At 36.6% G+C, this 72,089-nt stretch overlaps 1 protein-coding gene across 2 annotated transcripts; it reads left to right on the top strand.

The window, feature by feature from the left end:
- The first annotated feature begins 30,119 nt into the window (after positions 1-30,119).
- Positions 30,120-32,453, top strand: LOC145051742 (protein SPEAR3-like). 2 transcript variants are annotated; one of them, XM_078999567.1, is made up of 5 exons: positions 30,120-30,558; positions 31,497-31,601; positions 31,770-31,837; positions 31,988-32,078; positions 32,188-32,453. In XM_078999567.1, exons 1-5 carry the CDS (start codon positions 30,379-30,381, stop codon positions 32,308-32,310), a joined length of 567 nt encoding a protein of 188 aa, XP_078855693.1. In that variant the 5' UTR covers positions 30,120-30,378; the 3' UTR covers positions 32,311-32,453. The 2 variants fall into 2 exon arrangements, with proteins under 2 accessions (XP_078855693.1, XP_078855692.1); XM_078999566.1 differs by having other exon boundaries at positions 30,121-30,558; positions 31,764-31,837.
- Positions 32,454-72,089: the final 39,636 nt, after the last annotated feature.

Below are 72,089 nucleotides of genomic sequence, written 5' to 3'. Positions count from 1 at the left end.
TGGTCAAGGTGACCAAAGCTTTTTCTTGCTCTTCAACCTTCTCGAAGTCTTCATCAGTGTAGTTTTCCATCTTCTTGTCAACCACTTGCCCTGCAACAGTAGTGGTTATTCTGACGGGAACTTTTATTATGTTTCTCCAGATTTTGAAGTCCTTCATTTTTATGTACTGCTCAATTCTATACTTCCATTCTGGGAAACCTTCAGCGGATAAGAGTCTAGGAATTCGGGTAGTTGTGCTCATAACTAAATCTAGCTCGTGGTGGTTTGTTTGACTTTGAGAATCCATTATTATTATTTAATTAATATGAAACAATAATTAAATTATTTACGATTAAATTAAACTTTTGGTCAAACACAGTCAAAACACTATTTGCAGCCATATACAGAGTTCACGGTCAGATGAGGGTTTACGGCCGTAAACTTTGAGTTTACGGTTTAAAGTTCACGGTCCAAGAACAGTCAGTTTTCGGTTTATGAATACTCTTTATTCACAGCTCAAGAACACAATTTACGGTACAAGAACTTCGAAGAATTTGCGGCCGTAAACTGAGATTACAGCCATAAGCTAAGGCTGTAAGCTCTTAAACTTGAGAGAATTTGCAGATTTTTTGACAAAACTAAGAACCCTTTTGCAGAAATCACCAGCTTTAGTCGCAAACAGATGAGAACTCAGTCCAAAATCGATTGTAGAGTTCCTTTGACGTTGGTTCCGCTCTAATACCAATTGTAAGGTCCTGAAAGGATCTTACCAGTGATCAAACAACAATAACAATCAAACAATCAAATAAGAATGAGTAGAATAGAATAGAGAATCAAACAAGCTTGCACACGCTTTTCTATTAGAATCACGTCTGGTACAACTTGCAGCTTACAAGAGCTAAGAATACCGAGGCATGAACAACCACAACAGACCTGGCATACCTCTATATATACTATCATGGGCCGTTTATGGCTGTAAACTCATTACAGTGACCGTAAACTCCAAGCAAAATACTATAAGCTATCAAATGACCAAAAGAACCTATTACATGAAAAGCCTAGACCAAACCACTAATTGGACCCTTCAAAAACTATGACACGTCCTTTAGATAAGGGATTGTATAATCCTCCGTTCTCAAGATATCGTGTGGACAAATACATGGAACACAGTCATACTTATTGTATAGCAGTTTGTTTCTCGATCTCTAATATGTCTGACATAGAACTTAATTGAACAAATCAATCCAGTCCTGACAAGGCCTGACACATAAGTCAAAACAAAATTATCAAGGGGCCCAAGATATCACTTTTAGTCTCGTAGGATAAAAGGAACAAATAACTTCGACTTATATGCTTGTACTATTTACTCATCAAATCGTACACAACAATGTGTTTTATAACATCAAGTTACTGATGCGTTTACGCATTATCCATGCACAACCGACTAGTAAACAACAACTCATATATCTAGGTTTAAAGACTATATGATATTATCGTCTCACAATCACTCGTGATTAAATTCCATGAAGTGATTCATGTGAGTGTGGGTTTAATCCAATACTCAAATCATATTTCATAAGCACTCATGAACGTTTCATCAAACCTTTGCTATGCCTAAACACTTAGACAATCTACAAGTCAATTCATGACAATCTTCATTCATACTTACTTCCAACGTCTGATCGACTGTGGATAGTTTAAATAACCTTATTATTTAGGAAGTCAAAAAAATAAAAAGTGAATCAATAGTAAATAATTAACACAAGACAATAACTTTACTTATAAATAAAACACCTTTATTTAATCATCAAAATGTCAATTACAATTTATCTATTACAAGTTTCTAAAAGCTATCTAATCACTAAAACTAATATCGTCCTTCAGCCCAATCCTCCTAGTGTACTGCTAGTGCTTAACCCTACTCAGTCCCTTCGTAAGGGGATCTGTTGGGTTCTCTTCTAACGATACCCTCTTTACTACGAGGAGTCCCTTTTCTACGCGATGTCTAATGAAATGATATTTTCTGTCGATATTTCTAGATCTGCCATGATGCCTCGATTCCTTGGTCAAGGCAACCGTACCTTCGTTATCATAGAAAATCTCCATAGGCACCTTTATGGCCAATACAACTCCAAGCGCTCAAATGAAGTTTTTTAGCCATATTGCCTCCTTCGACGCTTCGCTCGCTACTATGTACTCTAATTCGCATGTTGAATCAGCTACGGTCTCCTGCTTGGAACTTTTCCAAGTCACTGCTCCTCCATTCAGGGTAAAGACCCAGCCCGACTGCGAGCGGAAATTATCTCGGTCGATCTGAAAACTGGCGTCACTATACCCTCACACTCTTAAGTCATCACTCCTACTGAGGATAAGGAACCTTTCCTTAGTCCTTCGTAGGTACTTAAGAATATTCTTCACTGCGATCCAATGTGCTCCACTAGGGTTCCACTGATATCTGTTGACCATGCTCAAAGCAAATGCCACATCAGGGCGAGTACATATCATATCATACATGATTGAGCCAACTGCGGAAGCATAAGGTACTCTGCTCATCTCTGCTATCTCGACATCGGTACTCGGGCTTTGAGTCTTACTCAACTCGGTATTGCTTTGGATTGGTAACTCCCCTTTCTTGGAATTGTCCATGCTAAAACTTTTTAACACTTTATCCAAGTAAGTACTTTGACTAAGTCCTATTAATCTTTTTCTCCTATTTCTCAATATCATTATCCCAAGAGTATAAGAAGTTTCTCCAAGGTCCTTCATAGAGAAGCACTTCCCAAGCCACGATGTTACCTCCTATAGGGTTGGGACATTGTTTCCTATAAGCAGTATGTCATCTACATACAATACGAGAAAGCTAACTATACTCCCACTGGCTTTGACATATACACAGGACTGATCCTCGCTTCTTCAGAAACCAAACTCTTTGACTTTCTCATCGAAAAAAGATTCCATCAGCGAGATGCTTGTTTCAATCCATAAATGGATTTCTCAAGCTTACACACTCTATTAGGGTGCTCTGCACTAAAAAACCCCTCTGGACGACTCATGTAAACATCCTCAGCTAACTTCCCATTAAGGAAAGCGGTTTTGACATCCATATGCCATATTTAATAATCATGAAACGCAGCTATGGCTAGCATAACCCTTATAGATTTAATCTTCACTAATGGTGAGAAGGTCTCATTATAGTCAACTCTGGGAGTTTGAGTAAAGCCCTTCATAACCAATCACGTCTTATACGTGTGTACTTTCCCATCTATTTCGGTCTTCTTCTTGAAGATCCACTTGCACCCGACCATCTTACGACCTTGTATGTTGTCAACCAAGTTCCAAACTTGATTGTAATACATGGACTGAATCTCGCTGTCCATAGCCTCTTTCCATTTTGTAGACTCCGGGCCTGTCATGGCTTCCTTGTAGTTGTTAGGTTCATACAAATTTATCAGTGTGCTATCACTAATAAATGTATCACCCTCAACAGTTATATGGAAAACATATATTACGGGTGGAACACTAACTCTAATGGAGAGTCTAAGAGGTAAGGACTTATCAATCGGTTCAACAGGAATTTCCTCCTCGGGTTGAGCACCAGTGTTAGAAGTTCCTTCATCTTGAAACTCTTTAAGATCAATTTGCCTCCCACTGTCCTCTTGGTGTATGAGTTCTCTCTCGCGAAAGACCCATCTCCTCGCAACGAAGACAACATTGTCACTCGGTCTATAGAAGATATTTGCAAAGGACTTCTATGGATAGCCGATGAAAATACACTGCTCACTTCGAGGTTCGAGTTTGTTGTGAGTCTCTCGTCTTTCGAAAGCCTCACAACTCCAAACCTTGATATGGGCGGCAGTCTCTAAGGCGTATGCCCAGAATGAGATAGGTAACAAAGCTCGACTCATCATGGAACAAACCATGGCCAATAAGGTTCAATTGTGCCTCTCAGCCACACCATTCAATTGCGGTGTCCTAGGTGGCATCAATTGTGAAACAATTCTACATTCCTTGAGGTTGTCGTGGAATTCCATACTAAGGTACTCACCTCCTCGATCGGATCGGAGCATCTTAATTTTCCTGCCCAACTGATTCTCCACTTCTTGCTTAAACTCTTTGAACTTTTCAAAGGTTTCTGACTTTTGCTTGATTAAGTAGATATACCCATATCCACTATAATCATCGGTGAAAGTCACATAGAAGTGGTTTTCATCCCTTGTGGTGGATCTAAAGGGCCCACATACATCGGTATGTATGAGATCCAATAAACCTTCACCCCTTTTCACAAGTACCAGTGAAGGGTGACTTGGTCATCTTTCCAAGTAAACAAGACCCGCACGTTTCATCATCCCTAAGGTTGAATGACTCCAACATAATATTCTTGACGGAATAGCTACGGAATGGCGACAAAATTATCCGTCGGGAAATTACCGATGAAATCGCTACAGAAATAAATAGCTACGGATTACCGTCAGGCCCCACTTTGACTAACATTAACTTGATCACATACGAATTTCTGACAGCCCACATAACCGACAGATTTTCCGTAGGTATTCTGTCACTAAATTTCTTAAAAAAACAGTATTTTAAAAAGACTCAATTAATTATGGCCAAAACAAAGTAAAAATTCATTATATTAAACTATAAATGTCAAATTCATTACTAAATGTTTAACATATTACTAAAAACAACATTTTCCAAAAATAAAAATTACTATAAACGTCATATATACATTCAAAGTGTCAATTACGTTACTAAGTGTTTAAAACATAACAACTAAGAATCACTTGGTGGTTAATGAATTTTGACATAAAAGCCACCAATTGTTTTACAAGTTGTGTTTGACTTAGTTGCATTTCTACTTGTAATGCCTTTAAACTCATGCTTGCGACTCCCACACCTGGAAAATGGTAAGAGAAACATATATAATTAGTAAATGTACTTTATTTTTAAACCTGTAATATCCAGAAATCCAAGGACAAAAATTTCATTTTTAATTTAATAATTATAAAACCTTTAGTCTAAAAACATCATAGTACTAACTCATATCAAAACCAATCTATCCATAATCAAAACATGTCATGACAAAATAATATCAGAGTACAAATCCCCAAAACATCACAATGCGAAAATCTTGGTGTGATGTGTTGCAGTCATGCCGGCTACCTGAAACAAAAACTGAAAAACCGTAAGCCCAAAGCTTAGTCAGTTCCCCCGTCATACCACATACCATACAATAAACATACTTCCAGGCATATCTGGGTGCCCGACCTACCCTGCTGAGCATATCTGGATGCTCAACCTACCCTTGTCAGGCATATCGAGGTGCCCGACCTACCCCTGTCAAGCATATCTAGGTGCTTAACCTACCTTGCCAGGCATATATGAGTTCCCGACCTACCCTACGGTTTATTTCAACCGATTACGGGGAATATTTCACCCCTACCACTACCATATAACAACATAGCATAACATACTGTCAGGCATATCTGGGTGCCAGACCTACCCTCCGGTTTATCTCAACCGGCTACGGGGTCTAACCTACCCCTCCAACCACTATCTCATAATGTCATAGTATACTAGCACATAAAGCATAAGAGATAGTGGCATACCGGATAATTATCACAAAGACAATCATCTTATCTATAATCAGCTGCTAGTGGGCCGATATTGGTGTGTTCGACCCACTTCTACTGGAAGGTAGCTCACCTCACAAAGCTAAATGTCGAATCTCACGTCAAGGAATCCCCAACGACTACTACAACGACTCCCTGGCTATCGTTATCATAACAACACTTAGTCAAAATTCATAATACTCCTTAGGGTAAATGACTATTTTACCCCTTGTCTAATTTGGACCATATCTAAAGCGCAATTCCATTTTATCTTTCCAAGCCTACTAATGGCCTACTAAAGGCCCACTAATGGCCTAACTTTCTAAATTGGACTCAACTCCTCAAATAGATCTTTCCCAAAGCCCAAATATGTCCTTAACCCAAAAACCAACTCCTTATGGACCATTAAGGCCCAATATTTGATAAGTCCAAAGATTTGGCCCAATCCGAGGCCCAAAAGACATGAGGCCCAAATCCTGAGAGTACGCTGAACGTATTCATTTATATGCTACGCGTACGGCTTGCATGGCTTGTACGCTACGCGTAATGGTGTGTACGCCCACCGTACTACCCTGTTAAGCCATATTCTTCAAAACTGCTTAATCCCTTAAGACATTAACTCCAAAATATAGATTTGAGTCCATTAACATGTCTTAACTCATAAAGTCAGTTACTTGGTGGCTTACAACCCTCCAAATGAACCAAAACTTGGATTATAGCATCTAACTTCCATGGAAATGACCAAAACTCATGCATGGTCATAAAAGGACCTTAAATATCGAAACTTTACTGGTTATGGGACTCATATATCACTAAGGGTGGCAACCCTAGGCCTAGAAACGAATTTGAGTCATAAATATCCATTCTTGGGACCAAAAGGGTCCAAAACATCACTACTCTAGATTTAAGCATACATGAAGAAACTTGTGAACTTTATACCTCCAAAGAGTCCCAAATGATGATGCTATCCTGGATCTATGAGCTCAAGATACTTGTGACATCCCCAAAATCACGGCCATAAAAGACCGATTTTCATTTATGCTTTTAAATAATTTCAAAGTAAATCCTTTTGATTTGAAAGAGTTGCGGAATTTGTTCTCAAAACAAAACATGATAAAATAATATTTATCAAAGCATTTCATCAAGAGATGCATTTCATTATATAATCAAAACTCGAGATGTCATGTTCCGATACAGACCATAAAGCATAAACGATAACATTACAAGTCATTCAACAAATATATACATATACAGACTTGTAAATAAAACAACAAGATGATCCATCCATCTTGCGGCCTTGTGCGACTTCCTGTAATACAAATAAAACTGAGTGGGTCAGGCTTGGGAGCCTGGTGAGCATATAGGGTTTTCAACCCACAATAAATAAGTTATATTTAATTTCACCAACCAATCACTATCCCGATTACCCAAACCCGTTATCCTCACTTTACGTCCCTAAAACAACAACTATCTCAAGGGACCTAATCTAGGATTTTCATCGGGACGGACATCACTGTGAAGGGGTTTCCTCAACAATAGATATCCTAAAGGCAACCATGAGGGGGATAGAGTACACCGGTGAACACATCGTTCACAACACCTACAAGTTATGAACCTGCTAGCGTTCCGCTGGACTGTCTAGAAGGAGTCCGTGGTCGTTATCCATACTCCGCTGAATAACTAGATCAACAACAACAACAACATCGAGGCCTCTCATCTGTTTATTACACACCAACTATCTACCCATGTTCTACCCAACATATTAGTAGATAAGAATATATATTTTCATACATAGTTAATAACCTGTATATCATTTTCATTCAATATATATATATATATATATATATATATATATATATATATATATATATATATATATATATATTCCACATACAGATGAGGCATACCACATAACACGTATTTCATAGAAAGCAATTTAGATCTATGAGATGGAATAAAGCGAATATCCATTCACGCATACAATCACAAAATATACACATAACAAGTATATCGCATAAAATACTTCATAGTTACTTGTTAGAAGAAAGTAACTGCACCCTCACACATATAAATCACAATTTACTTAATACACTCAAACTGCACTTGTATTATTATCGTGTTTATGAAAGGTAGTATACACTCAATTAATCAGAAGATGACCGGACAGCACTACGACTTGCAGAAGTAGTAATCCACAACAGATCTGGAAGATCTCCACAAAAATCGAACTTCTCGTGGGCAGAGCTTCGGCTCGGGAACCGCACTTCTCGGGATCTTCGGGATCTCGGGACTTGCCTCGGGGCTAGAGTATGATACCGGGGCTTCGGGGTATTTCTGGCACGCAAAACGATGCAAAACGGGAGAGAGAAGAGAAGAAATTGGCAAAAGACTCGGCTGCCTTCACATCCTATTTATAGGAGGCTGGAGCCTCGGAGTACGCGGGGCGTACTGGTCCAAGAAACGTCACTGCTTACGTATCCGAAGTCACTTGCTGCGATGTCGACACCTTCGGAGTACGCGGGGCGTACACGAGTACGCGGCGCGTACCTAGGATCAGATCGGTGACTATTCTTCGGATAAGGCTTCCGAATTAATAATTTAATTTAATTCCAAAATAATTAATAAACTTCGGAAATTCATATCTTCTTCATACGAACTCCGTTTTCGACGTTCTTTATATCCACGGAAAGGTGGGACTACGCTCAACAACTTCCGTTTAGACTCTGTCGGCTAATTTTGACTTTATTTTTATTATTTATTTTTAATAGGCCGCGACAGAAAAACTTCGTTATAAATTCATAACTTCTTCGTTTGACGTCCGTTCTCGCCTAACTTTTTATCGCTTCGATACCAACAATGAGATCTTCGATTCTCATTTAGATTGCTTCGACTAAAAACCGCTCGATCTCAAATCGAGTATTTCAGGCTGCACACCGCTAAGTCGAAACTTCGATAAATCATAACTTCCTCATACGAAGTCAGATTTGGGCGTTCTATATATATATTCGGAAACCTCGTTTCAACTACTACAACATTAACCAAAGATATTAAGTTTATTTTACACTTAAATTTTGACGCTTATTTTTATTCTTAATTAATCAGACCACATAATTAAGCAATTAAGCACAAAACACATAATACTCAAATAATACATTCTTATTATTTCAAAATGGGTTACAAAGGTTAACCTAGACTATTACATTGCTAAAAATGGCAAGCCCGGAAACACAGGCGTTACAATACTCAAGTTCCTTTTCATTATCTTCTCCTTTCTTCTTTCAAGCTTCTAAGCTCCAAAACAAGCTCAAATGACAGGTGTTACAAAACCAATATAGCAACGTACTTTACTTTTGGATAATAATATCAATGTATGTTACTTTTAATCTTTTATAGGATAATAAAAACTAAAATACATTGTCAGTATTGTTAAAAAAGAGAAAGTATGTTGTTATTTCATGTAGTTTACCAAAAATAAATACCGTTCAACTAAAACTACAATGATATTTCTTACATTTTACAATATGTTGTTTCTAAAATATAGAAAATAACATTATACAAGCATGTGGTAGACAAACAAAAAGATAAGAAAGAAAAAGAAAACATAAAAAACAGGCACCAAGAAGATAAGAAAATGATTGGAGAAAGAAAAATGAATTCTTTAATCTATGCAATTTGATTACTTAAAACTTAAACGGACAAACAAAAATATGAACTTAGAATCATGAAAATAAAAGGAGGAAATTTATTTATGGGGAAACATCCAAATAGTGAAAAAATTGAGTGTTAAATGACAAATAAACCCACAACCATATTTATAAAGTTAAATACATCAATGCACTTCTATTTTTTTTTTGTTTATTAAAAAATTATAATTTCATCTCTTCATCTTGTAACATTGTTTTATGTAAAACTTACCTTGTTGGATAGAATTCCAAAATATAATGCTAGTGATGGATAAACATGTTGTCAATGTATGCACAAAAAACATAAACAAGGTTGGTTATAACATAAATGAACTCATAAACAACTATATGAATGTATGAATCATAATTATAGTTAAAACAACCTCATAAAACCATAATTTACGTAAGACCTGCATATAAATCATAATTTGCACAATCATCTTTCAACTAAAACTCCAAAAATAAAAAATAATAATAATAAAGTTATAGAAGAAATGGAACAAGATAATATCATAGAGCAAAAACAAGGATAAGACATGTTAGAATCAAACAAAAAAATCGTAATTTACACAAGACAACCTCAGAAATTATAACCAAGAATCCGATATCAAAGAGTGTTAAAAAGAGGAGGATTCAAGAGTTCTTACTTGTGTCTTCTATGTGCTAGGAAGGAGTCTACAGTGGGTGTCGTTAGCTTCAGCTACTTACTTTGTCAGAGTCTTGTGTCGTTTTGTCGGTGCTAGATGCTGAATCGATGATGGCAATGGTAGATGAGAAAGCCGGAGAAGAAAGAGGGGCAACATAAGAGATGGGGAAAAGGAAGAGAAGGGGATGCCTGTAACCGAGAGATATCGAGAGAAAAATCTAGGAACGATGGAGATTTCTAGCCCAACTACGATGGTGGAACAATGATAGAGACAATTTCCTCAATCGACGGCGGTGGTGAGTTGGACCAACGAGGGTTACAAGCGACAACAAAACGAAGGTGAAGTGCTTCCATCGATTTTGGGAGATCGCGAAATGTTAATTTAGGGGGAATTGTGATTTATTTTTGAGGGAAACGAAAAATTAAAACCTAGCCAATATTTAAGGGGCGGGTAATTTGACTTTTTCAATCCGTAGGTGTTCCGTAGAAAATTACGTAAGGATCTCCGACCGAAACAAAATAATCAAAATATTATTTTTAAAAGTTTTATTATTATTATTATTATTATTATTATTATTATTATTATTATTATTATTATTTTAGAATGGAAGAAATTATTATTATTATTATTATTATTATTATTATTATTATTGTTTAGAATTTTTCCTATTTAGAAAATGTCTTTTCCTTTCATATTTATATTATTGTTATAATTATATGAATTTTTTAATTATTACAATCCATTATATTATTACTGAATAATAATAAAAAACAATAAATACAAAAAAAAAGTAACAACAATAATAATAAATATAATATAATAAAAAATATGTATATTTATATGTGTGCATATGAATGTTTATATATGTGTATGTATATATGTATTTGTATATATGTTCATGTGTATGTATATAGTTCATACAACTGTATACAACATCAAGATGTGTACTTATATGTGTATTTGTATGTGTATGTTTATAAATGTGTATATGTATGTGTATGTGTATGTTTGTATGAATATGTATGTGTATACGTATGTGAATATCTATGTTTATTTGAATGAGTGTACGTGTGTATGTGAATATTTGTATATATATATATATATATATATATATATATATATATATATATATATATATATATATATAATGTGTATATGTGTCTATTTTTGTATATGAATGTGTATGTATATGAATATGAATTAGAATGTTAAACCATGAAATGATTAATTGACCCCAAGGGTGCACATGAATTTATGAAAGATATTAATAACTATAAGTTGGCGAAAGTATCGATAATCATGTATAATAGAGGTTTGAAAAAAATAAAGCGGATAAAATGATGTCCAATGATTCTTCTTGGGCTTGATCAACCTTCTTATTGTGCCGACGAGAATACACATTTAGTGGTGTCGTAACATTACTTCCCTCCCCCCCCCCCCCCCCCCCCCGAAAAAAGACATGTCCTCAAGTCGAGCTAACAGGAAATGAGAAGTGAGTGAATCGTAAATCTCCCACGTATCTTCTTCGACAAGTCGATGTTTCCATGAACCTAGGAGTTCCAAAATAAGTTGACCGACTTCAGTGACCCAACGGTGATCCACAACTTTATCCGGTTCAACATCAAATACCCAATCACGATTGATTGGAAGAGGTGTCAAAGAACCAGACAATGGCAACCTCTGGCTGGTTTGAGCATTGAAACATGGAAGATGGGGTGAATTCGAGAATTGGGTGGAAGCTCAAGTTCGTAGGTAACTGGTGCAAATTTCCGCATGAATCAATAAGGTCTAAAGAAGCGGGGAGAAAGCTTCTCGTACCATCGTTTCGCCAAGCTAACTTTATGGATCATTGAGGCCTTTTAATTAGCATATTTGTCATATTTGAGGATTGGTGGTGGTTTGGACTCCAAGCATGAATTTTGACCTCATTTTCCTTTATTTTGACCTAGGTAGGGTATAGGACATGCATGGAGCATGGTCGAGTTGTATGGATGTATGTGTATGTATGTAAATATGTGTGTATGTGTATGTATGAAAGGGTCAATGTATGTGTATGTGTGTATGTGTGAATGTGTGAATATATGTGTATGTATGTATATATGTGTGTATCTGTTTACAGGTATGTGTGAATGTATGTGTATGTGTATGTATGTATGAGAATATGTATATATGTATATATGTGTATGTCAATGTTACGTATGTGTATATGTGTATGTGTTTATTGTGAATGTATGTGAAAGGAGTAACGGTGCGAAAGGAGTAATAGATCGAAAGGTGCACATGGCTATACACACATAGATATTAGGTATAACTTGGTGAAAGTGTAGATAATCATGTATAGTAGATGTATGAAAAAAACAAAGCCAAAAAAACAACGTTCAGTGCCCGAAATGTTGAAAATAAAGAAAATCTGTCGCTATTCCGTTAGTAATTTCCGACGGATTACCTACGGATTCTCTTTATTTTCGACATTTCAGGCACCGAACGTCGTTTTTTTCGCTTCATTTTTTTTAGACCTATACTATACATGATTATCTATATTTTGCCCAACTTACACCTAATATTTACGTGTGTAGAGCCAAGTGCACCTTTCAACCTGTTACTCATTTCATGTTTTAACATTACAATCACTTCTTTCACACATACACCTATAGACACACACACATACATACATGCATATACATACACATACATACATAAACCCATACATACGCACAAACACACACATTCACAGACACACATACACATTGACATATATACACATATACACGTACATATACATACATATAGACACACTTAGAAACACATACATATAGAAACACATGCACATATACACATACACATAAACACACTTAGAGACACATACATACATGCATACACATACACATCCATACATACACATAAACACACTTAGAAAAATATACACCCCTACATACACACTTACACATACACATAAACACACATACACCCATACATACAAACATACATATAGACACACTTAGACACACATACATGTGTACATACACACACACAAAGACATACATACATACAAATATATACATATACATACATACAAATACACATATGCACACATACACCAACATATAAACATACACTCATATATGTGTATGTGTATGCATTTTAGGCTTGTGTAGGGGAAAAAGGAGAATTTATCATTTTCGTCTGCAACCCCATGTTATGTGCATAAATTTTAGATGTAGGAAAGTGGTTATTCATTTAGCAAAGTTATTTGGGAGAAATTGAAATGTTTGTGCTGTGTAGTTCTATACATGTACTTCTTTCAGGCTATAGTTCGCATCATTGTGTAACTTTTGCCTATGATTGAACTTCCATTGATGGCATCTCTTAGACGTATGCAAAAAATGAAAAACTATGTACCAATTAGGTCAACCCAAACAGATAATAATAATAATAATAATAATAATAATAATAATAATAATAATAATAATAATAATAATAATATTAATAATAATAACTATAATAATAATAATTATAATAATAATAATAATAATATAAATAATAATAATAATGAAATTAATAATAATAACAATAATTGAAATAATAATAATAATAATAATAATAATAATAATAATAATAATAATAATAATAATAATAATAATAATGGGATTAATGATAATAATAATAATAATAATGTTGAATCCTGAAGTGACCCTCTTAACCTAGTCTACCGCAGCCCTCAAGGATCCGCAATCAAGCTCTCATCAGCAGCCACATCCAAAGACATCTATACAACCGCGGTCTTGCTTACTTTACTTAGTTTAATTTTATCTATTTGCAATACTCTCTATTTTCCAGTTTGCCTTGCATGGCTACTCTAAGAGAGATGATCAAATGTAATTCTTGAGTCTCTATATATAGAGCTTATTCTTTCATAGTTTATATCAATCTATCTATCCGAACAATCTTCAAGTCTATCATTTACATCTCTCTTACGCATCTCATATTTTTTCTTACTCTCTAAATCCTCTCGAACATAACTGATAATTACTTCTCTTCTGAGCAAGTCATTCGTGACTTTATCACTAATCTTGATCTCACTCACTAACTTGGTTTGAATGCTCTCCATGTTATGAATCAACTTATGTGTTTACTTAATATATCACCTGCTATCATTTATATTTCCTTACATTTCCGCAACTAACTATATAACTATCTAACTCGTTAACTTATTATTGTTGAGCTTTTAGATCCTTTGAGATTAACTATTCCGCAACTATACTTGTTCTAACGTTTGTTCAAGTGTGTCTCAAGTTTTTCTCTCAACAACTGGTATCAGAGCCATAGTGGTTGCTTTTTGAAAAAAAAAAACTCTGAATTTCAAAGGGCCTTCTATACCATTGAAGCTCATTTCTTAAAAAAAACAAGGAAAAATGGCACAAGCACTATCTCTGAATGTTTCCAACAGTGTTGGTGGTTCAAATCGAGCTCCAATATTGGTGGCAAATGAATACCATCACTGGTCTCAGAGAATGGAAAGGTACTTAAGAAGACTTGGTAGAGATGTATGGTTAGTTGAAGAAGGAACACATGTCCCTGTTTTGACACATGTTCAAACCGATGGTGCCACAGCCAGACTAGGAGGAGGACAACCAGTCATGAACCGTCCCACCAAAGATGATGTCGATAAAATGGAAAATGATGTTGTTGCTTTTTATGAAATCTATTGTGGAGTTTCACCTGAAAACTTCGACATTATCATAAACTGTAAATCAGCAAAAGAGATCTGCGATGTTCTCAAGAATTTGTATGAAGGCTCAGAACAAGCTCAAGATAAGAAGCTCACTACTGTACTTAATGAATTCAATAACTTCAAAGCTCATACTGGCGAAAGTTTAGAAGACTCTTTCAAAAGGTTCAATCTGATAGTCACTAAGTAATCAAATGCTGGCACCATCCGCAGTAACCATGAGACAAACCTTCAATTCTCAACAGTTTGGGAAGGCATTGGATTACAGCTAAGATGATGGTCCAAGGGGATAGAAAGATTCATTCATTGTCTCTCTACAAGCTCTATGGGGAACTGCAAGCACAAGAATCCACCGTACTCAAAAATTGTGTTGACTTCGGAGGACCACTTGCTCTTGTAACACAAGCTCCTCATAATCAATCTTACTCTCCCTCGTATGACACTACACCGCAGTCGCACGAAGCCGACTCATAGTAAGATGATGAAGAAGAATTTCAGAAGGCTATTGCTCTTGTTAGCAAACAGTTCAACCGGCTACCACCTCCCTGTTTTTGCAAGAACCAACATTTCAACAAACCTCCTTTCAACCGTAGCTTCAACCCACAAAATAATCACTCTCATTATCCCAAAAATTCTCACCCACTACCGCAATATCAAAATACTCAACCAAAGGAAGCACCGCAGTCAATTCAAACCTCTGACTCCAGTACCCACTCAGAAGACAAAAGTGATGCTATAATATGTCACAAGTGCAACAAAGAGAATCATTTTGTAAAGGATTGTAAAGCAAATGTGGTGAAAGACAGAGCATTCTACCTTAGAATGGCTCAAGAATTGGAGGAAAAGGAAAAGGGTAGGTAATATATGGCCCATGTCAAAAGAAACCATCAAGTTTGGTCATCAGGAGATGAAGAAGAAACCATCAGCAATATCAAAGGAAAAGGCAAAATTTGCATGCTAGCAACTGCTGATGATGATGGGTCTACAAAGCTGGAATAGAACTATTGCTACATGGCAAAAGATGGAACTCTAAGCATCGTCGAATAGGTAAAACTCATGATTCAAACTCTTAACTATAGCATGCATGGCTGTCAACCCTTCATAGACAATCTTAATGACACATGTGTTGCCGTCCTTACAGACTACAACAAAGCCTTAGGTGAGAAGAACATAGTGTCCCAAGAAATGTTTCATGTGAGAGGACAACTAGACAACAAAAGACTCAAAATGGCCATGTTAGAAAGAGACTTAGATTTAGAAAAAAAAAATGCAAGAATGTTGAGTGAAACACAACTAGAGATAGCTTTGAACCAAAAAGATTTAGCTCAGAGTGAGATTGTACGCTTAAATCTATTAATCGAAAAATTGTTCAATGAAAGTGAAACTATAGAAAATTTGGTTAATAATGGAACTGTGGACAATACATACAATTGGGGTTGGTCCAATGGATATCCTATCGCAAAGGATCCTCACCCCGGTTTAACAAAGATCGACTGTATGTCCCTCCGGACCGAGAATTTCTTTTCCCAGTTGATGAGAAGACTTTTCCCGAAGATATCAGAACCCACTTCGGTAGTCTACATAACCTAAGTAATAATTGTGTCATTGAGGAAATTGTGCCTGAGGTTCTGGTCACACAAGTGATCAAACTCCTATCTGTGGCACGATTAACTCAAATTCTCAGCCCTCATCTGTTGTTGATGAAGAAATTGTCATACAAGGTCCCGAAGTCTCACAGGACTTTCCACCTTTGTCCTCAGAACAAAGTGCCTCTTACTACAGTCATGATCCTCAGAAAATTCCCACTGAATTCACGACTCAGACTTACGCTACGGTAGCTAAGTCTTCCTTCCTACAGTCCACGATTAAAAGCTCTGTGACTCTTCAACCAATTCACCATGAACTACCCATAGAAAACTTTGAAGTAGGTCAATTCTCTCAAAACCCTGAATCTTCAAGTTTTGATGAGTCAAGCCCTCGTTGTAAAAACTTTTCAAAGATTTTTTCGGAAACCGTAGTTGAACACTAATGACTGCAGTTCTCCCAAAACTTTAGCAAAAAAGGCTTTCAAAGAGGAAATTCGATCTCGAGGCACAAATCGACAAACTTTTTCTAAAAATAAAAGACATATCAGATTTCCAAAATCTAATAGTCCAGAAAAGTTTGTTTTTGTTCACTATTTTTCAAAAAACTCTCCCATCAAGAAAACATACAAAAAGGAATGTGCAGTTTCAACATCCATTCCCAACTCATCCGACACAACCCAAAAGAAAGAAAGGTCTTTTCGAAGCAATGGTTTTCAAATCTATTCCTTGGATGATCCAAAATGGAAGGGTATCTTACCCATTCCAACACTTTTAGAATCACATCAAAATTTCAACAAGTGGAATGGCATTTTACCAAATCCTAGGAAAAGGTCCAAGGTATCTACACGTGCTAAATCTTTTTCGAGACAAACTTTTTCAAATTCCGACAACACAAATGTTAGATCTTACCAACCTCGGACCAGTCACAAGTCCACCTCATCTTTCCGACCACTGACCAAAAAAAATGTCAAAACAAAAGACAAAATTTCAACTTGTCAATGTCAATGTAGGTGTCAGAAAAGGTTATCTCATGTCAAAACTGATTCTTTTCAGAAACCTCGTAACTTTTCAAAAAAAACACAACACTCCAAAAATTCACAAACACCCAGGACTAGGATTAAAAGTTGACACAAAACCAGTCCCTACAACCTCGATTCATGCATCAGCCAGAAACTCATCTGTTGTCCCAGGCTCCAAACTAGTTTGGATGCCTAAACTAACCATGTAATTTTTAGTCCTTGTGCAAGGAGGAACAAGAAGAAGAATGGTTAATCGACAGTTCCTGCTCCTTGCACATGACAGGAAGTTTATAATACCTTCGAGATTTCAGGCTAATTTGCAACGGAGGAAACGTCACATTCGGGAACAATGCTAATGGAATCATCCGAGGTTATGGTGTTCTTACTAAGTGAAACTTCTTTATTCAAAATGTTGATTATGTAGAAGGCCTTAAACACAATCTCATCGGTGTTGGTTAACTATGTAAAGCAGGCCATCGTGTTGAATTTGATGACCAATTTTGCTACGTAAAGACAAGCAATGGGAGCACTTGTCTAATCAAGTCCAGATCCGAAGGTACTACGTATCCTTTGGATGTATCTCTGATCATATGCAAACCGCAGTTATGCTTCCTATCAAAACCAGTATCCGAAGTCAGTTGGTTATGGCACTGCGAGCTCGCTCATCTCAACTTCAGACACATCAACAATTTGGTCACCAGAGAACTAGTCAGAGGTGTTCCAATCCTCAAGTTCAGCAATGATACTCTCTGTCCTGCATGTGAATGTCGAAAGCAATTCAAGGCAAGTCACCCCACGGTGATTGACTCCTCAATTTCTGAACCATTGGAACTCTTACATATTGATCTATGCGGTACTCCATCTACCATAGCCAGTCTTCATCACAAAAAATACATAATGGTTATAGAGGATGACTTTACATGTTTCACATGGGTCTTCTTTCTTCGACTCAAGTCAGAAACACCGCAGGTGTTGATCAACTTCATCAAGGAAATTGAACTTCAGATCAAGTTACCAGTTAGACGTATACACAGTGATAATGGAACCGAGTTTACTAACCATCTCCTAAATAGTTTCTTGGTTTCCAAAGGCATTACTCACAACTTCTTAGCTCCCTACACACCACAACAAAATGGGGTTGTAGAGCGAAGGAACCGCACTTTAGTAGAAGCTGCCAGATCTATGCTCAACTTTGCACACCTTCCTCTCTACTTTTGGGCCGAAGCAGTGGCCATAGCCTGTTTTGTACAAAACTGAAGCATTGTGTGCAAATGTCTCCACAAAACACCATATGAGGGCCTTAACAACCGCAGGCCAAATGTCCGATTCTTTCATATATTTGGGTGTAGAGGTTTCGTAATCAACAATAGAGACCACCTCAACAAATTCTCACCAAAGTCTGATGAAGGCATCTTTGTTGGATACTCCACTAACAAGGTTGCTTATCGAGTTCTCATTAGATGGATAAGGTTGATAATTGAAAGCTTCGATGTGAAATTTGATGACTATCACATCCGCAAAACCGCTCCATCAACCGAAACCAAATCAATTCTAGAAAGTGATATTCCTGCCTCTTCGGGTCCATTAAATCTAGTTGAAATAAACTATGGCGATCTCTTCGATCCGGTAGATACAACCAAGTTATCCAAAGTTCTTGTGTCCCTAAAAGCTCAACAGTAGCATGCTGATGTATCTGGTCCTACAATGTCTGATGAAGTATCACTAAATACTTCCACCTCTCCGGTTGAGGGGGAAAACTCAACTTCGGACCATACAACAACCATCGAGGTTCCAGTACTAGAAGATGCAACTCCAACCCACAGAGAGTTTCAACCATCAAACGTTTCTTCGGATTCGGATGATGAATACATAGAAAACATTGAAACAAGAACAGATTCAAGGATTATCACACTCCCATCTGCAATCCAGGGGGAAACTTTGTAGGTTCTAGGCGAACTCCCTTCTACACTCCAGGGGGAACCTTTACCATCTGCCCAAGAAAACTCTGACCCCTCTTTCCTAGTTCAAGACAATTCAGCAGGATGTTATCAAGTCTAGGGGAACTGCCCTATCCAACTGCAGAGTCTTCTGATATTAAAGACATTCCCTCCACCACAGCTGCTAATCATCTGCAACCCCGTCTACATGTCTGGACGAAAGACCATCCACCAGGTCAAATAATCGGCAACCCATCCGTAGGAATCCAGACTCGATCGTCCAAGGACTTATCCAATCACTGTCACTACACAACATTTCTGACCTTGGTCGAGCGCCGAACAATCAAAGAAGAATTACTAGAACCAGACTGGATTTCCGCAATGCAAGAAGAGCTAGAAGAATTCAAAAGAAACAAAGTATGGCAACTTGTTCCGAAGCCGCAACGCCACACCATTGTTGGTACTAGATGGGTGTACAATAATAAGTTGGATGAATCTAGTGCGGTCGTCAGAAACAAGGCAAGACTAGTTGCCAAGGCATATAGTCAACTTGAAGGTATTTACTATGATGAAACGTATGCTCCGGTAGCACGAATGGAAGCCATCCGGATCTTCTTAGCATACGCAACTCACAAGAACATCAATATTCATCAAATGGATGTGAAAAGTAATTTTCTCAATGGATGAAAAGTGATTTTCACAAGTCTTATGGATGAAAACATAACTATTGGACTACGGATACAGAATGCCACTACTAGAAAAAAGGCCTTTTACGACGCTCATTGCGTATCGTAAAACGCTCAAACGACACGCAAATGTGCTTCAAGAAAGGCCATGTCATAACGAGAGACGACATGCTTTTGCGCGTCATCTATAGACGACGCGCATTTATGACACGCAATGAGTATCATTAAAGTCGCTGTCAAGAAAGGTCATGTCATAAATGAAGATGACACACATTTTGCATATCGTAATTTTTATTTCTAAAAAAAAAATTATTTATAGGTTTGCTAAATTTCAAATTAAATTTGCATTTCATGTCTCATAATAGAAAATAAAATACCATATACAAAAAATACAATCCATTGCACAAAAGTTAATGTCATACTACAAAATAAAATACAATAAATAAGAAAGGTAATTCATTGCACTAAAATGTCAAATTCAAATAACCATCGCTAACTATATATCCTAATACTACATTGCTATTAAGGGACATCATCATAACTCACTGAAGGTCTTGGAACAATGTTCTCGTCATCAACTCTTACACCAACCTTGCTTTAGTAGATGACTTTCACCATCATTTATTTCCAGATAATTGATTGTTGTTGAATATCCTGTTTGAAAAGCAATGGTTCCTGTCAAAATAAATATTTTATTTCATCTTTTTATGTGTCTGAATGGAAAACTGATACTGTGGGAAATGACCATTCTGACCTTCGTTAGGGTTGTTACTTTTCCAGGTGGGGACGCCCTTGAAATATTCCTATCACCATTTACTAGCAAATATTAACAATTGTTGCACATTGACATAAATGAACCATTTAAAAAAACAGATATCTCAATGTAAGCATAAAAGTATATTACTGATTTTGTTTTCATACAGTTAGATTCTCAAAAGCACTTCGGAACCTCTGCAAAAGGAGTTTGGTTTCATTTTCCTCACCACCATAAAATGCAATTGATTTGGCATTTTCTCGAACACGTACAAGACCATAACAGAAATCTTCTTCCATTTTCTCTTGCATGAAATTCAAGTTTACAAGACCCTAATACAACATTTGATGAATATCATAAGTTAGAACAGAAAAATGGGATATATGTTTGAAGGTTTTATGAGGATTGGGAATCTTTACCTTCCGAAGGAAAATGCTGATGGCTGTTCCACCAAGTGAATATACTACATGAACAGTAAAAAGAGGTGGATATATGCCAAATAGTATGTTCTTGTGAATGAACTTAGATCATCAACAATTCGTTGATCTGCATAAAGCGACTCGAGTTCGATTCCCGACAATGGAACCAATTGATAAGCTTAACTGTAAACAAACAAGCACAAAGTTGTATTGACAAGAATGGAAACTCAAATGGAAAGATAACCAGAAAGCTTCATATTAGCAAATGAAGTTCTTCCTATCCAAGCTAAACAACCAAAATAGAAAAATAACTACTTCTAGAATTATGGGTTGAGTTGGGTTAGAGTAATAAACATGGAGATTTTTGTGCTGTGAAAAGTCATAAATATCCTGTTCTTTGTTACCTGCTGAGAAGCCATGGGGTGAGCTTCCTTTAACCAGGACACAGTTGACCCTTTGGGTTGACTTCCCATTCATCAAGAAAACTTCTGTACTTAAATCCATATCTGTATTCAATAGAAAAATGTTGGTTTCAAAATTCGTATGTTATCTGTGTAAAGAAATACAATCATCAACTTCAATGGTAAGGAAATATTAGAAGATATGTAATGATCTCTGAATCATAAGCATAATGGCCTATAAGATACGAGCATTAATGTAAAACTAACTCCTAAATCAGAGATTAACATCAAATGCATCTAAAGAAAAAAAACATGTTACTAATTTTAACTTACCACATCATTTTTGAAGTTCTGTGCTATAGTTCCAAAGGCATCGATGCTTGCATACAACACATGTAAGTTTGGTTTAGAGCCCAAAGTCACAAGAGCAGGAAAAACATGTGATAAAGCAACTTTAACATCAATATAAGGCACCTATTCAAAATCAAAGAGATTAAAAGGTCAACATTCAAAAAAGTAAAAAAGAAATTGACTTACAATCACATTTAGAAGCTTAGCAGCATTAATTTTCAAATCCATGTTGGAGCTCACAACCATCTTAAGTAATTTGGAAACTGAGGATGTGTAATTGTGGAGTAATGCATTGGGAAACAATTTGCTAAGCATAATTCTGCAATTTCTGATTTTTGAAATTAGGGCTCTACTTGCTACTAGTTAAGAAGTCAATCTCAAATAGAAATTCAGTTAACAAACTAAAGTAATCGTCTATCTTTGTTCATAATCGGAGATAACGACAAATACATTTGGAACTGGTCATATTATAGTAATAACGATAACAGGCATACCATCGTTAGGGAAAAACTTGGCGAAAATGAGAACTAAACAGAGAAATAGTACCAATTTCGTTGACCTCCTTCCTTGAAATCAGCATCCAGAGTCCGCTTTCTATCATCCCCCATTTTAGTAAGCTTCGACGATGTGAAGGAGAAAGCTAACAACATCGCTCTAAATCTACAAAAAGAACAAAATTAAGAACGCGTTTAACGACGACGTTCTATCCTCCTCGGAATTTTAGAGATCGAACGACCTGGAGAAATTTGACGATTGTCGAGAGAAAATCGTATATTCGACGCCGATGGAGATGATCTGTATACGTTGACACGTGTAGGTGACGCAGATTGGTTCTGAAAGAACGACGACGGGCTCGACAAGAAGGCAGAGACGGAGGAAGCAAACGAGTTTGACGACGGCGAGGTGTAGAATCTTCCGGAAGTCGAGTGAGCTCGGAGTATGGGTCTTCAGGTCGGATTCGCAATTGATTTACAGTTAAAGAAATTTGGGGTTTTTGAGAAGATAAGGAAGGGAGAAGTAGCCATGGTTATCATATTGAGGGTTTTTGCGTTTTTAATTGAGAGAAGTAGTGCGAGGGTAGAGAGTAGGGGGAGACATTTTGCTGGTGGGAGATCAGAGATTTGGTGATGACATAGGGTTTTTCGGGGTGTTTAAGTAAGAGAGAGAAGAACGGTGGAAAGAAGGTAATAACACGGCGGGCCTTTCAAACTTTTTAGAATTTCATTTCCCCCCAGAGAAGAGACCCCGTGTTTCATTAAGAAAATATAAAGCGACATGGTTACACGATGCCCATTTTATGTTATGTGCCCTCCGTGTTTTTTTCAATGTGTCACTTATCTTAGGGCGCGCAAAATGCGTGCCCTAAATCCTTCTAATTTTTGGAGAGATGAGATAATTTTTAGTGCACACACTTTTGCATATTATAAAATAGCGTGTGTCATGGTTTGCGCGTCATTAAAGGGTATTTTTCTAGTAGTGTGTCGCGGATACCATTCTATAGTGACTCTGAAAGTGCTATAGTGATTTCTCATAATCCAATTCAGCACTCCAAGACCAAGCATATTGAACTACAATATCACTTCATCAAAGACCATATCCTGAACGGTAACATTGAACTAATTTTTGTCCATACTCACGAAGAGATTGTTGATGTATTCACCAAGGCACTTGACTCTACAAAACTCAACAGTTTCTTACAAATGTTAGGAATGATGAATCCAGACCCACAATCATTTTTGAATTGATAGGTACCGCAGACCATTCCTGGTCTCTGTTGCGGTCCTAGTTGAAGTTATCTATGATAAATGGTTTTGATATATCCTATGTACCGTAACCATATATCATACTTATACTTCAATGGTCCTTATTTTTGTTATTACTAATCATTGTTCAATTGTTCTCCTCAGTTCTTCTACCGCATTCATCCATCCGATGGCAAATGATTCATCCACAATGAAGTTTCAATCCGCAGTCACTTTACATGTTTTTCAAACTGTTACATTTTTTTTTTAAAAAAATGGTGTGCTATTTAATGATCCTTCATTAAATAGAGAAAACATTAAAAAAAACATTATTTGTGTAACTGTCCCATTCTTTTTGTATAAACCTTGTGTCAGACCTATTTTATGTATGATGACAAAAAAGAGCGATTTCCCAAATCAAATCCTTTTTAATTTGTCTCTTCCTATTACCCCAAAATGTGTAATCTGTTACAACTTCCCCTTTACGCAATGGATTACTCCCTCCCTCACCACACGTTCTCCAGACGTGGTTTTTGAAGCCTGACATTTCATTAAATGCAAACCCTTTTTTGGTAAATCTCAAAAATAAAGATTAAACCCTTTGTCTTAATCTATGGCTGAGATTATCTCTCTTAATCCAAGCAAAATACCCAAATGTTTTACCCAAAATTCACTTAGGGTAAAATCGTTTCCCGCTCCTTATCAGCCACTATAAAACCCTCTTCTTCTTCCCCAAGAAAAGTTTACGCTTTCAGAACATCGAACCTTTTTCTTGCACGTTGATTTCTCTTGCAAAGCTTCTTCAACCTCCTGCAATGGTGAAATCAGGCATCTCCAAGAAACAATCAAAGGCATCTGGATCAGTAAACCCTACTGGTTTAGACTCTGCTTCAAGACACCCAACACCAACAATTGCCTCAAGCAGTTTCAGGGCTATGTTTGAAGAGCATTCCTTCTGCAATACTCCAACAAAGTTGATGATCGAGTTTCTGTCCAATCACCCACTGTTTGGACCCTTCGATTCATTCACAGATATGGTTCCACTTTCAACCCTTTTCAAATGTGCCTTCTCAACGTATTGAACCCTCTAGAATCCTCAAGAAGTAAATCTGAATCTTGTAAACGATTCTTTGGTCATTCTAACTAAAGAAAAGTTCCTCACTACCATCAACCTCCTTGTTCATCCTTCAATCAAGGTTTTCACTCCAAGCATGGAGGACATCCTTTCTACACTTTACCAGATGGGTTATCAAAAGAAGATCAAAGGCATAGGAGAATTCAAGAAAAATCAACTGCCTGCGGTGTGGCAATTTGTTTGCCACTTTGTGATCCATAGTCTGTTTGGCAGTTGCGGAGGCATGGATAATATGGGACTCAAGCTCCTGGAATTGGTGTGGGTCATTTTCAATGGCCATGATGTCAACTACGGTCAGATTCTATGGGACGAATTCTTGCAATACATTCCCAAAGGAAGTCCAAGAGAGAACCCTACCGAACCCACGTTTGCCAGGTTCCGGTCTCTGTGCATCTCAGATCTCCATGCGAATGCAAGACTTAGCATGGGCAACGACATCAATCTCTTTGTCACCAAAGATCTCAAAAGGTACAATCCCTCATCTGATCAATCTGTTTTTGAACCTATTAGAAGACTACCAGTCCACATTCTTTCTACTCTTTGTCTTCAAACTACTGATGTCTCAAACCATATTGAGGCTACGGAAGGTATTGCCCCATACCTTCCTACCCCACCTCTACAAACCCCATCCACAATCATTTCCCCTAGTAGTACCGCAGTCCCATCTTCCACCACTCTTTCCAACTTGTCTTTGTCACAAAGACACAAGCCGTTAGCCTCAGCTCATCAAGGCCCCCGCCACACCATGAAACAAGGAACTCCTAAGAAAAAGGATGCTTCCAAACATGCTAATCCCTCAAAGAAAAGGAAAACCACCCTAACTATGCCCACAAATGTCGAACCAAGCAAACATACATCTCCCTCTCCCTCTAGTAGTGATTCAGATGAGGACGATTAACTCATCTCAATCCTCAAGAAAAGAAAAACCAATCCCACTGGCCAAATGCGTGACCGGACTGATACCACAGCCTCTTAAAAGGCTTCGGTAGTCCTTGGGGTGTCCGCACTCCCATTCGAATCAACCATCCAATACCACTCAGACCTAAATAGTGCTTCTGTTTCACCGCAACGTGGAGACTCTCCCCTAGGTCAATCCCAAGAGGATGGATCTGGCTCCCACCCTAAGGTCTCCAGAGCTTCCTATCTACATTTCTTTTCCCCTGAGGAGTTGAAATCCATACTTTTATCTATCACCCAAACACTTCAAACACCTTCCCAACCGCAAGGCAAGTCTTCAGCCTTTGCCAGAACTAAGCCGAGGCCAGACTTGACCCTAGGTCAAGGAGACCGAGGAAGCTCAGGAAATCCTACTCTGCTTACATCTGTTACAGGTGGTTTAGGCACAATGAGCACCAATATGCAAGGATCCGTGAACCCAAGGGACACCTCGGTGCAATTCCAAGGAATTGACGAAATTGATATCAATGATTCATGGAGCAAGTATCAACCATCAAATGAAGCCGAAGCTAAGAAAAATGCCACTTTCCGTAGGGCATTCCAAACAAGAAAGGCACATCAAACAAAGCAGCTTCAACAGAAACAACAAGAACTTCAGTCCGTAGCAAGCAAAGTATTGGGCAGACGCAATCAATAATGCCAATACCGTATCTACCATCTGCAAAGTTCAAGCCTTGATGGACGACATGGCTGATACAATCTGCAAAGCTTAAGATGCAACTGCTGATCAAACTCCCTCAAAGCCCCCTCCAACTCCAACTACTGAAAATTCTCAAGATGGAGGCACAAAAATAGAAGTCAGCTTTGCTCCCACCTCCAGATTTGATGATGTTGATCTAAATGAAGTAAATCAGCCTAGCCCTTCGGATGATGACCTAATGATGTTTGATGAGGAAGAGGAATCGAGTGGTTCTCAACACTCAGCCTCTAAGCCCAAGGAGAAAAAGAAAAAGAAGAAGATGGTCGTTTCAAGAAAAGAATTCCTACGTCTACAATCCAAAGTAGATCAAATTCTTGCCGCGATCAAGTCCACTCAACCGCAATCAGAAGACCATCCAGTACCTCAGTCCTTGATCGAAAGGATTGAAAGATTGGAGACTAGGGAACGTTTGGCTGCTGAGAGGATTTCTCTCAAAGTAGAAATGGGGATTCGGTCCCTCGACAACAATCGCCAAGCAGATCACAAGGAATTCATGGCTGCTGCGGAGCGCCTCATCTCTGAGGTATCCGCAATCAAAGAAAATCTGCAAATATCTGTTGCGGACCAATCCACTCTTTCACAGAAACTCATAGCTGAGACTCACACTACTTATGAGTCCACTATCTCAGCCCTTCATGCAACCATCAACAGACTTCAACGATCCCTATCTTCAAATTTCCATGGTCCTGAAATTCTCCAACTGACAAAGGAGATTCATCGACTACTTTTCACCACCACCATCCCAGACAATCAACAATTGGCTGATGTTCTCAAAGCTCACTTTCAGGAGGTGTGTGCCAAGGTCGATGGTATCAAACAATGGCTTGAGGAGGCTCCGGGTCTGAACTCCTCAAGAGGAGGAAGTGAAGAAGACCATCGTGAAGAAGAACTTCATGAAGAAGAACATTAATCCAATAGTGCTTCTCAGAAAATTCCTTCACCGCAACCGTCACCGCAACCATCCCCTCACAAGAGTCCAAACAATCAGTCACCTCCATTGCAACAAAAAATCGTCCTCTCTCCTGAAAGACCTGAGACTCCCCCTCACTTCAAGAATCTAGCTTCTGAAATGTCATCTCCAAGCTCAAATGACTCTCCCGTCACAAAACAGAAGAAAGCTGACTGGAAAGTAGCTAATTTTGCTGAAGTTATATGGAGAGAATGCAGTTTCAACACTGTCATGGATGAATCCTTGATAAACTCTTGGATCAATCCCCGCAGCAGACTGCTGGATGATGACTACAAAACCTATCTTAACTATGCTGAACCCCCTATGATGGCTACTGGGATGTTCTAATCTTCCCAAATGTTAAATACTTCACAGTATTTGAGTAGTTTGACTGTAGCCTATCGGATCACAGAAGATTGCCTATGGAATTTGAGAGACTCAATCGATTCTATGCCAAACATGCCTCTTCCATAGAGAAAATCTGGTCTAACGATAGACCATCCGCAGTCAAGAACTTCAAGCCTCGAAAATTCATGAAGGTTGACTTCGTTCAATACACACTTACAAGAAGGAATCAGAACTATGTCCGCACCCAACCTGACTTCCCCTGTATGAACCCAGAAGAAGTCTTTCTTATAGCAAAGGTGTTCCAAAACAAGTGTGAAAAGTATCCAAAATGAAGATAGCACTTGAAAGGGCAAGCATTTTTCTGAAGGAAACCGTCTGCGACTTCGCAAAGATTGATGCGGACATCCACCCAACAATTGCCAAGAAGTTCGATCTACCACCTCTAGATCCTGCACCAATGCCTACCGAAGGTTATCAAGAAAGATTCCTAGGTGCAACAAACTTCCCTGAACTTGGAGTCATTTTCAAAAGGAAGGTTGATCAAGTCAAATACATCATTCCCATGACCTCCATGAATCGTCTCACAAAGAAGCAACTTGAAATGTGTCGAACCGCAGTAGAAAGATCAAAACACACGACTGCCGAATTCAAGTTCGAGATTTTAAGAAGGATGCACTTGGTTGGAAAATATCAGGAAGTTTTGGTGGATACTGATCAAGTTCCGTAAACTTGATAGGTGAAGAAAAGCTAAAGAGGTCACTTAGGGGGAAATTGTTGAATCATGAAGTGACCCACTTAACCTAGTCTACCGCAGCCCTCAAGGATCCGCAGTCAAGCTCTCATCAGCAGCCTCATCCGAAGACATCTATACAACCGCAGTCTTGCTTACTTTACTTAGTTTAATTTTATCTATCCGTAATACTCTCTATTGTCCAGTATGCCTTGCAGGGCTACTCTTAGAGAGATGATCAAATGTAATTCTTGAGTCCCTATATATGGAGCCCATTCTTTCACAATTTATATCAATCTATCTATCTGAACAATCTTCAAGTCTATCTTTTACATCTCTCTTACGCATCTCATATTTTTTCTTACTCTCTAAATCCTCTCGAACATAACTAATAATTACTTCTCTTCTGAGCAAGTCATTTGTGGCTTTATCACTAAGTTTGATGTCACTCACTAACTTTGTTTGAATGTTTTCCATGTTATGAATCAACTTATGTGTTTACTTGATATATCACCTGCTGTCATTTATATTTCCTTACATTTCCGCAACTAACTATCTAACTATCTAACTCGTTAACTTATTATTGTTGAGCTTTTAGATCATTTAAGGTTAACTATTCTGCAACTATACTTGTTCTAACGTTTGTTTAAGTGTGTCTCAAGTTTTTATCTCAATAAATAATAATAATAATAATAATAATAATAATGGAAATAATAATAATAATAATAATAATAACGGAAATAAAATCGATATTGTATAAGAGTACTTAATTAGTGTTTATAATTGGATGTGGCTTGCCCGGCCGGTTGGAAAAGTCTTTGGCACGACACACATGAGACCTAAGTTTGAATCGTACCCCCATAGTTTTTTTTTGTCCATTGGTATTTCGTAGGTAAGGGTGGTTTCGTAGGTAATTACAAATGGAATTCCTACCTTCGAATCCCACCCCATAGTTTTTTTTTTCTTTTTTTTTGTCCGTAGGTATTTCGTAGGTAAAGGTGGTTCCATATGTAATTATCAACAGAATTCCTACGATATTCCTTCCATCGTTATTCCGTAGATATTCCGTCATAATTCCGTTAGTAAAATAGGACATCGTTTTCAGTAGGTATTCCGTTACAATTCCGTCAATAATTACCTACAGAAAATTTCCATATGTATTTTTCGTAGGTATTTCTCATTTTTCTATTAAGAAGGAAAAATCTATATGTATCCCCTCAAATGCTTAGTGTACTCATCATGTGAATATAATAATTTGTATACCTCCTCGTGGGAATATAATAGGAATATAATAGTACTCCTCATGTGAATAAGGAGAGATACATGTAATAACACCAAAGGAAATTAACACTCGACTTTTACTAAATCTCAAAATGAAAATGGTACAAATTAAGGGAACATATTTTAGACTTGACAGTTCGATGTTGACATGTCAACAAAATATGGTTAATTACTCGATATTTACCTTATTAATTTTAGGTAAGAGATAATATAGTAAATGAAATATATTTAAACTATAATTAATAGGAATAAATTTATGTGCAAAAGTATTTTGGAAGTAATATAAAAAAATTTCTATATATCAAAATCACACGTATCATTTTTAATACTCATTTAATATGGGTTCTACGCATACTTATTGCTTGTTATGGCGACAAGATCCTCTATCCCGAACGCCTCCATAACTATTTTTTTTTAAATAAGTTTCTTTGTAATAAAAAAAAGAAAAGAGGAAAACACATAAAATCTAAGCAAATATATATAGAAATGATGAGGGTGAGAAACTGCAAACTATATCTAAATGCAATCTGATCCAGCGATGCAACAATCACTGAGGTTTATTTGAAAGAGTTGACAGCTTTAAAAAGGGGACCAAGTTTGAAGAGATCTCTTATATATTTAACTAATACACGTATAAGATTCGTAGACGAATAAGAAGGTCTTGAATTACGTATTGTAATTGGAATATTGATATTGGATGATTTAATTTTGTATAAAAATCTTGAAGAAAAAGATGAGTTATTTTGGGGAAGCTGGACCTGGAAATGATAGATCGTCATCTGCAGGAGGATCGTCTTCCTCAAGAAAAGGGAAAAAGAGTAGTTCAGATAAGCCGAAGCAACCCCAGAGAGGTCTTGGCGTTGCTCAGTTGGAAAAGATCAGACTCCATAGCCAAATGGGTTTTCTTGCACAGGTCTCTCTCTCTCTCTCTCTCTCTCTCTCTCTCTCTCTCTCTCTCTCTCTCTCTCTCTCTCTCTCTCTCTCTCTCTCTCACACACACACACACACACTTAAAAGACACACATATATAGGTTTTTGCCTTGAGATGCCGGTAAGACTTCACTAAATCGTAATCAAAACTCATGGTATATCAAAGTCTGTAAAAGACCTTAGATATCGCGGGGTTCCATAGCCAAATGGAGTTCTTTTCATATGACTCTCTCTCATACATATGACGTGATTGAAACCTGATCACTGGACATGATCAAACATTCTAACCTCATGTTTAAATCTGTACGACTTTAAGTATCAAAGGACTCTCTCTCTCTCTCTCTCTCTCTCTCTCTCTCTCTCTCTCTCTCTCTCTCTCTCTCTCTCACACACACACACACACACGTACACACACAGCTGAGACATTAGGTTTGGCTTTTGAGATTTCATTGGAGAAATTGAGCTATCAGGACTGATCATCAGATCATGTGTACACCAGAAAGTTGGCTCTGAGTTAATTATATTACGGTCTTCATCAGGTAGCCTGAATGCGGATACGAAGGGTACCTCCGAGGCTCCGATGGCATACGTCGACTTGTGAGTTGGAGTTGACTAATTGTATTGTCAAGAACCCTAACCCTCCATTTGGCATTTGTTTTGCCCATTTTCACCTCAATTTCCATTATTAATTACTTTTTCCCCAGTTATTTAACTTCTAGTTGCAAACTCACCATCGTAACTTGTAAAAATACAAAAGAAAACACTCTAGTTTAGCCAATTCTAAGTTCTATTATATTTCCACAAAGACGTCCATTAATTTCTTTGGAATTCAAAGTGAAATAAAACAGTTTAACTATGAAATCAAAACTTCATTGATGATCCTAACTCTTGTTGCTTTTTCATTTTTTTTTTTGTTTGCAGGAGGATATCGGACTTCAAACAGCATATTCATCATCAGCTTCATTTTCATACACTTCACCATCAACAGCTTCTTTCAATACCTTCCAAGGACACCAATCCCAGATGGTATATATCTACAGCTTCTAGTCTCTAACCACTTCCATAGATTCTGTAAATTTCATTTCATCTCACATTTATACACATATATATACATATGTTTAATTTGAAGATACAATAAGTCAATAGCTAATAGCTAATAGATATTAGATATTGATTGTATCTTTAAAGATGCAGATGGGTATGGGCGAATTAGAAAGAACGAATGTTGTCTATGGTGAATCACAGCTTAGCAGTAACCCACGGTAAGCCCCTTGTAGTTTCCCTCATTTATGAACGTTATTTATGATTGTTACTATGTTTAATCATTGATTAAAATTATATTTGTATTGATTTAATTCAAAAAGTATGATTTATTAAGTGATCCTAGTTAAATTTACAACGTTATAAATTAGATGGGACGCAAGCAATGCCATTTTAGAAGCTCAACACTATGCACAACCTGCAGGCATAAACAGACACCTTTTAAGCCCAGAATTAACCGAGGCAAGTTTATACTATCTACCATCTACATCACCCCACATTTTACCTTTTAGTGAACGGTAGAATTTAAAATAAAGATTATAACCTTTTTTTTATTCTGTGTGTATCATAGGTAAAGGATTCAATGAGGAGACAGAAAAGGAAAGATCAAAACGATTCAATGGGGTCAAGCAGTCAGAATTCCGATTCAAATGACAGCCAAGAATTAGATCTGGAGCTAAGACTTTCACTTTGATTCAAAAATTCTCTCCCGTTTTATGGATTGGTTACCGGTTGTAACTTGTTTTCTTATGATTCAAGGCTAAGAGTATTCGGATGATCTCATAGCAAATACTAAAATTAAGGATGCAATAAAGCAACTTAAAATTATTGAATGAATTAATTATCATGTATTCTTAGGATCTCCTATAAACTTGCCTTCCATTTATTATGCAATTCCAACTACTCCGCTAGCGACGAGACATATAACGACGATAGCTCTCGTTGTAAGTCAGTGTGGTATACATACAACGAGGCCGGTCGTGGTTGAGCTGGCCATGAACAATGGTTGTGCACACTACCCCTTTGTTTCATGGTCGTTCGTTTTCGTGATGGCTCGTGTTTGGAATAACGAATGCAAACGTCCAATAAGATCGCAGCCCACTTTGACAAAATGCTTATAGCCGTTCAACGGCTAGTTTATTTTTCTAAAAAAAAAATTAACAAAAAATTAACCAATTTATTTACCTATAAATACCACATTTTTACTCATTATTTCTTACATCATTCTTTGCTTTCTCTATACACAAACTACACACTACATTTTCACAACCAAAAACCATGGATTCCAACCAAAATACACCTTCAAACTATAGAAATCGCAAACCCGATAACGCTTTTGCGTTACATACAACCCCTCGCCAATTCTCGGCTATCACTACAAGAAACCATGGCTTTAGCTACGACACAATTAACTGCGACACAAGCTTTTAGCTGCAACAAATGGTAGAGTCGCCGCTAAAAGTTTGTGTTGCCGGTAATTGTGTCGCCGCTAAAGGCTCTTCACCCGAATCCGCATTATCCCCTTCTAATAGACCTCATCCGTTCAATCGAGCATTTAATCCAACGGTTGGGGTGCTCTTATCCGCACAAAACCAATATCGACGATATTTTGTCGCCGCTAAAGGTCGAAAAAGTCGCCGCTAACAGTGTTATAAAAAAGACATGGTACCTTTCCCTCCATATAGTCGCCACTGTTAACCATTGTCGCCGGTAAAGCCTCTATTGTTGCCGCTAAAGGCGTGCGCGGATAAAAAGAAAAAAATGACGCATTCTACTCTTTTGCTTCCTGTGTTCGATCAAAACGCCTTCTGTTCCTTCTTGCCCCATTTTCTGCGACGATTCCAACAAGAAATCTCCCCACATTGTGAGATTAGGGATGAAATGTGTTTAGGGCTTCAATTAAACGGGTTAACTCACGAAAACAACAAATTTCTAGATCCATCTCAGGTGAAAAGGTAACTTGAAGCTCTTATATCCCCCACGCTGTGGCCAAATAAGGGTCACGTCGTGGGTACTGTTTAAGACCAAAAAAAAATATTTTTCAAAAATTTCACCACTCACTCATTAGATCCCACACTTGATTTAAAACAGAAGATGAATGAATGATTAATCATAAGAAGTAAAAACAAAAACAGAACAATAAAACTAAAAATATAAGGGAAGAAAAATGCTAACCAAATTCAGTTTGCCTCCCGAGAAGCGCTTCTTTTGATGGAGTCGTGAGCCGGACTCCTTCCCGTTCTGCATTGTGCTGTTTGGGAGCGAAATCTCCCTCTTATCCTTTATCTCGAGTCGTTTCCGATTGTAAGCCACAATTTCTTTGAATTTTCCTTCTTCCTTAGGTTTTCATTTGATTCTTGTTTGCGCTTGATTCCTTGAGATTTTTCAGCCACCTTGTTCTTCTTTTTATCTACTTCCATATTGTCAAGTCAGATTTCATCGTTATCTTGTTGCTCCTCTTCCTCATCACTTTGACCATGTTCTTCATCTTCACTTTCCTCCCCGACTTAAGCTTGCTATGTGGTAAAGGCGAAAATTTCAAAGACTATAGGAGTTAATGCTCTAAGCTTGGTAAGTTGGACATCTTCTTGTGGTTTTGGCTTCTCCCAAACTCGTAAGTCCTCCATTTTTGTTTCCAATTCTTCAAGATCATTATCTTCTTCATTTACCTTGTCCATGAAAAATACATCATCTTGTGCTTTCGAATTCTTGGACCTTTCATCACCTCCAAATGTAATATCCTCCTTCCCCAATCGTCGTATGAGTTTATACTCTCGAATGTCTACTAGGGTTCTTGCGGTATTATGTAAAGCGCGAAAAAACAGAGTAAAAAATTTCATTTTAAATAAGTCAAAGTCATTCATTCATTATCCCAAAAGTCGATCATAATAAAAGTATTCTAAAAAATTAGAGTAAAATCCTAAATAGTCAATGGGGAATAAATCTCCAGGTGATATAGTGCAATCAAGACAGACCTGCCCTTTTAAAAAAGAAGTAGTACCAAAAAACGTTTTAAACATAAACCATAAGCACAAAGCTTAGTAAGCTCCCCAAAGTACCACATACCACATACATATAAATTGGCCACACCCAAACTACATACGAGCCCCGCCTAAATCTCATACGGGCCTCGCAACGGGCCCCACCCACATCATAATATTCCCCGCCCATAATGATATATATATATATATATATATATATATATATATGTGTGTGTGTGTGTGTGTGTAGGAGTCAAAAAAACAACAAGCACATACATGAATATCAGCAAGTGTCACAAAGACCACTATTATCCTACAAACATAATCCAATAGGCCGACATTGGTGTCTTCGATTCACGAGTACAGTGAAGAGACTCACCTGAACTATTCAACAGAAGCCCAATAGTTACCTCAACAACAAAACATCCAACCCAAGCTTCCTAATGCCAAACTAAAGCTAATCCTTAACCAAATGCTCGATTCTACTCATGTTAGACCAAAAGTTAAATTAGTCAAAAAGTCAATGGTCAAACTTAAAGTCAAAATTTCCAATCAGCAACCCTCCACATTGTGGCCTTCCTTGGCTATGTCGTGGGCACAAAAGCCAAAACAGTCGCTAATCCCTAGTCACTGCGTCATGACAGCTTAAGGCCACGCCGTGGGGAGTCGTCTGAACAACTCAAACGTGCTTAATCTGTTTTCTTCGGATTTCAAGAGCTCCAAATCTCATATCTTATATGTTCCAAGGTCTTAATGGATAAACTTTCTAGAATTATCTATTAGAAGGGTCCAAACCACCAAGATCAAGATTTTAAGTCTCAAAGGGACCCAAAAGTGGATCTTTTTTTAACTTAATGCATTAAGTGTAAGTCTCCAACCTTTAGATCTGAATCAACATGATGTTTAGATGGATAAAGTTTCCAAATCTATCCATAATAATGTCTCAATCTATCAAGATGTAAACTTTAATACACCAAAATGTCCTAAATAACCAAAATCACCTTCATGGTTTTAAGGGAAGGAAAACAATCAAAATTTTCCTAGTCCATGAGGTCCAAGAAAACATTCTAAACTAATCAAAACGTGTTGGAGTCTAGATTTGAAACGTATAATGTTCTTTGGACCTTGGAGAGTAATAAAGTTGCAAACTTTATTCCCAACTCTCACTCAAAACTCATTAAAATGGACCAAATACCAAATACACTTACATCTAAAGATAAGATACAATAAAACTTCGAACTTGATAACTTAAAATACTCTAGAAGGTAGGTAAAAGTTGAGATCTTCAATTTCCAAGCTTCAAGGATCAATCTTGCATGAAAACATTGCTCTAAAACCACCAAAAACTCTAAAAATGGATGAGAGAGGATATGGGAAGCTTAAATATTGAAAATGGAGGCTAGGGTTTCTCCCAAGAAGTTGTAGATAGCATGGAGGCAAAGAAAATACCCTAAAACATGAATCCTTACCTTTAAATACCTTGAAAACCTTAAAGTTTTCATGGGCTTTGGGCTGCATAGTTCTCGTGTCGTGAGAATATATTCTCACCTCGTGAGGACTTTCAGGTCATGAGAATTACTTCTTTCCTTGTGAGAACGGGTTTTCACCCAATATCACTCCAACATCAAACAGCTATAACTTCTTCCTTTCAACTTCGTTTTCGGCATTTTTTATATGCACGGAAAGGTATTGATGAGCCCCACAACCCTATCTAATTACTTTTCACATAAAACACATTGAACTAAATTCTTAATTCATAAAAGAAGTCTGAAACATCACTTTTCCCATTTTACCCTTTGACTCCAAGACATAAATCAAGGCTTTAATTGCTTATCCAACATTATCATCATCCAGTATGGTCTAAACCCCATTCCCTTGAAGCCCAAGGCCTTAACTTGATCCATTTATTGTCCACAAACCCGAAATAAGAAACTTCTCAAAACATGATGTTACAACTCTCCCCCAGTTAAAATGGATTTTGTCCTCGAAATCCATGCTGGTTAGGATCTATGAAAACAAAGCCAAAAAATTCCATAAGCTTCCTCTAGTCACTTCGAAATTAATGAATCTTATAAATAAAACTCGAGAGAGCACTCGGAAACCCATAACTTCCAACAAACAATCTAAAAAAATAAAATTACTCTACCATAACAACTATCTTTCTCTCCCTAACTGAAGACCCAACTTCTAGTGAGAACCACTCAAACTAAAAACTCTCAAAACCACAACCACAAACGAATTCCATCAATATAATTCTTGGAATCGGGAACCCATCAGTCTAAACTTTTGAAACCATACTCTAAGTATGATAATCATCCATTTGTTGTACCTTCCCCTAGTTCTCTGACTAGGAATACCACTACATCATGTAGAAAGAAATACTTAAAACATGCCGATCACGAATTTCAACTAATGCAAAACCAAAATTTTTTCCTAAAAATAAAAACCTTACATACGTACTTCACTTCCTGACAAGTCATCTCCAACGCATTGCACCCATGGGCGTAATGATGGCTAATCTAAGAATCTCGCGCTTCATCTAAGTCCTTCATTAGCTCAGGTGTATATCCACCTGAAAAATCACTCGGGACAATTAAAACGAACTTCATGTCTCGAGATTTCAGAACTGATACTTACAGTAACCAAACTCCTAATAAACAACCCGAAATCCAATAGGGTTCATAATGAAAATATTCATCAAGAGACTTCTGATACATAATTAATAATCTCGATAACCTTTTACTGTCCCCATGATCGAAACCAGCTGGTCACTGAGTTTCCTGACTCCGAACAATGCTCTAACACACAAACATACAAACAAGACTAACGATCTGAGACATAAAATTCTCAATACAATGACTATCGAGTTCCACCCATATGAATCATACAACCACTGGTCCACAATCCATTTTGGCACCCTCTAACCACTAGAACAATAAGCTCACAGTGCTATGTCGATCTCGCCACTATTCCATTATTGTCCTGAAGATTCATGACCACCACCACAGGAGCCTAAAGATACTCAGCCACCATTTCACTAACTTGCAGGAGCCCAATCAACATTCCCCTTTAGAGGAAATTTCATGAGAAGTTGGGTACTCAACTATATTTCAGCATTGTATACCACCCTTAGACTGATTGTAACACCCGGAGTAGGTATGAATTTTATTTTATATTTCAAAGGTGAAGTTTCAATAATTGCCCTGCTCATAACATGAAGAATGCTTTTTCACGCTGTGAGAATTGATTCAGACATCATTTAAAGGTTCACAACGTGACCAGTATGATGCTCACGACATGAAGGCGACTGGAAACTAAAAAACCTAAGTTTCTAATATTTAAGGGAATGAGAGGGCTAGGGTTTCTCACCCTCAGCTTCCCTCACTCTCTAGACCTCAAGAAACCCTAATCTCCCTCCTCCTTAAGATCCTTTGTCATTTGGGTGCATTTCTAGCTTGTAGGATGAACAAAATAAGAAGAAGGAAGGGCTCTAGTGTTGGTGTGGGCAAAGAATCAGTATCATCATCATCTTTTCCTATTGTTGGACCCTTGTAAGTATCAAAGCTCTAACTTTATTACTTATCATGAATAGACCTTGAGTCTGATTTGATTTTATTAACGTTATTGCATGATTGAGTGGAGTAGATCCATAAAGTTGGAAACTTTATGGATTCTTAGAGTCCCAAGAGCATTATAGTGTTCAGATCTGGAAGTTGGTATAGATTTGAGGCATAGATGCAATTTTGAAGCATATTTATTCCCTTTTTGACCTAGAAAATGAATGATCATGTTTGGTGCATGCATGGACATAAAGGAAAAAAAATTATGGACCTTAGGGGTCCTTTTTAGCTTTTGGAGAAGTGGACTTGAAAACTTAATGGATTAAGGGCTTAAAATGGTGACCCTTAGCCACAGATAGTGCTCCCGACGTGGGGTGTAAGATCCTACGACGTGAGATTCAGAGTAGTCCCATTTCTGTTAGAACCTTTGGAGTGCACGACGTGAGAATGGGTGCTCTCGTTGTGATTCGAGCTCAGGTGGCTTCTTTGGCCGAGTTGACTAGTTTGGGTCGAGTTGAGTAGGAATTGGATTGGTTTCTTTGTCATGATATGAGCAAGGCATGGCCACGACGTGAGGATGGTTGACTTTGACTTTGACCAAGTTTGACGTTGAGGGTATTTTGGTATTTTGATGGAATTGGTCATTTGGTGGGAATAGGTGTCGGTTAGAGAGCTGAGACTCAGAGTCGGGACCTCATCAGATTCTGTTCAGTTTGTGAGGTGACTTATCCTCATTATACTTGCGGGTCGAAGGCACCAATGTCGGCCTATTTGTTTGATAACCTGATATTCATCAATATGTTGAGTATGGAATAGATATGCATGCTAGTTCTTGATATGCTAGTCTGGTAGATCTGTAGGACTCTCTGTGATATTGTATGTATGATTATCTATATATGTTACTATCTGTTATATGTCGACATATTATGGTGGGTTGAGGTTTTACTGCTTCGTGCAGTAGCCAACAAACCCTGGAGCATTCCAGATATGAGCTGAGGGCCAGATAGGGTATGCCAGACTCATACTGAGGGCTCATGAGCATTCTAGATATGAGCTGAGGATCGGGCGGTATGCCAGACTCGTACTGAGGGTTTGATAGTTTTTCATTCCAAGGACTGATCGGGTTGGGGACTTCGATAATACGAAGCCACCAACATTTGATGGATTGCAGTACCTGATCATAGCCATGAGTTGGTTGTCTGACATTGAGGGGTGTTTCTTCACTTGCTCTTGCCCAGCTGATCAGAGGGTTAGGTACACTCTGAAACTTCTGAGGTCCGGAGCGAAGTATTGGTGGAGACTTGTTACCAGCTCGTACTCTCCTAAGCAGAGGACCACGGTGACTTGGGAGTAGTTCTCGGAGATGTTTCATTCTAGATATGTTCCACTAGTGGAGCGTGAGAGTTTGGATCAAGAGTACTTGGATTTGAGACAGGGGACGGAGTCGGTGATGGAGATCAACAAGATGTTTACAGATAGGGCCATGTTTTTTCCTGAGTTTTTTGCTTATAAGCAGGTTCCGATGACCCGTTACTTGAGCATGCACAAGACGGATATCAGGCAGTTTGTACCTACTTAGCGTTATGGTTCATTGTTGGAGTTATAGGAGCCCTCCAGGTGGCATGAGATTGAGATAGAGCTCCAAACAAGGGAGTAGAGGTCGTCCCCAGTTCAGTCGCAGCCTGCGCTGAAGCGGTTTAAGGTCGCTGATGTCAAATATGGGAGTCGTAAGGGTCGTACTTGTATGAACTGCGGCAAGGCTCATGAGGGTGCTTTCCGATCATCTTCTAGGTGCGACAATTACGGCCGTCATGGCCATATGGTGAGGGAGTGCCGCCAGCAGGCCCCAACACTTAGCTCCAGGATTTGTTACCATTGTGACCAGGTTGGCCATGTGAAGGCCAACTGTGCCTCGCTTGCTGCTACGCCGACATAGGCTCCAGCGTTGGCTACTTTGAGGATCACAGATAGGAGTCAGGGTAGGGTGGACCCTTGAGGGCTCGAGATAGTGCTTTTTAGCTCACTTCCGAGGAGGCCAGAGTCGCTCCAAATATTTTGACTGGTATGTTTCTATTTGTTATTTTGCTGATTATGTTTATGTTATGCTTATATTTATAGCCCTGATAGGTACGTTCTTAGTGAAATCTTTGCCTACTCTTGTGTTATTTGATACGGGCACGAGTCGGTCCTTTGTGTCTTCATCGTTCAGTAGGGAGTTTGTTATGCCTATTAGGGAGTTAGAGTGTTCGTTGCTGGTGTATGTCGCCAATGAACACGGGGTTTCTGCATCTTCTGTGTATCAAGGTTGTGTATTGGAGATCTTCCGGGTGCCCTATCTGATTGATCTGATCCCTATCCATATGGGGATGTGTGTGTGATAGTGGGTATGGACTGGTTGATCAGGTTTGGTGCTATGATTGATTGTGAGGGCCAACAAGTGGTAATTCAAACCCTAAGTGGGAGAGAACTGGTTATCTATGGGGAGGGCACCAGGATTGGTTCAAGGTTTTTTTCGGCAACCAATGCTCATCAGTATATTCAGCATGGGTGTGCATGTTATTTGGATTACATGCTTGATACTCGAGTTGGGGATCAGATTTCAGATTCAGAGGTTCTAGTTGTCAGAGAGTTTGCCAATGTGTTCATGGGGGATTTACCTGGCATGCCTCTTGAGAGGCAGGTCGAGTTCAACATTAACCTTGTGCAAGGTGCGGCCCCGATTGCCAAGGCGCCATACCGCTTGGCAGTGCCTGAGATGCAGGAGTTTTCATCTCAGCTGTAGGAGATGTTAGGCAAGTAGTTCATCATACCAAGCGGTTCTTAATTGGGAGTGCCAATATTTTTCGTCAAGTAGAAGGCTGGTTCACATCGGATGTGCATTGATTATCAGGAGTTAAACAAGTTAACGGTGAAGAACCGTTATCCTCTTTCGCGGATTGATGACCTCTTTGATCAGTTGCAGGGCGCATCTTACTTCTCTAGGATCGATCTGAGGTCTGGTATCATCAGGTGAGAGTAAGAGTGGAGGACATGTAGAAGACTGCATTCCGGAATTTTTATGGGCATTACGAGTTCGTGGTGATTCCATTTAGGCTCACCAATGCGCCTGTTGTATTTATGGATCTGATGAATCGGGTATGCAGGCCGATGCTCGACCGATCGGTTATTGTGTTTATTGATGACATATTGGTGTATTCCAAGAGTAGAAAGTAGCATGAGGAGCATCTTCTAGGGGTTTTGGGGGATTTGAGGCGAGAACGACTTTATTCCTAGTTCTCGAAGTGCAAGTTTTTGTTACGAGAGGTCCAATTCCTTTGGCACCTAGTTAACCAGGATGAGATTTTGGTTGATCCGACCATGATCGAGGTTGTGATACAGTGGGAGGATCCGAAATATCCCTCAAAGATCAGGAATTTCTTGGGTTGGCAGGGTACTATCAGAGATTTATTCAAGACTTCTCCGAGATTGCCGTACCCCTCACTCGTCTCACGAGGAAGGGGGTGGATTTCTGATGGGGCCTAGAGCAATAGTCGGCATTTAAGACTCTTCAGCAAAGGTTATGTGAGGCCCCGGTATTGACCCTCGTGGAAGGGGTTGAGGATTTTGTGATATTCTATGATGCATCAATCACCGGTTTAAGGGCGGTCCTCATGAAGAGAGGACGGGTGATTGCTTATGCTTCGCGGTAGCTGAAGCCACATGAGACGTGATATCCTACTTATGAACTGGAGTTGGCGGCAGTGGTTTTTGCCCTCAATACTTGGAGACACTATCTATATGGGGTCCGTTGTACTATCTACATGGATCATAAGAGTTTGAGAGATCTGATGGACCATCCAAACCGGAACATGAGGCAGCGCAGGTGGCTGGACGTAGTCAAGGATTATGATTGTGACATCCTTTAGCATCTGAGTAAAGTGAATGTGGTAGCAGATGCTTTGAGTTGCAAGGCGGCTAGATCTTTATATAGGGAGATGTGTATGAGGATATTAGTTGATTCCCACTTTTGGGATTAATCGGGGAGGCTCAGTCTGAGGGAGTTTAGAAGAAGAAATGGAAGCAGGAGAGGATCCACAGTGAGATCGACAAATTTGACACAGATAGTCGAGGGTTATTGACCTGGTGTGGTCGGGTTTGGGTTCCATTTTATGGTGGGATCAGGCAGATTGTGTTAGAGGAGGCTCATAAGTCTTGCTTTTCTATACACCAGGAGCCACCAAGATGTATCAGGATTTGAGATTGAGCTACTAGTGGCCGTGTATGAAGAGGGAGATAGCCTGGTATGTTGAGAGATGCTTGACCTGTAGGATGGTTAAGGCTAAGCATTAGAGGCCGCATGGCAAGCTGTAGCCTCTGGAGGTTTCTACGTGGAAGTGGGAACAGATTACCATGGATTTCATTACTAAATTTCCGAAGACGGCAAAGGGTTCTGACGCTATATGGGTCATCGTGGATCGATTGTCTAAGAGTGCCCACTTTTTGGCCATTCGGGAGAGCTCTTCGGCCACAAAAATTGGTTGTTGTTTATCTTCGAGAGATTTTTTCTCGCCATGGGGTTCCTGTCACTATTTTCTCCAGTCGAGATATTCGGTTCACTTCCCATTTCTGGCAAAACTTCCACGAGCTACTAGGTATGAGGTTGCATTTCAGCACTACTTATCATCTGCAGACCGATGGACAGAGCGAGCAGATGATACAGACCCTGGAGGATATGTTGCGGGCTTGTGTTATTCATTTTGGTTGGATTTGGGATTCCTACCTACCTCTTGTGGATTTCTCCTAAAACAATAATTATCACTCTAGCATTGGTGCTCCAACATTTGAGCTCTTGTATGGGTGGAGATGTCGTACCCCGGTATGTTAGGGGGAGATTGGTCATAGGGTTATGGGAAGGACCGAACTAGTCCTTCAGACCATAATGCTTATCCAGCAGATCAGGAGGAGACTGCAGACAACTCAGAATCGGCAGAAAAGATATGACGACCGGCGCCGATCCGATTTGGAGTTTCAGGTTGGTGATATGCTATTATTGAAGGTCGCACCTTCGAAATGTGTGATACGCTTCAGAAAGAGGGGGAAGTTTTTTCGCTGGTATATTGGGCCTTTTCAAGTGATTTCTAGGGTGGGCAAGGTCGCTTACAGGTTGGATCTACATGAGGAGGTTAGTCAGATTCACAACCCTTTCCATGTTTTGCAATTGCGAAAGTGCATATTAGATGGTGAGGTAGTGGTTTCATTTGATGATATTCAGGTCAATGAGCACCTAAACTATGTTGAGAGGCCAACAGGTATTTTGGAAAGAAAGATGAAGGTTGTGCGCCACAAAGAGATACCTTTGGTAAAGGTGCAGTGGCAGTATCGGAGAGGCTTCGGGTGGACCTGGGAGCCGGAGGTTGAGATGCGGGAGCATTACCTGGAGTTCTTCACAGCAGTTGAATTCGAGGATGAAGTCTAATTCAAGTGGGGGAGAGTTGTACCACCCTGATCAGATATGGATTTTCTTTTATATTGCGAAGTGAAAGTTTTCGTAATTGCCCTGTTCACGACGTGAAGTATGCCTTTTCACATCATGAGAATTGATTTGGAAGTGTGCATCATTTAAAGGTTCACAACGTGAGCAGTATGGTGCTAACGATGTGAAGGCGGCTGACGACTAAAAACCCTAAGCTTCCAGTATTTAAGGGAATGAGAGGGCTAGGGTTTCTCACCCTCAGCCTCCCTCACTCTCTAGACCTCCAGAAACCCTAATATTCGTCCTTTTTAAGATCCTTTGTCATTTGGGTGCATTTCTAACTTGTGGGAAGAAGAAAAGAAGAAGAATGAAGTGCTCTAGTGTTGGTGTGGGCAAAGAATCAACATCATCATCATCTTTTCCTACTGTTAGACCCTTGTAAGTATCATAGGCTCCAAATTTATTGCTTATCATGGGTAGATCTTGAGTTTGAGTCCATTTTATTGATGTTATTGCATGATTGAGCAGAGTATTTCCACAATGTTGTCACCTTTATGGATTCTAAGAGTCCCAAGAGCATTAGAGTGTTTAGATCTGGAAGTTGGTATATATTTGAGGCATGCAAGCAAGTTTGAAGCTCATTTCTTCCCTTTTTTACCTAGAAAATGGATGATCATGTTTGGTGCATGCATGTCCATAAGGGAATCATCTTTTTGGACCTTAGGGGTCCCCTTTAGCTTCTGGGAGAAGTGGACTCAAAGACTTAATGAATTAAGGGCTTAAAATGGTGACCCTTAGCCATAGACAATGCTCAAGACGTGAGGTGTAAGATCCCACGTCATGAGAATTGGAACACTCCCGTTTCTGTTAGAACCTTTGGAGCTCACAACGAGAAAATGGGTGCTCACGTTGTGATGCCAGCTTAGGTGGCTTCTTTGAATGAGTTGAACAGTTTGGGTAGAGTCGATTTGGAATCGGATTGGGTTCGCTGTTCCGACGTGACCAAGGCCTGGCCACAACGTGAGAATAGTTGACTTTGACTTTGACCAAGTTTGACCTTGAGGGTATTTTGAGTATTTTGGGATTTTGATGGAATTGGTCATTTGATGGGAATAGGTGTCGGTTAGAGAGTTAAGATTCGGAGTTGGGACCTCATCAGCTTCTATTTAGTTTGTAAGGTGAGTTTTCCTCACTGTACTTGTGGGTCAAAGGCACTAAAGTCGGCCCATTGGTTTGATAACCTCATATTTACTAATATGTTGTGTATGAAATATATGTACATTCTAGTTCTTGATATGCTAGTCTGTTAGATCTGTAGGACTACCTGTGATACTATCTGTATGATTATCTAGATATGTTATTATTTGTTATATGTCGACATATTGTGGTGGGTTGAGGTTATACTGCTTTGTGCGGTTGCCAACAAACCCTGGAGCGTTCCAGATACGAGTTGGGGGCGATATAGGGCAAGCCAGACAAATTCTGAAGGCTCATGAGCATTCCAGACACAAGTTAAGGACCAGGAGGTATGCTATACTCGTACTAAGGGCTTGATAGTGTTTCAGTCTAAGGACTGATCTGGTTGGGGAGCAAGCCAATTATAAGCTGTGGACCCTGAGGGCAAGCTAGACTTATGTTGTCGGCTCAGTGAAGATCCAGACTTTTAGATGTGGACCCGTTGTGTGCTGTTATTTTATTTGTTATTTGTTTATGTGTTGGTACTTTTGGGGATCTCACTAAGCTTTGGGCTTACAGTTTTGGTTTAGGAAACTCTGATATTGAACATGTTTTAAAAACTATGTTGTAAACAATTTGAATTTGGGTTAGTTTTAAAAGTTTAATTTTTTCATGATTTTTATGGTTGTTACACTGATAGATAGAGTGAGCGTGGCATCAAAAGCTCCATGATATGCTTTGAGCATGTGTGTTAGATTTTGGCGGAAGTTGGAATACCTACCTTTCATTAGCTGAGTCTCCTACTACAATAGTTATCATGCCAATATCCATCAACCTCCCTTCTAGATGCTTTGTGGAAGGAAATTTCAGACCCCGGTTTATTAAAGGAGAGGTCAAGCATCGGGTTATGGTTAGTACTGTGACATCCCTAATTTCACGGCCAGAAAAGACCGATTTGTTTATGCTTTGTTTTATAAATCAGAGTAATCTTTTAAAGAAAACAGTTGCAGAATTTGTTCCCAGACAAGATATGATAAAACTTTATCAAAACATTTCTCAAAGAGAATGTAGTTTTCATTAAATAATAAAATCTCGGGATGTCATGTTCCGACACAAACCAAAAGCATAAACAGTACAATTCGACCTTACAACAGTTATTTACAACTACTGGTGTATTATCCAAAATCTCTCGTCAAGTCCACCAACTTATACTCTTGTGCCATTACCTGTAATGCAAAGAAAACTGAGTGGGTAAGGCTTGGGTGCCTGGTGAGCATATAGGGTTTTCGACCCACAATAATATAATTATTATATTTAATCATCAATCAATCAATCAATTAATTAATCCAAATTACTCATCCCCATTATCTCCTTTATTTCTTAAGGATTTATTCTAAGAATCAATTATCCTTTATTAATTTATTCCTAAGGATTGACCTAAGGAATTGACACAAAGTCCACCACTGCCAAGGTCCTCAAATTACAACCAATAAACACTTAGTTCAACATACTTAATGAACACCTAGTTCTAACACTCCTAGTGAATACTCAATTCAAAACATCTAGTGAATACTTAGTTTTAAAAACTATATAAAACATCCATTCCACACTCATCTACCCATGTTCTACCCAACATATTTGTCGATATAAGATACATATATACAGTTTAACGACAACATCTACCCATGTTCTACCCAACATATTTGTCGATATAAGATACATCTATAGTTTAACTCATTTCAAAACTATATAAAACATCCATTCCACACTCATCTCAAATAAACAACAATATATAAACACATAACATGCTTTTCATAGCAAATACTTCATATTTATGTGTTAGAAGAAAGTAACTACACACTCACTTGATTAGACGATGCTCGGACAACACTACGTACGGCTCTAAGAGTAGTACTCTTCGGTGAAACTGGAATATCTTCACACACCGGGCTTCTCGCGGGCAGAGCTTCGGCTCGGAAACTCTTTTCTTCTCGGGATCTTTGGAGCTTCGGGACTCGCTTTGGGTCTCGAGATGATACTGGGGCTTCGGGGTACTTCTTTGCATGTAAATCGAGGTAATATGGGTGAGAGAATGGTGAATTAGCAACCTTGGCTGGCTGCCCCTTCAAATCTATATATAGGGCTAATTTCTCCATTTTCACGTCGTGAACAGTATTTTCACGTCATGGGCTTGATCGTCACTGCATGCATCATCGCAAGTTGGGTCTGGTAGACTCCAGGAGGCGTCAGAAGACATTTCACGTCGTGAACACTGATTTCACGTCGTGGTCTATGGCAGTTTTGGGGTTTCGCGCCCTGTACTTCAGAAATTCATAACTTTCGCATATGAACTCCGTTTTCGACGTTCTTTATATCGACGCGTAGGTCACATTATGCTCTACAACTCTCGTTTAGACTTCGTCGGCTAATTTTGAATTTATTTTTATTATATTATTTTTAGTAGGCCGGGACAGGAAAACTCCGTTAGAAAATCATAACTCCTTCGTCTGACGTCCGTTTTCGTCTGTCTTTTAACCGTTGGACTACTATCGAAGTGATATTCAATTCTCAATTAGATTGTTTCGGCTAAATATCGCTTGATCTCATATTCGAACTTCGGGCTGTACACTGCTAAGCCGAAACTTCGAAAAATCATAACTTCCTCATACGAAGTCAGATTTGGGCGTTCTTTTCATGCATGCTCTCGGTTTAACGTATTCTATGACTTTCGTTTAGATCGCTAAATCCAAATATCGCTCTATCATAAATTCACTATTTACATCGCGCTGTGTCGTGCTGGTTCTGTCGTGAAACTTCGACATGTCATAACTTCTTCGTTATAACTCGGATTTCGGCATTCTTTATATATCCGGAATCCTTGTCACGACCACTACAACTTATTTAAGATTATTTATTCTAAATAATCTTCTATTAAAAAGTCATTTTTGATGCTTATCGTCTTTAAATTTACTAGCCCTGGTCTACAGGCGTTACAAGTACTAATGTAGTACTCAAGACTACCGAGTTGATTCAGCTTGTGCGAGGTCGACTGCAGACTACACAGAGTCGCCAAAGGAGTTATGTTGATCGGTTATGATTAGACCTTAAGTTTCAAGTGGGAGATTATGTGCTTCTGAAGGTATCACCTTGGAAATGTGTCATCCAATTCCAGAAGCGGGGCAAGTTGGGCCTTGGTATATTGGTCCATTAAGGCTTATTGCTCGGGTGGGTAAGGTTGCATACCGGTTAGACCTTCCTGATGAGCTCAGCTATATCCACAACACATTCCATGTTTCTCAGTTGTCGAAGTGTCTAGCTAAAGATTCCGAAGTGGTCCTTTTGGATGATATTCAAGTCGATGAGCACATAAATTATGTAGAGAGCCCAATCATGTTCTTTTATAGGAAGACGAAGACTTTACGCAACAAGGTGGTGGGCTTGGTTAAGGTACAATGACAACACCGGAAGGGATTGGAGTGAATGTGGGAGCCCGAGCAGGAGATGAGGGAACATTACCCGAAGTTATTTGTAGCAACGGGATACAAGGAAAAATTCTGATTCAAGTGGGAGAGAGTTGTAACACCTATTTCCTCTTGTATGATTTTTATATCATATTTACTCCTTATATATGTTTTGAGTGCCCTACGCAAGGTGTGGGATAGCTTCCTACGCAAGGATTAAGTCGCTAAATCCATGTGAGGGGTTATGACCTACGGAGGGCGTAGCGTAATGTATGCAGGGTCTCACACCCCCGGCTGAGGCGGTGGAACATGTTGGGTTGTGCGACTAAGCTCATAGATCACAGGTAAACTGAATATATATAACATAAGTACAACAATAAATAAAACAACATTTGTACTCCATTTTTAAGTTTGAATATAGGGTTATTATAGATAATAACATTACATAAATGGCCTTAATAAGTAAGGAGACATAATATAAACTAGTAAACCGGATTGCCTGAAATCCATGACTATCCGTCGTAGTAACACACGCAGATTCGAGTTAGTCAATTTAGAGACAATAAGCATCAAAAATGACTTTTTGAAAAAAGATTATTTAGCATAAATAATGTTAACCAATCTATAGTATATGTGACAAGGATTCCGTACATATAAAGAAAGCTAAAAACCGACTTATAACAAAGAAGTTATGACCCGTCGAAGTTTTGCGACAAAACCGGCACAGTGCTATGTATCGTAACACGTCAATTTTTAATAAAATACTTTTTAGCCATAGCGATCTAAACGAGAGTCGTAGTATATGTTAAACCGAGAGTGTGCATATAGAGAATGTCCAAATCTAACTTCGTTAGAAGAAGTTATGATTTTTCTAAGATTATGCATAACAGTATACAACCCAAAAATAGAATTTTAGAACGATCAAATTTTAGTCGATCCAACCTAAACGAGAATTTCAGATCTTGTTAATAGGAGTTCAACGATATAAAGATAGTCGCAAACGGATGTCTTATGAATGAACGTTGGCAGCTATGGAACGCTAGCAAGCTCGCAACATGTAGGTGTTTTTGAACTACGTGTTCACCAGATGTACTCTAAACAGCCTGGCGGCTATGAACTTAATGTCTTATGAATGAACGTTGGTAGCTATGGATTTAGTGCCTTATAGATGGTGATTGGCAGTTATGGACTTAGTGCCCTACAAATGAACGTTGGTAGCTATGGATTTAGTGCCTAATAGATAACGTCGGCAGCTATGGACTTAGTGCATGTTAGATAAACCCTGGCAGTGATGGACTTCGTGTCTGTTCCTTAGGACAATCCTTAAGAATGAATGAATGAAGAATATAGGATTCTTAGGGTAGATCCTTAAGAATAAAGAACATAATGGGGATGGGAAGTTGGGTTGATTGTTTGATAATTAAATATAATACTTATATTATTGTGGGTTGAAAACCCTATGTACTCACAAGGTTTCCCAACCCGACTCACTCAGTTTATTTGTATCACAGGTGTCGATACAAAGATATATTACACTGAGAGATTAAAGGAGATGTAAATCATTAGCGTAAATGAATGTAAGGTTTGTTTATGCTTATGTTTCTGTATTGACGATGACATCCCAATGTTTTAATACAAAAAAAATATTTCTTCAGAAATGCTTTGATAATATCTTTATCATGTTTTCTGTGAACAAATTCCACAATATTATTTTCTTTAAAATGGATACTTGTATTTTTAAATAACTATAAATAAATTTTTTAAAATGACCATGAATTTAGGGATGTGACAGTTGGTATTAGTACATTAGTTTAAGCGAACTTGGAATTTTATGAAATTTTGTAGAGTTAAACTTAGAATGCTAAGTGATGATTGTGAGATGGGTGTATGCTATATTTAGGATATATGCCTGAATAGACACGAGCACTAGCTTATCTAGGGAAAATACCTAAATTGCTTTATGTGCTAAATGATTTGTGATGTTTTATGATGCCATTATTTGATACGATCTATGGTCTGTTGTCGACCGGATCTAGAAATTTTATGTGTTCGGATTTCAAATTACGGTATTAAACTAACATATAACTTTTCAGAGTGATAAGAAGATTTAGACATCTATAGTATGTAAAGATTTCCCTATCTTGATTCTTGTCGTTGTACACTGAGCATCTGCTAGAGTGTATAGATCGAAATTGTGAGAACTCATAGAGGATTAGGAAAAGCTAATGGAAACCAATAGCCTAAGCCACAAGTGATTGAGTATGCACCAGCAGCTGCACCCGAGCCAATCACAATGGCAGGAGTAAAAGGAATGATATGTGTTATGATGGTCGAACAAAGGGAGGAGATGAGGAAAATGTAGCTTAATAGGGATGAACCTATTGTACCCATTGTACAGCCTAAACTGAACATTGAACAGTAAGACGAAGGAAACTATAGTAAGACTATCAGTCAAGTTGAGACACGAGTGGTTAGAAGAAACCAACCCAATGGAGGAAATGATGGGCGTGGATGTAAGTACTAGCATTTCATGGCATCCAAACCACCAATTATTTTTGGAATCCCAACACCGGTGGAAGTCATGGATTGGATCTCCTAGATGGAGATGATGTTTGAAAGTTGTGACTGCAGCATCAAACAGAAGACCGCTCTCGCAGTTACACTATTGAAGACTGGGGTACTATGCTGGTGGAAGCTACTATCTAATACCATGCCCAAGGGAGAAGATAGCAAGATTTCTTGGAAAGACTTTTTTGTACAACTGAAAATGCAGTACTGCTCTAAGTAGGATCTTCTGGAGATCAACAACGAGTTTCATAATCTGAATAAGGGAAGGATGAGTATCACCGAGTATGTTGCAAGTTTTACGGAGAAAATGAAGCTTGTTCCTTATTTGTTTCCAACTGAACTCTCCAAGGTCAACAAGTTTTCCAATGGACTACCAGCAGACTTTGGTCCAATGGTCAAACAAACAACCACCTTGAAAGCCGCCATCTGGGCAGCTAAGAAGGTAGAGACCTAGATAAGAGAAAAGGGTCTAGAAAAAGATAAGGTAGGAGAAAAGAGGAAGCATGAAGGATCCTTAAGATCCAATAAGAAAGGAAGATTCTTGATGTCTAACCTGGATGACCAAAAGTATGGAGCCAAGTGGTGTGAAAAGTGTAAGAAGAAGCATTATGGGATATGCGACGGAGAAGTAACTTGTTATAAGTGTGTGAGGATCAGTCACTATTCCAAGGATTGTGTGCTTAATGATAAGGTATGCTACGGATGTAGAGGCAATGAGCATATATCAAAAGATTGCCTAAAGAAAAATGAAGCAACAAGACTGAATGTGCCACCGAAGCCAAAGGCAAGAGCATTCTAGATGATCCTTAATGAAGCAGGAGAGGATGCGAAGGATCAGGAGGAAGGATCTATATACCCGAAGAGTGAGATATAAAGTAGCCATATAGATGGAATCATGTGGTGTAGCCTATTATAATAGGCCTAGTGTAGGGTGAACTTGAATACCTTTGTAATCATTTCAAGAAATAATATAAACCTTAGTTGTGTTATGCGTTGCTAAATGACTATGTGAAATTCTTGTATGGTGACTTAGTGAACTGAGAGGCAATGCTTGGGACAAGTATGAGTCAGTGTAAAAGGTAGTAGAGGCCTACACTACCGGAAGCACATGACTCACACTTGGATCATCGAAAGTCACGAGGTTTCCAAGGCACTAGTAATTGATTCTGCTTTGTTCATGTATGTCGTTACCATCATTTCGGTAATGACTAAGAAGATGATTATTATTCTGACCCTAGTGTTCATATCATTTCAAGTCCGACTAAGATATGTGTTCTACATGGTTCAGAGAACCAAGTTCGATGTATCATCTGACTTAAGCCAAAAGATTGAAGTGAAAGATAATCGAAGCGATCAATAGAACTATTATGATCGTTTTTAAAGTAAAAGGCTTGTATCTTCAAGTTCTACATGCTAGAATATGATTATATCACATTAGAACATAAAGGAAGGTATATTCTAATAAGTAATTTAACTCAAAAAAACCTAAGTCTAAGGCGTTGCATCATACGATGAGAGGTCGTTAGAACATGACCCATTGGTCTGTTACGATAATCGAAGTACAGTCTATTTATGAAGGAGCAGGAGTCTCCAATAAGGATCGAGTTTGTAACTCGAAGGTTATGATTGAAAGTCCAACATAGAATAAAGAACAAGTGCAAGATTGAGCACCGCCAGCAGTCCTGAGTTAGATACTAATTTGAAAGGAAATAAGAGTTACAATTATTGCCTAGGATGAAAAGATAACGTATGGAGACATTATACAAGACCTATTTTGTTGATGATTCTGGGATGTAATCATCCTAAGGGAGAGATAATTGTAACGCCTGCAGATTTGAGCTAGTCAATTTAAAGACAATAAGCATAAAAAATGACTTTTTGAAAGAAGATTATTTAGCATAAATAATCTTAACCAAGTTATAGTATATGTCACACGAATTCCGTATATATAAAGAACGCTAAAATCCGACTTATAACGAAGAAATTATGACCCGTCGAAGTTTTGCGACAAAACTGGTACGGTGTCGCGTATCGTAAAACATAAATTTTTGATAAACTGCTTTTTAGTCTTAGTGATCTAAAAGAGAGTCATAGTATACATTAAACCAAGAGCGTGCATATAGAGAATGTCCAAATCTGACTTCGTTAGAGGAAGTTATGATTTTTCTAAGATTATGCATAACAGTATACAACCCGAAAATCAAATTTTAGATCAATCGATTTTTAGCCAACGCAACCTAAACGAGAATTAAATATTTCATTAATAGGAGTTCAAAGATATATAGTCGAAAACGGATGTCAGATGACAAACTTAAGAATTTTTAACGGACTTTATCTGTCTAAGCATGTTAAAATATAACTTTAATAATAAATTCAAAATTACCTGACGGGGTCTAAACGAAAGTTGTAGATCACATCGCTATCTACACGTAGACATAAATAACGTCAAAAATTGAGCTTGTATGCAAAAGTTATGGATTATAGAAAATAATTAATTTTCTTAATAATCTTCGAAGGTGACACGTGGCACAATCCTGACCGTTGCTTCTTCCCCAAACCTTGCCACCGGATTTTGACACGTTGCCGCATACGCCCCTCGTAGCCCTTGGTACTCCGAGCATACCGAGTACGCCCTGTGTTCTCCGAAATTACGCCCCGCGTACTCTCCGATTCTAGCCTATAAACAGAGGCGTAAATCACCTCATTTTCTCACAACTTTCCCAAACCTTCTCTCCCAAACACCCCAACCCTTCTAAATTTTTACCTAGAACTTCCTAAGTGTTAGAGGCGAGTCCCGAAGCGCCAGAAGGCCTCGAGAAGATGAGCTTTCAGCTCAGAAGTTCTGCCCGTGCAGAGCCCGGGTTCTCGCTAAACCCCATTGTAAAAGAGTTATACTTACCCTACTTTAAGTATAACTTACGCTGAAGTTCATTATCCTTATATGAACCTATAAGCAAGATTTATCAGTGATTCTAGGTTGTTATACTAATTAATCTACTTATGGGAGAGGTGTCTAGAATGGTCACATTGGCTTGGTTGTTGGATTTCAGAAAAGCTATATGCTGAAATGGTCCTGCCTCCCAACCGTCCTGCCTAGCTGATCCTTATTTGAAAGATAATGATGTAGACTATGAGTTAATGATGAATCTAGACTAATAATTGGTCGCAATAAATATTAGACTAAAATATGGTAATGATGATACTAGGTTTCATCGAAGGAAAATAAAGTTCTTAGAAGCAAAGGGCTGCACGAATTTCGAGGCGTCACTTTAACAAGTGAGTGCATAGTTACTTTCATCTTACACATAGATATGAAGTATTTAATATTAATACATGCTATATGTGTTTATTATCCGTGATTCTAATATCTATGCTAGATGAACGATTTATACATGTTTTACTTAATTTAAATTGTACATGTATTTTTATACCTATAAATATATTGGGTTAAGATGGATATATGATAGATGATAGGCATGATGAGAGATGAAAGACGATATAGATGTTGAGAGGTGAAAGTTGATGAGAAACCTTGACATTAAAGATGATTCAGTCATCTAGCGGAGTATAGATGACAACCACGAACTATTCTAGACAGTCCAGCCCTAGCAGCTATGGACTTAATGCCTTATGAATGAACGTTGGCGGCTATGGATTTAGTGTCCTATAGACGGCCATTGGTAGTTATGGACTTAGTGCCTTACAAATGAATGTTGGCAGCTATGTATTTAGTGCCTAATAGATAACATCGGCAGCTATGGACTTAGTGCCTGTTAGATAAACCCTGACAGTGACGAACTTTGTGCCTATTCCTTAGGACAATCCTTAGGAATGAATGAATGAAGAATAGATGTCTCTTAGGGTAGATCCTTAAGAATAAAGAAGATAATGGGGATGGGAAGTTGGGTTAATTCTTTGATAATTAAACATAATTATTATAATATTGTGGGTTGAAAACCCTATGTACTCACAAGGTTTCCCAACCTGACCCATTCAGTTTATTTGTATCACAAGTGTCGATACGAAGATATATTACACTGAGAGATTAAAGCAGATGTAAATCATTAGTGTAAATGAATGTAAAGTTTGTTTATGCTTATGTTTATGTATTGACGATGACATCTCAATGTTTTAATATAAACAAAATACATTTCTTTGGAAATGCTTTGATAATATCTTTATCATGTTTTCTGGGAACAAGTTCTACAATATTATTTTTTCAAATGGATACTCTGTTTTTTAAATAAGCATAAATAAACTTTTTAAAATTATCGTTAATTTGAGGATGTCATAGTCGTTTGAATGCTTGATTTCTGATTTTTTAATAAAACATGTAGTTTTGAGGGCAACACAAAGTTGGTGAGAGTTACAAGTTTTCTGCCGATTGTAGTAATGATACTTTTAAAAGCCTTAGTAATAAACTTTGTAGACTATACATGTATAATGGGTATGCATGTATAGTATAAGGACCTAGATTTTATAGACTAAGTATGCTTCTGGTATAAACTTTGTACTTATACATGTATAGTTCAACCCCTTAGCAATACTACAAAGTTGATGACATGCTAATTTATGACATACATAGTCACAAAAAATCATAGGTATTGTAGAAAAATGGCATATGTTATTTTTATTAGTTGTATTATTTTAAGAACATAACATATATAGATATTAGGGTTTAAAACTACTTCATGTGTTCGTAACATATAAATGTTAAACCGATATTTTATAAACTAGTTATAGTTTTTACATAAAATAATAATATTCTATGTGTATTTTTGTATTATCTAGCACAATTAGTACATGTATTCTCCCCAAAAAATATATAAAAGAGTAGCCGTAACACTCACCTTAATGTGTGATTGACGGTTTATTTCGAGAAGCTTGACGAAAGTAACCGCGACTTGATGTCTTTAAAATAATTAAACCAACGGAACTATTTTTGTTACCTAATTGACCAAAGGGAAAGTTTTTGTATTATTTAACAAGTGTGACGCTGTTTTTTAACTTAACTAATCTACATGGCTGATTTACTAAATTAAATAAATGGAAAGGGGATTGATTTTGTAAGGGGATATAAAAGGAAGGGTTGTTTTTGATACAAAATAATTCAAAGTTTTGAGTGGGGACTTAATTTGTCAATATATCTCAAAGGAGGGTTAAAAGAATTAATTTGGAATGGAAGTTTGAAGTTAGAGAATACCTCCCGAAAGAAGATCGAATTACTTGAACAAAAAAAGAGATGGGACTATATTTATAAAAAAGAGCATTACCGATGGCCAAAAATGTCGATAATCCTTCGTTAATAGGGTTTACCGACGGAATTGTAATATACCAAAATCCGTTGGTATATATTCTTGTCGCTAATTGTTCGTAACAGATTTCCGATAGGTACACCAAATTTTTAGCGACATAATTTCCCATCAGTAATTAGCAGTGGCGTAACCAAAATTTTATTTTAGGGCGGACCAAATAATTTATAAAATATAAACGAGATATGAAATCTTGAATTTTAAATCGGGTGCGTCATATCACAACCTTAGTTCATTATATATATATATATATATATATATATATATATATATATATATATATATATATATATATATATATATAGGTAAAGGTTCAAATGAGAATTAAAAAAGGTTAAGAACCGTAACAACCTCTAATTTTAGATGTTTATAAAGGGTTTAAGGTTTAGGGTTCAGGGTTTAGGGTGTTTATAAAGGGTTTAGGGTTTAGGGTTTAGGGGTTAGGGTTAGGATTTAGGGTTTAGGGTTTAGGGTTTAGGGTTACCCTAAACTCTTTAAAAACATCTAAAGTTAGAGGTTCTTACGGTTATTAACATTTTCTAGTTCTCATTTGAACCACTATATATATATATATATATATATATATATATATATATATATATATAAACTTAAGTTTTTGTGGGTGGGCCAAGGCCCACCTTTGCCTATATGTGGCTACGCCACTGGTATTTAGTAACGATCACCGAGAGAAATAGTTTTGCAACAAATTACCAACGGAATAGCTAACTAACAGATTATCGACGGATTATACAACATTTTTACTGACGGATTTCCAACGCTAATAGTGATTTTATTTTAAAAAAATTCAAGAATTTTATATGAAAATTCGCACTTTTTACAATATTAAATAAACAAAAAAACATAATAAAACAAAAAAATTCAGAAAAACCTAATCGAAATTGCTAAATATATTTAATGATTCATATACAATGATAACATGTTTGCAAACTTTTCAAAATATGAAATTCTAATATACACACCACATTGATGATACACATATATGCATATTGCAAGTTATCTAGAAACAAATTCACTGAATTAAATTACGGATAACCCACAATATACAAATGACCATACGTTTAATTAACTTGAAATTTTCCAAATAAAAACACTAAATAAACTAAGAAATTAACTATAGCTAATTTGTACCTGTCCTATGATGACAACACCCCAAATAACTAATCTATACAAAAAAGAATTGTCAACCATATCATCAGTATAATGAAGCAATTTTATGGATAATTAAACAAAGAAAAAAGAAGCAACAAAGTAAAATATTAGAAATAAGGATAATAAAGAATCAGTCATATTGGAAAATAACATACCTGCAAAAGAAGATTTAAGATGAATAGCATACCAAGAAAATGGGAATGAGATCATTCTCCTCAACTCGATGGAAAATAACATACCTGCAAAAGAAGATTTAAGATGAATAGCATACCAAGAAAATGGGAATGAGATCATTCTCCTCAACTCGATCCGCTTCTAGAAGAAGGTGGCATTTTTGTTATTTTTAGGATTCAAGAAAAACATCAAAGCCCTATCCGGATACTTAAACTTTTCCATTATATTCAATAGGGGAAAAATGACTCCCATTTGCAAATATTGCAAGACCTTGCCATCAATAAAGTATAAAAAAAATTATAATAAACAAAACAAGAGTTATATGACTATTAAGAGTATAAACTTTGGGTTAAAATTGGTAGTCTAAAAGTCAAACCTCACTCCAGTTATAAGCTTGTTCAACAGTAGCAGTACAACATTACATTCAAATGGTGATGTTGGGTTGGAAAGAGCAAGAATAATAGGTTTCTACAAAACCACTAATTTAGAAGGCTTAATCGAAGGGTAGTTTGGGTATAAATAAAATGTTACCTTGTTAAATGACGAAATAGCTTCAGTAACTTCTTTAGTAAATGTATATCCTGCCCCTAAGGATCCAATCAACACTGTTGGCGTGATTTCTTGACAGCATCCAGAAGTTCGATGTTCATGGGCCCAAATTATTATTATAACAAACCAAGATAGTAATAATAGTTAACTTTCAAAATCAATTAAGTTGTCTATGAAGAATAGAAATTTTAAACGTTAAAAAAAAAGAATAATAACGTAAAATAATTTATTGGTTAAATCAACAAAATGGTGTTTTTTCATATTTCCCCCTGTAGTATATCCTAGTAGATTTGAATGTTCCTATCACATCTACATTTTCATAATTTTTCATAAAAAGTTGATTATTATAAATCATATTTTTCTTTTTGAATTTTAACTAGACTACATGCAGTCAAATGCAATACAAATTGTTGGGACACAGGGCGGGCCGACTGGTAGATTTGAAAGGCCCTATGCTAAAAAGAAAAATAGGGTCCTAAATACAATTTTTTAATATATAAGGAAAACAAACTTTAGACGGTGAATTGTAATTTAAAAGTAAATAAATTAATTAAAAAGGAGCATATGGAATTTTATAAAAAGTTTAAGGGCTAATTATATAACTTTGAAATCTGGTTTGTTAAACATATTGGAATAAGTGGTCGTTTATGAAATATATAGGGACACGTCTCTGCCAATTGGGCTAGGACTGGCAATCGTGTCGTGTTCGGGTTGGCGTGTCGTGGGTTGGCGGGTTTGCGGGTCAAAATATGTCAACCCAAACACGACCCATTTAAATATACAGGTCACGGGGTGACGGGTTTGGAACATAAACCCATATATGACCCTCCAACTCATTTATTTATACGGGTTCACAGGTTGGCGGGTTCGTGGGTTAGATTTGGGTTCATGGGTCTGAATTTTAGACATTTAAGTCTTAAACATCCAAATAAAAATTGAAAACATTCATAGAAACATGTTATGGACTTAGCCTTATAGGTTACGACTTACGACCTTAAACCATCCACCACGAGTCAAAATGTCAAAACAGTCAAATGGTCTATGAATCAATGGTATATATTATATAATACTTATTAAATATTAATACTTGATACATAAATACATTTAAAAATAAAATAATTTTTTTATTAAGTATATAAACGGGTTGGCGGGTCAACCCGTTTATTTTTTGAGAAATCCATATATGACCCGTTTAATAAACGGATTGGCGGGTTGAAAAACTCAACCCAAACCTATTTATTTCGTGTCGTGTCGCAGGTCGTGTCGTGTGTCGTGTCGAGAATTGCCAGCCCTAAATTGGGCTACACAAATTTTATGCAATATATTCAATAAATTCATATATATTTAGTTATTAAATATATAATTTAATTAAAACTCTTACCCTAATTTTTTTGGGGCCTGTGCGGCTGCCTTTCTTTCCTCCACTTAAAACAGGCTTTTGGGGCCTGTGCGGCTGCCTTTCTTTCCTCCACTTAAAACAGGGCCTGTTGGGACAACTAATTGCAATTAGTTTTTGTCCCACTCAAACTAAGTCTAATTTATGTTCTGTTGAAGAGTTTATTATTATTATATTGTATTGGGTTTTAGTTTTTGCTTTCATTTGATATTGTTAGTGATTTTTTTTGGTGTGATTTATTTTTATTTTAGTTTTTTTTCTTTATTTAAATGTTTTAGTGGAAAGGGGTAAAATTTTGTAAGAAATGTTTTTTGGTCTCTTATTTAATATTTGATTTTTGTTGTTACTATGATAACATCCAACTTTTGTTTAGAAATTGCAACATTATATTTTCAAAATCCTACTTTACATGGAAATATGGAACATAGTTATAGTTATGATTGACAGTATATTTTAAAATATAATGTCTCAATAAGAAAAAAAAAAGTTATATAACAAAAAGACTCACCTGATAAGATGTGATTATTATATCTACACCAACTTCAAGATAATAGAAAACACTTACTTGTTTCAAAATGCATATCATGAGAACTCAAAAGTTTAGAACAAGACTGTATGCTCACAAAAATTTTATATAACAAAAAATAAAAACCTCATTTAGATGAATATGACCAACAAGTCCTACACCAATGTCACTATTATCAATTGATGTTTGTGGTCTTGTGAATGTGTAGTAAGAAATCAGGAAAAATCCGGGTCAAAACAGGTTAGGCATACAAGCAAGAAAAACTTCAAATCAAGCTAAATGCTAGAAACAGTAATGTACTTTCATCTATTTGTACAATGCTACAGTTAGGTAGCATGTTATAATAAATAAATAAATGAAAGTAGATTGCTATTTCTTGTATTTAACAAAACAGGTGGACAAGATTTTATTATATATGGTATTTAAAGTTTAAAACTAAGGCTGTAAAGGAACCAAACGAACACGAACAAGGTCTTGTTCATGTTCGTTCGTTTAAGTTAGGCGAACAACAAACGAACACGAACGGATAAACGAACAAGATTTTCTTGTTCATGTTCGTTCGTTTAACAAATTATCTTGTTCATGTTCGTTCGTTTATGTTCGTGAACATACTAAACGAACATAAACAAACAAACATAAAAGAACATTGATAAAAAAAAAACACAATTGAACATATATGAAAATAAACAAACATATAATATAACAATATAATAAAAAAAAAATTGAATATAAATGAATATAAATAAACTTAAACGAACGAACATAAATGAACATCATAAACGAACGTGCACGAACATAAATGAACGAACGACGCGATTGTTCATGTTCGTTCATTTAACTAAACGAACGATAATTTTTGTTCATGTTCGTTCATTTATTAAATAAACGAACATAAACGAACTTCCTGCCGAACAGTTCAAGAACGGTTCACCAAACGTTCAGTTCGTTTACAGCCCTATTTAAAACCATCCTATATCTGATTGGGTGATAGCTTCAAATCCTTTAACTTCTAAAAATAGATTTCTTACTTTATCATTATTGGATTTGGATTTGAATGGTTACTATATAGGTTTCCCTTAAACCATGTATCATATCAAACTTTGCAATTCTTATAGGAAAAATGGTGAATTTTTATTAAAATTTAAAACCCATTTTTCAAATGTAAATCTAAATCGTTCCATACCATAATAAGCTCCATCAACCTCAAGCACATCAATCTGCATGTATTACAAGAAATGTTTACTAATCCTAATCACATAAATAGGATCAACGAACCTTATAAAATAAAAATAAATAAATTTTGACACAGAGAAAGGAATACTACAAAATATTAGCAAGACCTACTAACAAGTGCTTATAAGTAAAAAGGAGTTAAGGTACAAAAAAAACCATGGAAAATAAACAACTTAAGTCCTCCCTAATGTAAAATACAAAGAGACATATTCGAACTCTTAAAAAATAATTGACCATACTATATTTGAAAAGGAAAAAAGAAATATATCGCTTTCCAACTCTTATATACATGGCATCAAGATCCTCAAGAAAACTGTCATACTCAATTAAGTTCTAAACATGTATAAATCCTCTAGAACTATAACTAATGTAAGAAATCTAAGTGATTGGGCAAACCTGATTGCAAATGTTATCGGAAGTCTTGATATTTTGTTCAACATTATTTTGCTCTAATACTGCCCAATCCATGCTTCTTTCAATTATATATAACCAGATCATATTGGTGTACAGTGTACTGTGGTCGGCAAATTGAGTTTTATCAAAGAGTAAGAGATTCAAGGCTATGTTCTTTTTAAATTAAGTTCATGATAATTGATTTATGTAGTTTACTTAATCACATCATGACAATATTATTGTTTCTATAAAATCGTATCAATATAAGTTACATGGTCTTACTTCCCCTTTATGGATCTATGTCATATATATGAGTCCTGGTTTTATCAAAAGTATAAGACTATTTATCAACAAAATTTGATTGGATAGGTTATCTAATGCTAATCATAGATATGATAATCCAGTTAAGAAACAATATAAACCTAAAACTCAATCGATGTAACAACAAGAATAAGTTAGGTTGTGTTTAGTTGCGGAAAAACGGGTCTTTTTTCGGAAAAATTTTACAAGAAAAATGAGAATTTTAAAAACGTGTTTAGTTCGTCAATTTTTCTAAACTTTTCACAGAAAATGAAATTTGTCCGTTTTCTAAAATACAAAGAAGTTGGAAATTTTTTAAAACCCCATGATCATATTTTTTCACAATTTTCTAATTCCAATTTTTATCTAAAATATAAACACATACCCATTCCCACCCACCCACCTCTACCTACCCCCAGCTTAACACCCCCAACCCACCACACCCATACCTACCCACACCCACCCTCTCCCAAAACCACCCCTACCCCCTCCCCCCCCCCCCCCCCACATACACACACACCCATAAAAATACACACACACCCTCACAAACACATACCCACACCCACACCCACCCCCACAAACACACCCACACACCCAGAAACACACACCTACCCCCAAAATAAACACACACACAACACCAACATACACACCATCACACACACACACATACACCCACTCGCCTAACACCACTACCACAATCAACCACCTACCAACACCATGATCACCACCACTACTCCCATCACCACCAGCACCACCATCACCACCACCGATTCCACCCCCACCTCCACCCTACCACTGCTACTGTTTTCTAAAAATGAAAACCGATAGAAAAATACACATCTAAACATGTTTTCTAATTTTCTAAAACTTCAAACGAAAAATGAATAACTTTTAACGAAACGCGTTTTCTAAATTTTCCAATAAAAACTGGAAACGGAAAATGAAAACTGAAAAGGTAAAACGGAAAAAAAAAATGAAAAGATGTTTTTCCGTAACTAAACGCAACCCTATCGTTTTTTTACCAAAACTTGGAGAGAAAAAAAAAAATCTAAAATCGAATCCACTGGTAAGGTCCACCAGCTACAGCACCAACTTCGACGGTGGTGGCAGCGGCAACAAACGGAGGCGATGTTGGTCATCGTTCGCAGAGAGATAAATGGGAGCAATTTCACTTCGTTAAGAGGCGGTGGGTTGCAGGTCAAACCAACAACGGGAGGGAGAAGGTATGTTTTGTCGAAGACTTGGAGGAGCCGGAGGGCTTTGTTGCCGGCGGTGATGGCGAAGGTGACACCGTTGGCGGATGTAGTGGCCGGATGGTTGATGATCGGAGATGAGTGGGAGGAGTAAGAGTATCTTGTGAACTGGAAAGAGTAGACGGGAAATGAGAGTAGGGCAACGCGTTTTTTTAGTTTCACTCGCATATTTACTGAATTGCCCTAAATATTTAAAAAAAATCGAATTTTATTAACGGATTTCCGACGGAATTTCAAATTTGTTGATTTCCGTCGGTAAACCTTCAGTATACTAACATATTACCGACCAATTTTATTTTGTTGCTAAACCATCGTAAAAACGATCCTAATATCCTAATAATTTGTCTGCCGGAAATCCGTCTCTTTTCCGACGAATTTTTTCTTCGCTAAAATTGTGTCGCTATTTCTCTGTTGTTTTCTAGTAGTGGGAGGGGCCTTTTGATTAATTTTGAATCAAGGTTTGAATGTTATGACTAGTTTTGTAAGACAAAATCCAAGAGAGGGGCCTAATAATTAATTTCAAATGAGAGTTTGGAGTCTTTTTTAGTTTGAGAAATTACCTTCTGTTTAATCGTCGAGCGCAGGAAACAAAAGAAAAAAAAGAACCGGGTCTCTTCACTTTTTTGTTGATCGCGAAAGAAAAAAAAAATAAAGAAGAATCGGTGGTGGTGGTGGCTCTCGGAGGCAGCATGTGGTGGTTTTTTGTCATTATTCTAGCGAAGAAAAAGAGGAAACCTGAAGAAGGAGTAAAGAAGAGAGTGAGTTGGGATTGTGATGAATATTGAAGTGTCCAAAGCTTTTATTTATAGAGTAATACTCTCCTCACATGCCCATGGAAGCCATACTTTGGAAATTAGTCAAACACATAATGCATACATGCTTGTACTATTAGGGAAGGCTTGCATTGAAGAGGAAGAAGAAACCAAGAGATAAGGTGGATGTGGGTTTGGTCAAGGAAAGAAGAAATGTGGCTGATCAATTGGGTCTTGCAATATTCATATGATGTCACATTTCTCATAAATGCCCAAAACACACCTAGATTTGTATGCTAACAATCCCGAGACATAATATTTATTTTGAAGATGGCAATGATACAATTTAATTCAAGGATTCCAATTACGGTCTCAAAGTTTACATCGTAGGTGTGCAAGTGCCTCAACAGATCGATTTGGTTTAGCAGTTTCAAGAAAGTCGGTGTTTTATTGGTTTGTTTTCTTATAGTTGTCGCATCTTTTGCTTACAAACTCTATTTTGGAGGTTCTTTATAATTTCAGAAACATGAGAACATGTACTATGAGTTAAAAATGTTTACATCGCTCACAACTGCTTAATATTAATTTTTAGTTTTTCAGACGCATTAACCAGGGTTGCAGTTTGATCTGTTTTATTTGTTTGTCGGTTTACACATTTAATAGTTAGATATTATTTGGTATCTTATATTAGTTGAAATGAACTCATTTATTTTGCATAAGATGCAATAAAACTCAATTAGTCAAATTACAAAAGAGATTTACTATGAATTGACCATTCATAGTATTTGACCTAAATTTTGGGATGTCACATAACCTCCCCGTTAAATGAATTTTATTCTAAAATTATTAACTTCTATGCTACTTTATTCTACTATTATTTCATTCCACTAGTGAAGGGAGAACTACTGAGCAATCGTAGATACCTTTGTTTCATCTAGTCCTCTCGTTCCTAAGTAAACTCTGGCCCTCTATGAGAGTTCCATCGGACTTTTACTATAGTTATGTGGCTTTGCATGAAGCTTTTGATTGCTCGGACCATGATCTCCACTGGTTCATCAATGAAGTGAAGTTTAGTGTTGACATAGATCTCATCGATTGGAATAACCGAGGTTCTCATCAGAAAGGACTTTTTAAGATTACATACATGGAATGTATTGTGGACTTTGTTGAGTTCTTGAGGTAATTTGAGCTTCTAAACCACCGGTCCAACCCTTGACAGGATTTCAAAAGGTCTGGGGGTTAAGTTTACCTTGTTTTTCAAATCTGATGACACCCTTCCATAGAGCAACCTTCAGCAGGACACGGTCTCCTACTTTGAGTTACAATAATTTGTGTCTTATGTCAGCATAGCTTTTCTGTCAACTACGTGCGACCTTTGATTGTTCCTTTATTTGAACGATCTTCTCCGCCGTTTCATGTATGACCTTAAGACCAGTGGGTAGAGTATCACCGGCAAGCCTTTTAGCTAATTGAGTATCTCTAACTACTTCCCAACATATCAGAGAATGAGAGTTGCGTCCGTACAAAGCCTCAAATGGAGCGACCTTTATGCTAGTGTGATAGTTATTATTTTATTAAAATTCAACTAATGGCAAGTGAGTATCATATGCAATACCAAAGTTTATCACACAGAAGCATATCATATTTTCTAGGGTTTGTATTGCCCTTTCACTTTGTTCATCCATTTGTGGGTGATATGAAGTACTTATGTCTAGTTTGGTTCATAGGGTGGTGTAGTTTGTCCTATTTAGATTAGGTTGTCTGGATCCGTATGCAATGACTTTATTTAGTTGCATCAATACGCATCCTAACCCTTGGTGAGAGGTGTCGCAGAATACTACAAAGTCTTTTGTTCCCTCTGGAAGAAACAAAATTGGTGTATTGCACAACAATTGTTTCAATTTCTGGAAGTCAGACTCTTGGTTGTCTCCCCAGTCGAACTTTTTGTCTTTTTGGGTTAGTTCGGTGAGAGGCTTGGCTATTTTGGAGAAGTTCTCGATGAGTTTCCGATTATAGCCCACGAGCCCTAAGAATTGGAGTACTTCGGTTGGTGTCGTTGGTGCTTTCCAATCCTTAACTGCTTCGATCTTTGTGGGTCGACATGAATCCCTTTACTGCTGACCACATGATCAAAGAAATGCAAGTTAATTTTTGTTTTAAGAAATCTACACATTTTTTTCCATGTTATTCATCAATTGCTTGTACAAAATAATAACTGATCAAGATGCCCTGTATGTGTTTACATTTGGTGACTTTTTCATAGGGGTTATTTTGAAATTTTTGTTTTCGATTTTTCCTTTAGACTCAATGGTTGTCCTTTTAATTATTTTTAGGTAGATCGAGAGATGGCGATCGACATACATAGTATTTTAGAGGACTTAAGGTGGGTTTCTCATGGCCTACATCATGTTGTAATGAAATATGTTCTATATCACATCAATGGCTACATATTTTGTACAAAATCCCGTGAAGGTATAGTTAACCAAAATAATGGGGTTTGTGTAGAGTCGACTGATACACATACATATCTAAAAAAGAAGTATCGTATGACAACACCTTTAGTTATGGTGCTCTACAAGATATATGTGTTCCACATTATCATAAAAGAAAATTTCCTATGTTCAAGTGTGACTGAGTTCATAGCAAAAAAGGGGTTAAAAATCCTCTAGCTACACCTTAGTAGAAATAGATACATAAGGGATAAGGACGATCCGTTCATACTTTCCTCAAAAACAGGACATGTATTCTATGTAAGAGATCCGGAGGATAATAAAAAGTCAATTGTGATCATGACACCTCCAAAATGTTAAAGAGATGCATATGAAAGCAATGATGAAGAATACAATACAATAGTTTTAGCACATAAAGATAAATATACAATGCAACTGGTAGATAAACATGATATGGCTGCTAAATCCTACAATGATTAATTTCGGTCGGACTCTAAGGGTACAAAAATATGTAAGGCCAAAAAAGAAGTTGTGAATATACAGTAGTTGCAAGACAAATCCTGATACTATTCTTTTATCTTTTATAAGTATTGTAAATAGTTTTGGTTAGTTTTTCGTTTTGTTAATTTCAGTATATATACCAAGTATACCGGGTATGTTGTATACCTAATATTTTTATTAATAATTGGTTTGAAATTTTTTGGTTTTTGTTAAGATTTACTTATGTTAAAATATTAGTTTGGCAAATTCTTCTTAGTTAGTACGATCCTTTTTTCCCTTCCTATGCATGTGGAGTTGATTATATTTATTTATAACATGACATGCATGTAAAGAACAATATAAATAGAATGTGATGAATAATTTGAATGACCAAAAAAGTATTTATAGCAAGGCTAATATTTTACAATTTATAGTGACAAATTATAATATTATGTCCAATTTAAAACAGGATCGAAATGGGAACCGAGGATGAGAGCGGTTCAACAACAACCTATTTTATACTAATATTTAGACTGGATCGAAACATATGGATTCTTAAAAAAAAAATGGGGCAGAAGGGTGTGATAGATATATTAAAGAAACGTTTGAACTGATTTATTGGACTTGGATAGTTGGATTTCACTTAGCCCATTAAGATACACATCAAATAAAAAAAACTTGTTATAAAATATGACATGTTTCAACCTTTTTTACTGATGCACTACTTGTCCCAATTTTTTTTCATGTAACAAATTTAAATATAAGATTTAATCACTTAAAATTAAATCTTATCACCATATATAATTAAGTCTCACTTAATAACCGACACATGGTAAAGGTACCAATAACATACAAAAACCCCTTTATAAAAGATGACATTTGGTCACCGTTTTTGACCTTCGCACTATTTGTCACGAGTTTTTTCATTTAAAAAATTTTAATATAAAATTTAATCACTTAAAATTAAACTTTGTGACCTTATGTCTTTACGTCTCACTTAATACCCGACAGAAGATAAAGGTACATATAACATAAAAAACCTGTTACAAAAGATGACATTTGGCCATCATTTTCGGGCGTTGCACGACTTGTCGTGAGTTTTTTTATGTTACAAATTTTAATATAAGATTTAATCACTAAAAATGAAACTTTAACACCTTATGTCTCACTTAATAACTGATAGAAGGTAAAGGTGTATATAAAATAACAAAACCCATTAGTAAAGAGGACATTTGGCCACTGTTTTTGTTCGTCGCACGACTTGTCACTTTTTTATGTAAAAGCGACGTTAATGTCTGAAGTCTGATTTTCAATGGTGACTTGTTTTCAGTAAAATGTCATGGAAACAGTCATGTGAATTACTTTATGAACTTTATTGATGAGAAATATGAAAACCGAGACCACCCAATTTTCAAAAACCCAACGCCATATGCCAGTTTTGTACTAACTGGAATCACTTAATTCTAATCTGGTGATCAGTCTAAAATGAACTAAAAATCAAGCATCCATTAAGCATAAAACCGAAACCACTAGATAGAATCACTGTCACACCCCAAACCAGACAGCGGAAACGTCTAGGGGTGGATCATGGATGACTTCATTTGTAGTATCACAACACATGCATCATAGTAATCAAAGTACAAACAACCATTGCATTAATAAGTATAAGTTTTTAGATATGTGTTCAACCAATGTATATTGACTCCAAAAATCTAGTAAAAACCGAAAGACGCAACTCTAACTGCTCCGTCTTCTCAAAAGCTCGGGGAATGTACCTGTTTACTGGTTCCCAGAGAATACAAGTATTTTGAAAAGAGAGTATCAACAAAAAGTTGAGTGACTGCATAAGTATGTATGTTTTAAAAGTTTGTTTTCTGTTCCTTGAGAGTGGTTACTGTTCCAGAAAATCCAATATTTTCTGTTGTAACTGAAAAGCAGTTTTAATCCCATAAAATTGTTCAGTGTATGTAATGTTGTACTTGTAAAGTAGTGTAGTATAGTTTTAGGTCACAATAAAACTATAAAAAGTATGTTTTCTGTATTGAATGTATCTCTGTTTGTATCTAGTGTTATGTGTTTATATCTCTTTGTAAAACCTGTAAATGTACGTATGCCTGGATCCACCAGCTGTAATTGTAAATTGTATTCTTGTAAAACTAGTACATTGAAATTGTACTATCGTTTTAAGTAGTTATACACTAATCGTGTTGGTTAATATCTTTTTGTGAGTTATTGTAACCATATTGATGAATGAATGCCTGACACGACGCTTTGTAGGCATCGGAACTGTTGATAACAATTGTCACTCCCTAGCGAACTGTCGGACTGTAGCTAACAGTTTGAGTGTGGGGTTGTCAATCCAGTATAGATATATACATATATGTTTCGATCCTCAGACTTGGAGATTATGCAGGACTTTAGTAGTTTGCTGACTCAAATGAATAAATAAGCCAGTGAACAAATGTCTCACAAAAACCATATTTACGATTACTTGTATAGAAATGAAAACCAGTCATTCTGAAATAAATGACTGTAAGTATGTTCTTTGATTTGTACACTTGAAATTTAATGTAAGTTGTACAAACGTGTTCAGTTTTGAATCAAATCCTTGTATTACCATGTAATGTATTCTTTGTATTATGTTCTTAATAAAGTAGTGTTCTTGAATCATAAATTATACATATTATAATTTATATGTACGTTCTGTATTGGCATAAACTGCTCATGAATGCACCCCTTTTCTCTACATGTTACAAAGGGTATTGAAACCGAATGAAATAACTTTTATATTTATATACATATACAAATATTTATAACTAAAATTTATACGACATTCAGACAAATAACTTTACCCTAGGCCTACATCCAAACAAGGAAAAGGAAATAACGCGAGTTATCAGTCCTAAGCCCTTTAAATCTTTTATATATATATATATATATATATATACACACACACACACTAGGCGAATGTTCGCGCGTTGCGCAGAAACACCTATATAGTTGAAGTTTTTACAAATATATGGTTTTTTGAATATAACAATAACGTTGTTGTTAAATTTGATATAATAATTTGTATATACTAAATTGATATAATATATTGATTATTTTGAATTATATGATAATATATACATTTATTATAACTTCATAATCTCAATCGTTTGAATGACTTTTACCCGCGAGTTACACATGAATAAAATTAAATATAATATATGATTTGCTGTTATTTATAGTTGTTTTTATGTTTAATTAATTTGTTAAAATTTCTTTGCTTAATGTTTTAATTTCTATCATTATAATTATTTAAAACATCAAACATTATTTTTTGATTTTAAAGGTAACAATATAATCATATATATATATATATATATATATATATATATATATATATATATGTATATATAGAGTTATTTTTAACTATTGTTATTATAAGTTATTTTAAGCTACTTATTTGAAAAATTTTAACGATTATATAAATATATTTAGGAAATATTTTAGTTAAACTGATATTACAATTTAGTTTTTTGTATTTATCACTATAATTTATCATTTTTAACTATTTACAAAATATTATTTGGTTTTTTAAGTCCAACTGAAATTTATATTTAAGTTGACACTGTAATGTTATATTTAAATTAACAATTTAAGTATTTTGTCCAAACTGTTCAAAAATTGTAGTTTTAAACTGATAATGGTTTACATGCAACAACATTTTAAATCTAATAAATTAAGTATAATATGTTAAAATTTAAAGACATAACTTTATAAATAGAAATAAATATATTATTTTAAAATTGAAATTTAGTCTATTTATGAGTACACTTTAGGTTTGATATTTATTTAACCTTATTAACCAACTTACAATCATTATTAGAAAGACACTACAACTTATCACTTTTAACTATTTATAAAATAATCTTTGGGTTATTTAAGTTAAATAAAATTTATATTTAAGTTGAGCCTATAATGTTATATTTTAATTAATAATTTAAGTATTTTATACAAATTGTTCAAAAATTATACCTTTAAAATGATAATGGTTTACATCCAACAAAATATTAAAACTAATAAATTAAGTATAATATGTTAAAAGTTAAAAAAAAAATTATAAGTAGAATTAAAGATATTATTTTAATAATAAAATTTAGTTTATATATGAATACACTTTAGATTTGATATTTATTTAACTTAACTACCAAATTATAATTATTATTATAAAGAAATTGAAAAGTCATTGGAGTTTCAAATGAATGTGGTGAAAGAAAAAAGAATGGGGGTTTCAAATGCATGAGATTCAAGAAAAAATGCTAGCTTTATAAGTATGTATGATATATATATATATATATATATATATATATATATATATATATATATATATATATATTATGATTTTAGCAAATATAAGTTTAAAAGGAGTTTTAAATCATTTAAAAGATTTAGAAATATTTATAAGAGTTTTGATGACTTGATGTCATTTTTGAAGTGTTTAGAAAATCATTTGTATGTATGTTAGACTTGTTACCCCCTGCCCTTAAAACTATAAAACTGGTGAAAATGCATGGGTATGAACTCAACTTTAGACGGTGATGATTCAATATAGGATGTTTATTTCCACAAGTGAAATCCCGTATCAAAACAAGTCCTATATATCAATTTGTATAGCATAGATGCAACCAATTAGTGAATATAATCATAGAAATGATTGGGAATTGGTCTAATTTGTAAGTATAACTTACAAATAGGAGTGTTAGAAGCAAAGATGTGAAGCTGTAAGGAGTTCACGACAAGAAGAGATGTTTACGGCCCAAGAACACTTGATGTTCTTGAGTTCACGACCCAAAGATCTTGATGATATTGAAGATTAAAGTTATATTCGGTCTAGAAATCCTTAGAATGATGATGAAATGATGCACACCTTGAAGGTCCAAGCAATATTCCAAAAAAATCGAAGGATTGTAGGATGATACTTGAGAGAGAAATGTTAGAGTTTGCAGCCAGAAATGAAGAACGAGCAATAAATCAGTCTCTCTTATATATAGGGTAAGGGTTCATGGCTGAAGGATGGTTCACGACCGAGGGTACGTTTGCGGCCCAAAGGGTGGTTCACGGCCGCGAAGGATATGTGGTCTATGCGAGGGTTTACGGTCTTAAGTTTGCAGCCCATTTAGACACACTACTCCATTGAAATACAAGGTTCGTGCACTCATAACACATTATTCTAAGTATATTAGGTTAATTAAAGAAATAAGTTTGACCTTTATTTGATATATTTGACTTTTACAAGAGTAGG

This window comes from Lactuca serriola, chromosome 5 (genome assembly GCF_051521515.1).
Source record: "Lactuca serriola cultivar US96UC23 chromosome 5, Lser_US96UC23_V15, whole genome shotgun sequence".
In the NCBI taxonomy this organism is placed as follows: domain Eukaryota; kingdom Viridiplantae; phylum Streptophyta; class Magnoliopsida; order Asterales; family Asteraceae; genus Lactuca; species Lactuca serriola.
Note: the sequence above shows the minus strand (reverse complement) of the source record. Positions and strands in the feature narration are given on the sequence as shown.

What these genes read in the sequence shown, in the direction of transcription:
- LOC145051742 (XM_078999566.1), top strand. Translation starts at nt 30,379, where the DNA reads ATGAGTTATTTTGGGGAAGCTGGACCTGGAAATGATAGATCGTCATCT. An exon ending in AAATGGGTTTTCTTGCACAG is followed by an intron (nt 30,559 to 31,496) that starts GTCTCTCTCTCT and finishes TTTTGTTTGCAG; the next exon opens with GAGGATATCGGACTTCAAAC. An exon ending in CAGCTTAGCAGTAACCCACG is followed by an intron (nt 31,838 to 31,987) that starts GTAAGCCCCTTG and finishes GTTATAAATTAG; the next exon opens with ATGGGACGCAAGCAATGCCA.